This window comes from Ornithorhynchus anatinus, chromosome 11, assembly GCF_004115215.2.
Source record: "Ornithorhynchus anatinus isolate Pmale09 chromosome 11, mOrnAna1.pri.v4, whole genome shotgun sequence".
Taxonomy (NCBI): domain Eukaryota; kingdom Metazoa; phylum Chordata; class Mammalia; order Monotremata; family Ornithorhynchidae; genus Ornithorhynchus; species Ornithorhynchus anatinus.
Window position 1 is genome coordinate 5,041,951 of NC_041738.1, and position 72,089 is coordinate 5,114,039.

Genomic DNA, 72,089 nt, shown 5'->3' on the forward strand with positions numbered 1-72,089 from the left:
ATTCTTTTTGGTAGCCTATAGAAGTCATTTTTTAAAATTCGAAGACCTTTTTAAAGATTTGTTCATTTAAGTCACAGTAGTGGAGGTCGATATTTAGACGTGAGTAGATTTGGGTCGGGGGAAGAGATCAGGTGTTTAAATGGCACGGAACCATTTGGGGAACAAATGACACTCTGCTATTCAGGGGTTTCACTTAGGAAAAGATTGGGGTAAATTTATATGCCTTCAGTGGCTCACCGAGGAGCATGAAGTCTTTATTTTTCCTGACCAAGTGACTTATGCGCATAATTTCTCCAATGAATAACGCCAGTGATTCCTGGCTCAAGAATTAGCGAGTTTATCTGGCCCAAGACACGGAAATGACCTCTAACTGATAGGAGTAAATTTTGATAGTAGCAATCTGTAAGGATCCTTGTAAGAAAATTAAATATGTAAACAGTAGCTTTGTTTTAAGGGTGAATATAGATTTTCCCTGAATGCATGTCTTTTAAGTCAGAACATTTGAAATACTGAAAGAAAACCGGTCGAATCTGAATGTAGAAATGAATGTCTAAATAGTAGGGAGTCCAGAAGACCCTCTCGTTGTTTTAGTTTTCACCCAGGATTCGCCTTAGGTTGGGCCATGAATGATAGCCGTTGGCTGTTGAAGTTGAATTCTTGTCTTCAGCCTAGTGGTTTTGTAAAATACTGGAGCTACAATGTTGTATGCCATAGGCTTTTGTTTCTCAATTCTCTCTCTCCAAACGAGTTCTTTAAACTAGAAAAGCATGAGGAAAGCACCCTCCAATCATACGTATATCTTATTCTTCCTACCAGTGGACTAACTGCTGCAGCTGTTGATAGTGGAAGGAGTGAAGGGGCAGTCCAGTTTTGTTTTGTTTTTTCCTCAGGAGGGCTTAGAATTGACATGCGCATCCTATAGGATGAGGATCTTAAATACTCTGAAGTGATTCTAATCATTTGGGAATATAGATGGGTGGGTGCCTTGGTTTTCTTGGTTTAGTCCAACAATAGGATTAAAGATTGCTCAGTGCTTTCATCCTTTTCGTTTGGCTTGATGATTTTGTATTCTGAAGTTTATTACATAAGCCCGAAGCACCGCTGTGACAAGAAATGATAAACTAGAACTTGGGTTTGAAAACTTTTTCTCTTCTTGAGAAAATGATTCTCCATCTTCTTCATTTAAAATGACCTGATTTCTCGTTTTCTTTTTTCTTTTTCCTTTCGAGAAAAGAAAAAAAAAACTTTTTGTGGAACATAAGATACCTCTTCATCAAGCAAGAGCTATCTATGGGCTGGTTGTAAGTGACTTAGACAACAATAAATATTTTACTCACTTCCCTACCTTTTGAATTTTGCTTTTTTTCCCCCTTACTACATGAACATTTCACATTTGATGTGGCACATCACTCTGTTTAGCAAAACATTCATTTTCTTCAGTATTTAGTGTTAGTCATTCATTACAGTCCTTTTTTGGGTTTGTTTTATACCATAGCAATTAGGATATAAACAAATATCAAAGTAACCTCAGTCTGCTACAAAACTGAACCACACTGCTTTTGGGGAAGTAGCTGACAAATGACATATTTTATAGACTGGAGTTGGGGGACACGGGATGGTTTTTATGTATTCAAGGTGGAGTGCTGGGACATAGGGAAGTGGTCCACAGAATTCCCTCCTTTGAAATTTAGGTTTGCAATAATAGGAATAACCGGGGTATTTGTTAAGGGCTTACTCTGTCCCAAACACCGAAATAATTGCTAGGATATATCCAAGATAATTAGTACAGAGGCAGGCCCCACTCACGTGGGGCCCTAAATTAAAGGGGAGGGAGGACAGATATTTCACCCCCATTTTACGGATGAGGAAACTGAGGCCCAGAGAAGTGAAGTCCCTTGCCCAAGGTCTCATAGCAGACAAGTGCTAAAGCCGGGATTAGAACACGCAAACTTCTGTCTCCCGGGCCTGTGCCCTTTCTACTAGTCTGTGCTGCTTGCAATGCTGAATTCAGAATGACGGGTGACATTTGGGCTCCCCGTTATTTAGTTTAGAATATAAACATGTTCTGTACTTTTTAGAGGCTGAATCAGAGTGTGCATATATAGAAATGGCTCAGGGTAGCTGTGCATGGGCAGGGATTGTGTCTACCAACTTTATTGTACTTTCCCAAACACGTAGTACTCAGTAAGTGCTTAATTAATTCCGCTAATTGAGAAGTAATTAGTTTGAAACAGTTGTGGTACACAGGGGTTTTCTAGGGCAGATTACAAGGCAAAGTTAAGCAAGTGAGGCTCTGAAGAGGATGACTGTAACTGAATGGATTTTTTTTTCTTTCTTTTAGATTCAGCCAGCACTGATGGAGCCTTCCTGCAATCTTCTTCGTCTGTTTTGGGCCAGATGAGGAAATCCCAGGAAAATGAAGTGCTCAAGTGACTTTACCTTCCTTTGATTTCACCTACTGACAGGACCCCAACAGTTCTGCCTTCCATACACGTGTTCGTTCTCTGTTGGAATTTGATATCTTCGTCGTTAAGTTCAAAACGTCCAAAGGTATAATATTAAAGAAAGTCTTTGTGGTTCATTAATTTAGGATAATAATAAAGGAAATTTTACCTTCAGCCTTTCAAAAAATTCATCACTGTGTGCTTGAGCACATGTATTTCACTGCTCTTGGGAAATGAATGTTGGCCTCTGTAGCTTTTAGTACAGTGCTGTGCACACAGTAAGCACTCAATAAATACCACTGATTGATGGATTTTTCTGGAAAGTTTGGATCTTTTGGTGGCATTTAAATGATTATTATCCTAACCTTGCTCCATCATCAGTTGAAAGGAAAGCAGTCCAGGGCGGAGGGTTGGTAGGATATAATGTATTTACTTCGGAGAGTTCTTTGGTGTGATCTCATCCCATTTCTGGAAATCTGAAGGAAGGTAACCAACCCCTCGAGGGGTTGATTTGTGAAGCAGTCTTCCGGGTGCTGTTCTGTTGAGGAAGTTGTGTCTTCCCAGGATATTTTCGCTGTGTACTGCACTAAGTGCTTGGGAGAGTACAATACCACGGAGTTTCCAATCATCTGGCGTTTCCACTCATCTTAATAATAATGTGGTATTTGTTAAGTGCTTAGTATGTGCCAAGCACTATACTAAACGCTGGGTAGATTCAAGCTAATCAGGTCAAATACAGTCCCTGTCCCACACTGGGCTGATAGTCTACCGAGGAGGGAGAACAGGTATTGAATCCCCATTTTACAGATGAGGAAACTGAGGCCCAGAGAATTTAAGTATCTTGGCCATGGTCACCCAGCAGGCAAGTGGCAGGGCCAGGATTAGAACTCAAGTCTTCTGACTCTCAGTTTCATCCCCTTTCTATTAGGCAACTTTGCTTCCATCATGCAGAAAAGACCTAAAATGGAGGCTTTCTTGCCTGCTCTCTCTTTAAAGACTGTCTTCTCCCGGGCTCCAACCCTGCTAAAATGACTTCTTCTCATCCCACTCTTGAAATTATAAGCTGGCACCTCTGCTGGTAAATGGGTCCATGACATCCAGTTTCTTTTGACTAGTAGACTTTTTTTGCCACAGCATTCTTCAGTTGATGGGGAGGCAGCAGATGAGAGGAAATTTAAATCCTTTTAGGGAATGTTGCTGAAGAAATGCGTTTCACTCCGATCTCCCGAACATGGCTTTTCCAAAAGGATCCAGTTTTGTCCTGGTTAAGAGTCAGTTTGCAGTTTTATTATAAACTGTTCTCAGAGTAGTTTTATACTTGGGCAGTTTGATCATTTATATCCATGCTCGTACTATGTTACCATTGTATATTGACCCACTGCTTGCCTCCCTCATTAAGTTGTATGCTCTTTGAGGACAAGAGCCATGAATTTTCCTTTTCTTTTATTGTGTGCTCCCAAACACCTAGTACAGTGCTCTGCACACAGGACATGAAAAGATATAATAATGATATCCAAAGCAGTCCTCTTGAAACACCTAGATCTCTGTGCAAACGAAGCATTCGTGCCTAGTGGAAATGACAAGATCTGTAATAATAATAATAATTATGGTACTTAAACACTTACAATGTGCCAAGCACTGTACTAAGCTTTGGGTTAGTTGGTTTTAAAAAAAAGCTGGAAGACTTTAGAAGTGACAGTGTAGTCTGGAAATTCAGTTGGAGATGTTTTGTGGGCATTTAAACAACGAGACATAATTTTTTATGCTCCAGTCACTTTCGTAGTAGAGCTTGCCATTTCTAGAATGCTGCTTTATTGGCTCATATGGAGAGGAGGTTGTGGTCAGTGGTCTTTGACCTAGGTCCGTAAGTATCTCTCATGCAGAATTCAACCTTGTGTTCCTCCAGTATGCATCTTCACTGAAAACAGAGCGACCCAAGCTATGAGGTCAAGAGTGGCTTGTATTTTTGATCCAAGGGTCTTAGTTTGCAGCCTTACCTTCTGGGTGCCGCTGACTAGGAACTGCTGATTGGTTTTGCTGAAATCGGTTGTGATGTTATTTGGCAGCTTTCAGTGAGAAGACACCAAAAGCCCAGTGAAAAATACTGGATGAAAAATAGTTTTCTTGGAGAGAAAAGCTGCAAACTAAATATTTGCTAAAATTTGAGTTTGAGAATGTTCCTCCTGAATTTAAAAGGTATCTGTTTTTCATCTTCATGTAGAGGAAAAATCTCCATAGTAATCTGGTTATTATTAAATAATAGAATAATAGGGGTGTGTGTGTGTATGTTTCTGTGTGTGTCTGTACAAGTACAAGATAGGACGAACTATAGGTCTTAAATGTACTCTAAGTTCATGATCCTGGGGTCTGGCCACATAATTTGAATGAGGGCCAGGATATATTCAGCTGTAAGTGAAAATTTGAATGAGGCAAGGCACAACTAAAGACAGAAACAAGTCCTCTAAGTTTTATATAAATTATAGTGTTTGCACAAAACAACTGCAGAATAGACATTAAAGCTGAAATTAAGATACTGGAGACATGGTGATAATTTTTTTTTGGTGGTTGGCTTGCTCAGGGGTGCTCAGGGGTGATACTGTGTAGTTAGATGTAATTAATTATTACATACGTCTGAATATAACTATGTAAAGACTACATTAAGGCAATGGCTAAAATCTTACTTCTGAGTCCATTCAATGACCAAGTGTTTTGAAAAGATCTTGTAGAGCTCTTTATGTAATGCTAAAAAAATAGTGCAGTTTCAGATGATTTTTTTTTAAATAAATACTCCAAATCATAGGTTGGTTTTAACTAGACTTCCTGACTCTGCAGTGATTGCTGTATTCCTCTGAATTTTTCTAAATGCTAAGGTCTTTATCATTTTATCTGTAATAGTTTAGTCACCTTATCACGAAAACATGTCGGTTCAACTACAATAAGCCATTTACTATTTCAAACCTTTGTAAGTGTGAATTTGGTGATTTATGATGATTTCATTGAGCAAATGGTAAACTATTCAGATGGAGTACAGAAAAAAAAATTACTTTTGTAAAACACCTTTCAATCACTGGCACATCTGGCCAGGTCACCACAGTGAGTAGTAAAAATTTTTTGCTGTCATTCCATTTTTGCAGCATCTTTCCAGTAATTAACATTGTTAAAAGGTCTGAGGTGAAAAGAGAAACAAAACGAGGCCCATTGTCCTTGACTTTCTCTGGTCTCTTTTTTTTTCATATCAAGTTCAGTGGTATATTTAGCTCCCCTCTGGATAGTCCCCAGGAGCAAGCAGGAGAAAATAGTACACGGTAAGGCCAACGTCAAATAGGAAGACAAGTCATTTAGACTATAAGCTCTTTTAGGGCAGGGATTGTATCTTCTGTCAGTATTACACAATAAGTGCTCAGGAAATACCATCAACTAAAGCCTGGGAAAGCTGCTTTGATATTTTGGCAAAGAGAGGGTAACTTTGCTATTAGGTAGACTTAAAGAAAGGTCAGGGAAGAATGCCAGGCTTCGTTTTTCATGCTCTCAGTCCACGATGTTGCGGAATTTGACTTAAGGCAAAATGAATTCAAGCTTCTTTAATCTTTGAAATTCTAGATGCCAGAGTGATAGGCCCTGGCAATTCATGATTGGTTTTAACACAGATTGAAGGCAGTAGTCCTGACAATTTTTAATGGTATTTGTTAAGCGCTTACTATGTTTTCGGTACTGTACTAAGTGCGAGGGTAGATACAAGATAATGAGGTTGGACACGGTCCATGTCCCGCATGAGGCTCACAGTTGTAATCCCTATTTTACAGATGAGGTAACCGAGTCTCAGAGAAGTGAAGTAACTTGTCCAAGGTCACGCAGCAGACAAGAGGTGGGGTCTGGACTAGAACCCAGGTCCCTTTGACTCCCAGGCCCGTGCTCTAGCCACTAGGCATACTACCTTATTGCTGAATATGAATATCGACTAGGGTGGCCATTTTTCCAGTTGATTTCTAAAAAGTGTGTTTCCAGCAGGTCTGTCCCCCTCCCAGTTCGATTACAGCACCAGATGCCTATGCCAACAGTATTTTTATTTTCAGCACCAAGTCTCCCACTGTAGTGCTTCCTGCCGCCGAATTCCCTGGCTGAGATGTGGTGCCCGGGTTCGGAGAGAACTGGGAGAGGGATGCTGTCCCTCTGGAGTAAGGGGAGAGGGAGAGATCGGAAGTCCTCCTGGAGAGACTGTTCGGGTGCAGCCAAGCTTGGCATACTGCTGCAGAATGGCAGGTGTGACATCACTCAATCAATGGCATTTATTGAGTGCTTATTATGTACAGAGCACTGTACTAAGCACTTGGGAGAATTACAGTGTGGCAGAATTAGCGGATACGTTTCCTGCCCATGACAACCTTACGGTTTATATTACTCATATGCCCAGTGGTAACACGTATGACACCATGTGGGTCTCATCGTCTGGTGTCCAGAAGAGGAGCATGGCGGAGTGGATTGAGAACGGACCTGGGAGTCAGACGGTCATGGGTTCTAATCCCAGCTCCACCATCTGTCTTCTGTGTGAGGTTGGGTGAGTTATTTCACTTCTCCGGGCCTCGGTTACCTCATCTGTAAATTGGGGATTGAGACAGCGAGCCCCACATGAGACACCGACTGTATCCAACTCGATTTGCATGTATCCACCTCAGTGCTTAGGAGAATGCCTGGCACATAGTAAGTGCTTTAAGAAATACCATTAAAAAAAGCATCACCCACGCTTATTGGGTTATTGGCATTTGCAGATCAGTTGGGAGGTAAGGGTTCAGAGCATCTACAGTTCATCACTGTCACATTTGCCTGGATTCTTGGTCTCACCATCCCAAGAAAGCCCATCTAAGAAGGTGAGGGCCATTCTGACCCTCCTTATCTCTGCCTGAGAGCCTGGCATGAGCCCAGAGAGAGTGGTGTCCCTCATGTCCAAAGTCAAAGTGTTCTCTGTTTTTCTTTTGAAGTCAGCTGAGCTTTCAGAATTGTCCGATTTGGGCTCATACCTACTCCCTTTGCAAAACAGTAACCAAAGTCAAATCAAGCAAATCTCTGTATTTGCAATTTGCTCCAAGAATTAACATAGAAAGCAAATATAGCTGCTGTTTGTTTTTGTTTAAACGAGCAGTTAAAATATAATGTTTAATAATAATTATGGCATTTGCTAAGCATTTACTGTGTGCCAGGCACCGTACTAAGGTCTGCGGTGGATACAAGCAAATCGGGTTGAACATAGTCCCTGTCCCACACAGGGCTCCCAGTCTTCATCCCTATTTTACAGATGAGGTAACTGAGGCATAGAGAAGTGATATGGCTTTCCCAAGCCACACAGCAGACAAGTAGTGGAGCCGGAATTAGAACCCATGACCTTTGTCCTCCCAGACCCATGCTCCATCCACTATGCCTTGCTACTCCTCTAATAGTTGGGTGTTTTAGAGTCTGTTGCCTAAATGCTACTAGGTGCTACTAAGATGTATAAATTCGGGTAATGAAATACTGCAATAGTAGTAATTAGTATTTATTAATTGCCACGATAGGTTGGTCACTCATCTGGTTTTCCTCTCTGTGGAAAAGAAACAGCACCACGGGCCTTTGTAGCTGATATTTTAATTTTAAATGCCCAGCTTCACTTTGTTGCTGAGTCTTGTGGCTTGAAAGCAGTGCCCGTGTTGACACGGCCCTTTGGAGGGGAACGCCAGGGATCTGGAGCAGGTGAAAGGGTGAAGAGGCAGTGGGTCTCCCCTTCAGTCATGCTCAGCGACTAGATACATTCTGCAAATTTCTGCAAAGAAGCTTTTCATGTGTGTTCTATGTGATCTTATGACTGACACCATTATGCATTATTGCTTGTGCAAAGATGAGGGTCGACAAAGGGATGTCTGGAATTCTTTAGAGGTGTTAGTGGCATAACTCGTCACTGGCAGTTGTAGATAGTCTTTTTCTTTCCTTTTCCCCACTGAATGTCTTAATGCATAAGGGAGAGAAATATTCACCCAGAAATAATCAAAATCCAGAAGAGTCAAGGCTTAACTGCTGAATATTGTACATTGCACATTGAAAACAAATCCATTTAACTATCTCTGTATGTGTAGAATGTAGAGACTGGAATTAGAAATGTTCTACTTAGCTGTGCCCGTTATTTAAAGCCCTGTTCTTCACCCCCATCCCCTTCACATGATAGAGATTTTTCAAAACTTTCAAACAAAATTTCCTTACTTTATCTTTACAGTCTTCATTTTTATTCATTTAATTAATTTCCCTTCTGGCTTCTCATTCAGTGGTCTGGATGCTTTGGTTAGGATTTTGATTTCAGTGAAACTTGTTGATGAGACTATCTCAAATGGAAGGACATCTCTCCAGAGACCTGGATTTTCTCAGTCTGGATTTTTGTTCAAACACTACCTGTTAAAATGAGTACTGTTCTGTAAGATGCAGGGTTGGATTCTTTAATATCTGCGCTGGTGCTTTATACTGTTCAACTCTTTTAAGAATCGACAAGGAAACAGCTTCTCTCCATGTTCTATTTTTAGATAATTAAAAAAAATTAAACACTCAGGGGCTAAATGATATCCCTTTTCAATGTTATTTCACTGCATGGATATCCCTGATTTTTTTTTTAATGGTATTTGTTAAGTGCTTATTATATGCTAGGCACTGTAATAAGCCCTGGGGTAGATGGAAGCTAATCAGGTTGGACACAGTCCATTTCCCACATGGGGCTTACGGTCTTAAACCCCCATTTTACAGACTAGGTAACTGAGGAACAGAGAAGTTTAGTGACTTGCCCAAGATCACACAGCAAATGGCAGAGCCGGCCAGGAGTAGAACCCAGGTCCTTCTGTCTCTCCGACCCGTGCTCTATCCACTAGACCATGAGAGGACTATTTAAATCACTGATTTATTATTGACTTCAAATTTGTCCCTTTTGTTAGTGCGATAATAAAGTATGTTTTTGGAAAATATTTCTGCTTGAAAATTTAATTGGCTGTAGCAGTCTATCTTGTAGGTTAAATGGTTAAATAAAATTGAATCAATCGAAAGCTATGAACTCCAGGTAGCATAAAAGAGAGGAAAATGTCCTGTGTTTAATTTGGGGTTTTTATGGATTTGATGATTAAAAATATCATTACATTGCCTGGTGCTCAGCGAAGCTCTGCTCTGCTTCTTTACGTGCCCTAATTAGAGATAATATTCTGTTGTAGAACATTTTAAACATAGAGACACCTACATACATAAGCAAACTATACTCTGTGTAACTATTAGGATACAATTTTCTTTGTGCAAACTGTAATTTAATGGGATATCAGCGAGCCGACAAGAATATCCGTTAATTTTCCAAACACTTTACTCTACACCAATTACCTTAGGTCCTGGAGGGCACAATGACAAGAGGTTATGCGTTCACTATGTATTTAATTAATTGAAAAATGCTCAAATTGCTTTTATAGTTGTTATTAAAAAGTAGAATCAGTGTTGCCAGTGCTCAACCATAATTAGAACCCCAGGGAATTAAATATTTAACATTAGTAATGTAACAGCACTTAGGACACAAATTTCTATTTTCGTAATGAAAGCTACACACTGAAAGTGCAAACGGCTGAAACGACAGCTGTGACAAGTGAAACGGCCTGGGATATTTCAATAAGACACCCCATTGGACAGCGAGTCTTACCACATTACTCGTTTGTAAAAGATCTGCAAGTTTAATTCCCAATAGAAGCCCGTTACCCAAGTATTTAGATTTCTAATTGCAGGCAGTACGGACAGCCGGGCAAATGTCTTCCGTAAGCGTTTGAGATGTATGGTGCATTCTGAAATAACCCTATAGAAGTTCACGTCTCCGTCAATTAAAGAAAAAAAAAAGTGGCGACATCAGGGAAAAAGGATCTTGTTTGTTTTAAGTTTAATTACATTTTAAGCATAAATGCTTTCAGTGGTACAACATGAAAAGTCCGCTATTGGACTCTAATGAGCTGTAGTGGTAGATGGCTTGAGACCCAGAGGGATTCATTCACTAAATTAACTGGATAAAAGTACTTGGTTTGGTTAGAGTATTATGGCCGTGCCGTTATTGAAACCCAGTTACCCAGAGCTGCCTCTCGTTCCTGTTTTCATTCTAAACGGGCCCTGAGGAGACTTTAACAGCCGCCTGTTACCATTGTTCAGCTGGTCAAAATGTATTATATTACCAACTAATAAGTAGCATTAAAGGGTCTCCGTCTTACGCTTTTCTTTTGGAGAGGATATCAGATTGATAAAAGGTAAACACAACCGGTTTAGCTTAACCTGATTTTCATTTCTTTGTATCACTTTAGGCATGGTCAAGGTTCGTGATTTTAATTTTAAAAATGTTAAGCACTTTGTAAAGAAGGAAAGCTGGTCAGATGCTTTGATGGAGTGGAAGCATTTAATTGAGAAGATGCTTCTTGGAAATCCAGTTGATTGTTTTTTGCTTTCCTTAGCCCCAGCTGGAAGTATTGGAAAAGGCTGAAACAACAGCAAAAAGCCCTTTAAATGAAGCTTGCTTTGAATCATGGATGCCCCTAATCCTCTGTAATAGGCTTTGATTTCTCTTTAACTTGAGCTATTGCTTTTTCAAGGTGTCTAGAACCGACCATGGAGATATTGAAGATTTTGCTGTTTCGAAGGCCACTTGTTGGAGTGTTTTTGCCTTTTGGTCCAGAAGGCTGGACACAAAACAAGTTTCCTCATAGGAAAGATATTCAGTCAGGATCCCCCCAGCTGAGTCACTCTTTGGTGGCAAGCCAGGGGTATAGGAACGACTTTGCCCATTTCAAATTTCTAGGTTCCAGCAGGTTTTTGCTTTGTTCCTCTGCGCTCCCCCTCTCCCTAGTGACTGAAGGAGTTTTGCTTCTCAGCGGTAAGTCTTACTTCCAGCGGAAACTTAAAAAACCAACATTAAGAACTGACCTAGCTTGGTGTTTACCAACAGTAATCGAGTCTTCCTCGATACGGATACGAAAGTTTCCGATTTTTGTGTCTCCGTGGGTACTACTGTTTGGAGAAGTCAAGGGTCAGAAAAGTCAGTGTGGGAAGATTGTTGTTTCTTCTTAAAACATTGGGTTGACGATTCCACCTTTATCGAGGCTGAATAGGCATTTGTTCAGACAAGAGAAGATGACGGCAATCCTGTGCCTGTCTCCTCTACCGCTAGGAAGGAAGTGTGGCCTAGTGGAAAGAACGTGGCTCCAAGAGGCGGGAATCTTGGGTTCTAGTTTCAGACTGCCCATGACCTGCTTCCGTCATCTCAAGGCCTCCTTCCCAATCTGCTTTGCTCTTCCTTGGCGGGAGGGACAAAAACAGCCACGGGAGATCGCCTCACAAAGTGAAGACTCTTGGGCATGGTGGTCTTTCTAGGTGACTAGGACTGTTGGACTCTGAGCCGTGAAAATCCTGAAATTCTGCTCCTCTTGCCTTAGCGCTCTACGGCATCCATTTTATTTTGTAATTTTCCTTGTCTTCATCTTTTATGATGCTATTGTGTTATTATTTTTATTTACGAGTCTGTTGCCAGACTCCTTCCCATCTTATTCTTAGATTGTGAACCCCTTGAGGGTTAGGGACTCTGTCTAATTCTCACCCCTGTATTTCTCCCCAGCACTCAGTACAGTATTTTGCACCTAATAAGTGGTTAATAAATACTCTTACTACTATGACTTGTTTCAGATCTGAAAATATTTGAGAACCTGATCAAGTGAAAATCATCAGTTAAATTTCTCTTGAACCATCTACTGAATTTTGATGGTATTTATTAAGCACTTACAGTAAGCCAAGCACTGTGCTTGGTGCTAGGGTAGAAACAAAATAATCAGAGTGGACCTGTCCCCGTCCCTGTCTCACAGTGGACTCATTATCTAAGCGGGAAAGAGAACAGTTATTTTATCCCTATTTTAGTGGTGAAGAATATGAGGCACAAAGAAATTAAGTGACCTGCCCAAGATCACATGGAAAATATGGGCCCTGTAAAAATGATAAGAACCAAAAAAGATTCTTTCAGTAGAGATGTTGGTGCCAGCACCTTTTTAAGTCTGGTCTGGAATTTCTTGGGAGGGACTCAGCTCTGGGTCCTGGGGAACTGCCTCTTCTCTTGACTCCCATCATCTGCTCGTGGCTCAGTGGAAAGAGGCTGGGCTTTGGAGTCAGAGGTCATGGGTTGGAATCCCTGCTCCGCCACTTGTCAGCTGTGTGACTTTGGGCAAGTGACTTAACTTCTCTGTGCCTCAGTTACCTCATCTGTAAAATGGGGATTAAGACTGTGACCCCCACGTGGGACAACCTGATTCCCTTGTGTCTACCCCAGTGCTTAGAACAGTGCTCTGCACATAGTAAGCGCTTAACAAATACCAACATTATTATTATTCATTAGATTGTAAACTCCTCGAGGGCAAGGATACCTTGTCTTGCTCTTGTCGACTTTCCTAAACATTTAGTGCAGGGCCTTGCATTCTGGAGGAGCCCAGTTCTCCTTGAGGGCAAGGATGGTGTCAATCAACTCTAATAATAATAATGATAATTGTGGTGTTTGTTAAGTGCTTACTATGTGCCAAGCACTGTACTAAGCACTGGGATGGATACAAGCAAATCTGGTTGGACACAGCCCCCGTCCCATCTGGGGCTCACGGTCTCAAGTGTGACTGTGGGCAAGTCACTTAACTTCTCTGTGTCTCAGTTCCCTCATCTGTAAAATGGGGATTAAGACTGTGAGCCCCACGTGGGACAACCTGATTCCCCTGTGTTTACCCCAGCGCTTAGAACAGTGCTCTGCACATAGTAAGCGCTTAACAAATACCAACATTATTATTATTATGATTATTATTATTTTACAGATGAGGTAACCGAGGCCCAGAGAAGTGAAGCGACTTGCTCAAGGTCACACAGCAGACAAGAGGCAGAGCCAAGATTAGAACCCTTGACTTTCTGACTCCCAGGCCCGTGCTCTATCCACTGAACCATGCCGTTTGGTGGTGTACTCTCCCAAGCGGTTAGTACAGTTCCCGGCACGCAATAGGTGCTCAGTATATGCCAGTGATTGATTGATTGATTGCTCCCCGGGAGGAAAGCTTGGCTTCTACTCACACTCAACTAATGCCAAGGATTGATTCTTTGATTGATTGCTTCCCAGGAGGAAAGCCGAGCCTCTGCTGAGATTCAAGTGGGATCTGAGATGGCCCCCATCCTTGCCAGGAAACAGTACCCTCTGCTGCTCTTCAGAAAGACTGCACAGAGGATGGGGAACCACATCACCTTCCTCAGTTCCCTTAGTTAAACCAGTGCTATTTATTGAGCGCCTTCTGAATGCAGACCACTGTACTGAGCGCACGGGAGAGCACATACAACACAGATGGTCTACACCTTTCCTACCCATAATAATAATAACGATATTGGTATTTAAGCGCTTACTACGTGCAGAACACCGTTCTAAGCGCTGGGGTAGATACGGGGTAATCCGGTTGTCCCACGCGAGGCTCACAGTTAATCCCCATTTTACAGATGAGGTAACTGAGGCCCAGAGAAGTGAAGTGACTTGCCCACAGTCACACAGCTGACAGGTGGCAGAGCTGGGATTCGAAACCATCCCCTCTGACTCCAAAGCCCGGGCTCTTTCCATTGAGCCGCGCTGCTCCTCTAGGTCTAGATGAGGAGACAGACATTTAATAAATGATGGATATGATGCAGAAGTGCTATAAGGCAGAGGGTGGGGTGAACATCAAGTACTTGAATGGTACAGATCCCAGTGCGTGAGTGACGCCGAAGTGGGAGGAAGTAGGGGAAATGAGGGCTTCGATAGGGAAAGGCTCTTGGAGGAGATGTGATCTTAATAAGGCTTTGATGGTGGGGAGAGCGGATCGTCTGTTGGATATGAAGGGGGCGATGGGGGTGGAAGTTCCGGGCCAGAAGCAGAAAGTAGGAGACGGGTCAATATTCCTTTCCCCTGGGGAAGACCAGAAGGAGAGTCTTTTACAGAGTTACTCCACTTGCCTCCTGAATTCCCATCATCTCTTTGTATTTCCAGGTTTTTAAAGGCATCTTGGAGATCGACTGGAGAGCATGATCCTAGTCTCTACCAGTAAAATGTTCTAAGTTTTTGTGCCACTTGGAAATTCCTCCCAGATTCAGGAATTTTGAACAAACATCCTCTCCAGAGGACAAGGAAAGTAGCACAATCTAGTGGAAAGAGCACGGGCCTGCGAGTCAGAGGACCTGGACTCTAGATCTGGATCTGCCACTTGTCTTCTGTGTGACCTTGGGCACAGTCATTTAGTTTCTCTTTGCCTCAGTTCCCTCATCTGTGAAATGGATATTAGGACCGTGAGCCCCAAGTGGACCATGGACCATCTCCAACCTGATTATCTACTCCAAAACTTAGAACAGTGTCTGGTATATAGTAAGCGCTTAATAAATACTTTAAAAAACAAAAGCAAACATCCCTGTAAAAGTACTATTTGGGTTGGGAAGAGGGATTTTTCAGAAGATCTAGAAATGATGAACCTAGGCAGAAACTCAAGTCCTTTTTATTTAGAGAGGCTTATCCCAGTGAAGCTATAAAACAAAACAACCTTAGTGTCATTTGAATGACCTTAAGGTGGATGACTGCCTTAGTAGTAGTATTCAAAACCCGTAAGTAAAATGCTGCCCTAAAAATGGCATAAACTGTTTGTTGACATTCTTGCCGGATGAACTTCAAAATACTTCTGAACACTGAACAAATCCAGGCTTGTGGAGAACACTCTGAAATTCTGTGGCTTTAGAGGTGAGAGAGATGTTGGGCTTGGTGATGTTTTTACTGGGAAGTTTCTAGACTCCTAAATGATCGTTGCTTTGATAATTTAAAATTAATGATTTCTGAATTGTATTAGGAAAAGATGATGTGATTCATATGGACCAGATAGAACATCTTAATCGGGATCTTTAGGGCCGGGTTACTTCACCAAAGAGGGCTCACTGAGGAAAAAGTCAGTAGTTGAGAAAATGAAAAATTCAATTCAATTATCAGATTCAAGTGGAGTCAAGCACCTTAACCTAGAATTCTAGATATCCTTGCTGACATTCTAGGATTCTCATATGGGCTTCACTACAATTTTGACTGCAGGAGTTCGGTCCATTTACCCCCTGGAAATGTTCATTTTGACCTGATGTTACCTCTTCAGCCTCCAACTAGGCTAAAACTAACCCCTTTCCCCTTATTCCTCCCCGCCATTCTCCCCTCTCTCTCCCCTAGCACAAAAAGAGCAGAAAAAAAGAGTAGGGATTTGCAGAGGATAGGAGTAAAGGAGGATGAACTCGGAGTTACTGACAGGTTCACTCAGGGCAGTGATAGTAATAATGATGGCATTTATTAAGCACTTACACTGTGCCATGCATTGTGCTAAGCACAGGAGTAGATATAAGATAATCAGTTGGGACCCAGAGTATGTCTCACATGGGTTTCGTAGTCTAATTGGGAGGGACATCCGGTATTTTGTCCCCATTTTACAGATGAGAAAGCCAAAGCCCAGGGAAGTTAAGGGGTTTGCCCAAGGTCACACAGTAAGCAAGCGGCCAAACTGGGACCTTCCCCCTGTGAAGACCCTCCTTCCCCATCAGCTCCCCATAAAATCCAGGATCTATTCTTGCTGGCCAGAGGCAGGGAAGGTATTGTTGCTTTTGTCCTCCCTTTGGTCCGGGGGCAGATGGCCTCTCACTGGGCCTGGAGGGCAGCGGGAAGGGGAAAGGAAGCCACCTGTGGCAGCTCATGGTGCTCATCCCCGATATCACAACGTTACCAGTTTTAAAAAATGTACTTTGTTGTTCTTTGAATTTCTTCCCTCTCGCAAATCATCTGCATGGTAATCCTCCTGAGGATTTGGGAATGATGGGTCAAAGAGCCGACAAGTAGTATCAGTTTCAACAGTTTCGATGGAGTCCCTTGCGTGCAGAGCACTGTCCTAGGGGAGGACGGGGAAAAGGAAAAGATGGGATCTCCCTGTCCTCGAGGAGCTAATAGTTTAATGTGGGGGACGACAGTGGTCAGAAGTAGAAAAGTCAGCCCGAGGTTAAGCGTGAGAAAATGATTTTGAAGAAGACACACAAGCAAACAGTGGATCAATAGACCACATGTGCAGACAAATCCACAGGCACTGAGATAGCTATGGGAGGACATGCCCGGAAAGGTAGGATTAAATAGACCTAGAGACCTATTCTCCTGTTCTATTATTTTGGCCCCTGAGCTAAATCACTTGTTTGAGAAATCCGACCCTCTGGATTTAGAGCCGACAAAACAGTTCCATTCTAAATGCCGAGAGAACAGAGGGTGGTTTCCAGTTTTGCTACAGTTTCTTTTCTCAAGAAGGAAAAGTTGGATGTTTAAGGTTAAACAGGCAGATTCTGGGCCAGTCTGCCAGAAAGAAGCCATGAACCAACCTGAACTGGAAGGCCCCTGGGAAAAATAGCTTTCTCTAATCCAACTGAATGATGACCACATCTCCAATAATATCCCTTTTCTCTAATAATAATAACGGTGGTACTTGTTAAGCGCTTACTATGTGCCAAGCACTGTTCTAACGAGAATGAAGCCGCCCTTGTGTTCACATTAATCATATTTACCGAGGGTTTACTACGTGCAGAGAACTGTAGTAAAGCACTTGATGATGATGATGGTATTTACTATGTGCCAAGCACTGTTCTAAGCTCTGGGGTAGATACGAGGTAATCGGGTTGTCCCACGTGGGGCTTACAGTCTCAATCTCCATTTTACGGATGAAGTAACTGAGGCACAGAGAAGTTAAGTGACTTGCCCAAAGTCAACTGATAAGTGGTGGAGTCGGGATTAGAACCCACGACCTCAGACTTCCAAGCCCAGGCTTTTTCCAATGAGCCGTGCTGCTTCTCCAGTCTATCAACCGTATTAAACTCTTGCGAGCTCTTAATACAGTGCTCTGCACACGGTCAGTGCTTAATAACTTATTACACTGACTGATTGACTGTGAGCCATCTGGCCACCAAGACTTGTATGACTTTTCTTCAAATGGAATTTGTTTGGGCTCAGGAAGAGAAATGTGTGTGTGTGTGTGTGTGTTATCAGCGCTTAGAACAGTGCTTGGCACATAGAAAACGCTTAAAAAATGCCAACATCATTATTATTATAAGAGACAACTGATGCCCGTGAGGGGGAAACCACATAATGTGATGGTGGTTTTAGTGTTAGTTCATTCATTCATTCAGTCGTATTTATTGAGCGCTTCCTGTGTGCAGAGCACTGTACTAAGCACTTGGAAAGTACAATTCAGCAATAAAGAGAGACAATCCCTCCCCACACCGGGCTTACAGTATAGAAGGGGGGAGACAGACATCAAAACAAGTAAACGGGCATCAATATAAATACATAGACTAATAGATATGTACATATATACACAAGTGCTCCGGGCCGGGGAGAGGCCGGTAGAGCAACGGGAGCGAGTCGGGGTGAAGAGAAAGGGAGGGAGAGCTGAAGAAAAGGGGGGCTCAGTCTGGGAAGGCCTCTTGGAAGAGGTGAGCCTTCAGTAGGGCTTTGAAGGAGGGAAGTGTGATTGTTTGACTGTCAGTATATCTCTGCTTCCCAAACTGAGACTGACATTCCTTGGGTTTAGGAACATGGGCATTCTTTCTATTTGTTTTCTTAAACTTTGCTATATTATGAACTCCTCGAGGACAGGGATGGTGTCTACTATCTCTGTACTCTGCCAAGCACTTAGTTCAGAGTTCTGAACAGAATAAGCACTCGATAAATACTACTGATTGATTCGGTAATGGGACGGCATGATTTCAGGTCACCAGACACAGATTTCCAGTGAGCAGAGTCAGGCAATGTTTGAAATATCTTTTCTGACTGCTGCTCAACTCAGAGAGCTCAGGGAGTTCCTAAATAGGGCTGCTTAGATCCCCACATCTTCGGAATTATGTGGTCCATGTCCTGTGCTACCTATATGCACTTGACTTTGCTTTGGGTAGCGGAGCTCTTGAGAAATGCCTTTTCTCCTGACCCGAGGGTCTGCTTGCATGAGTAGAGGAGAAAAGACTGCCGGTGTTCACAACTTTATTTCATGTGAAATTCCTGGGGGAGGTTTAGAGGTGGAAGAGTAAGAAGAAAATTTGGATTGGTAATTTTAGGCGCTAAAGATTACTTTCACTTTCACATAGCTCTACCAGATTTATTCCCCAAAGTCCGGGATGGAATTAGTGATGGTTGAATAACCTGTTTCGTGTCAATTTTCTTCCAACTCCCCCTTAACTAATAAATCAAGCCAAGCCTCACTTTAATGGCGCTCTCTTCCGGGTGCCTGGTAAAAGTAAGGAAATTAAAGTCAAACATATTTTAATTAGTCAGTCTGCTGCAAGATATTAGCGGCTCCCTTGAAACCAATATTAAATAGATAGTTTCTTTAATCCGAGAGGTGAACCAGGTTCATGAATTTAGTGTTCATTCCGTTTAAAGCATATTGATTGGAGAAGAACCAACCTGTCTGATATTTTCATGCAGCAGGTGGTTGGTAACCCAAGGCAGGAATCATCTCTAGGAATATGTGAATAGTGGAGAAAATATTCTAGGGAAATTTGTTAACCGGTGAAAGCCGGAGAGATTAGACAAGGAATTAGAAGAAACAAAGGGAATAGAGCCCTGTTCATTTTTTGTACACGCCTAGACACAGGACTTTTCTTGGTGTTTTATTTAATCATTCAGTTGTACTTATTGAGCACTTATTGCGTGCAAAGCACTGCACTAAGCACTTGGGAGAGTACAGTATAACAACAAAAAGACACATTCCCTGCCCACTATGAGCTCACAGTCTAGAGACAGTCAAAATCTAGATGGTTTTAGTCTAGCAGTAAACCTTTATACACGTGGGCAGGTTTCAACAAAAGAAAACAAGTAAACTGTAATGAGCAGGGGTCTAGGGGAGCTGGGTTCGAGTCCCAACTCTGCCTTTAGTCTGCTGCGTGTCCCGGAGCAAATCACTTAACCTCTCTGGGCCTCTGTTTCTTCATCTCTAAAATGGGAATGGCAGTAAAAAAACTGATAGGGTTGTTATGAGCATGATACGAACTCACTGGTGTGAAAGTGCTTAGGAAAAGAAGTTATATAAATGGAAGGTATTGTTACAAGACATATTTTGAGAACATATTTTGAGGGCATCTGAATCTGACCTGGCGTATTCATTACAGATGTAATCTAGTAACTCCTACAAGAAGAGTGAAGGTTTGAGGGGAATTGAGTAAGGCTGATTTGAAGGAATAACTCAGAACAACCCGACAGCTATTCGAAGGGATTTTTTTTAACATGTTTTGGCTAAACAGCTGGGTAAGGATGTGTGTTGAATTTGGTAGCCTTGAATTTGTGCCTTAGACCTATGCCAACTGCCTTGCCTGGCAATCCCTGGGTGAATTAAATCCATTTTAAGTGTTTTGAGTAAAGTGCAGACAGTATACGAAATTCTTGTGAATGCTAGAAATGGGTGATATTTTTTAAGCGGTTACTATGTGCCAAACTGATTCAGCATGCGAAACTCTCTCCAAGTGAATGGGAAAATGAAATAGATGAATAAATAAGTGAAGGAATAAGGAGCGGACATCAAGTCTAAGTGAAACAAATGGAGAACCCTGCCTTCTGAGCTGTTTTTCCCAAGTTAAACTGAAACAGGAGACCAATTTCATCACTGCGGTATATGAACAGCCTCCAACTGGAGCATCTATCTGGGAGCTTGGTAGAAATGAAGTTTAAACACACAAGAGCAAGCGGAAGCGATTCTGGCCATCCCCATCCCGATAAATACGTTTCTCTGAGTAAATAGCTGGGGATCCCAACTAGGGGATATCCGTGAGGAATCCACTAAAGGAGTCATTTCAAGGAGGGCCCTATTAGAATTCCATTATCTGAACTGTCACTCGCCACTTTTAGGCTTAGGTCAGGCAGTGTGTGTTTTCATGAATTACAGGCACTGTTTGTTTTCTGCTATCAGTCATCAGCTGGCCCATTCAATAATGGCTTTTGGCAGCTCGTCAGGTCCGGGTGTTGAGCAGAAACCCTCTCAAGCCTCACACCTCATTGTGTGAAACTGTTTACGGATTGCCTTTTTCTGCAAATATTACAAGCAGGGCACTCCAAGGAGAGGTATGTGAAGATGAAATGGCTTAACCCAGTTAGCCTAGATGGCAGGGCTCTTTTGATTGGTAATTCACAATCCTGGTGTTTTCACTGGCTTTGCTAAATAACATGTAGTCATCCTGCTTTGAAGCTTTGTGTATGATAGTTAATTAGACAACATTTAATTCGGCTTAACATTTGTGTCAGTTTTGTGAAGGGGAGACTCTATAATTAGGGCGTGCAGATCAGGTTTCTGTCAGCCTTCTAACCTTTCACTCTAATTGAACGCTTTACTTCTCCAGTGTAATGTCACACTTGGTGGACTGAAATTCCCCCCACCCGCCCCCTCCACCGCCACTGTCTTTTCTGCTTGACTAGTAATAACCCTACCCATCTTGCAGTAGGGCCAGCAAATGGAATCATTCACCGGGCTTTAAGGGCAGGCGATTTATTAGTATTTACCCCCAGCTCAGCTGTATTTGGAGACTGGAATGAAGGATAAAAATGGGGGGCTCTGCTCCTATGAGAGCCTGAAATTGGGTAGGAGGGGGAAACTCAATGCTTTATAGTATTTCTGGCTTCCTGCACCACCCGGACTTGCTCCCTTTATTCACCAACCCCAATCCCACAGAACTTATTTAGATAACTGTAATAATAATAATGATAATTATGGTATTTGTCGAGCGCTTACTATGTACTAGGCACTGAACTAAGCGCTGGGGTGGATACCAACAAATCGGGTTGTACGCAATCACTCGTCCCACGTGGGGCTCACAATCTCAATCCCCATTTTACAGATGAGGTAACTGAGGGACGGAGAAGTTAAGTGACTTGATCAAGGTCACGCAGCAAACAGGTGGCAGAGCTGGGATTAGAACTCATGACCCTGTGATTCCCGGGCTCGTGCTCTATCCACTATGCCAGGTTACTTTTCTTGCATAATTTCTGTTTATTGTTATAGCGTACTTTCCCAAGCACTTAGTACAGTGCTCTGCACACAGTAAACACTCAATCTACAGTTGAATGAATGAATGTCTTCTCTGCCCACCCTGGACTGGAAGCTCATTTTGGGCAGGGAATAATAATAATGTTGGTATTGGTTAAGCGCTTGCTATGTGCCGAGCACTGTTCTAAGCGCTGGGGGAGATACAGGGTCATCAGGTTGTCCCCCGTGAGGCTCACAGTTAATCCCCATTTTCCAGATGGGGTAACTGAGGCACAGAGAAGTGAAGTGACTTGCCCACAGTCACACAGCTGACATATTGTTGTGTTGTACTCGCTCAAGCACTCAGTACAGTTCTCTGCACACAGTAAACACTCGATAAATATGATTGAGTGATTAAGAAACAAAAGGTCTGTTGGAACATTTCTTCTAAGTCCTCTACATGTCTCCTCTGCCTCAGTGTTATCTGTTTGCCCAAGGAGGAAAAAAAATATCCAAGGGGTCCTACCCAACAATAATTCCAGTTTTATTAAGCACTTGCTTTGAGTCAAGCACTGGGCTCAGCCCTGGGGAAGATACAGAATACTCAGATCAGCACACAGTCCCTAAATCACATGGGGCTCATAATCCAAGGGGGAGGGGGATCGGATATTTTAGCCCCATTTCTATGCAGAAATTGAAGCTCAGAGAGATTGTGGCCACTTGCAGGGCGATAGAAATGACACCACCTAAAGTGGCTCAGTGTTAAAGTTTGCATCAGAGAGGTGTTTAAAAACCCAACAAATCCTTCTCAATTTCAGTTTCTGACTCTCCCACAATATTTGTAAGCTCCTTGAGGGCAGGGATCATGTCTCTTTATTCTGCTCTCCTAAGTGCTTAGAACAGTGATCTGCCACCAGATGCTCAATTCAGCCTGTTGATTGTTGATGGATTGACCACATTTTGAGTGGAGTGGGGGAATAAGGTCTCAAGGCAGGGGCTACCTGATTCCAAAGGATGTGGATCTGCATCTTTGGATTTGAGAGCAACTTTCTGCCCTTTTAACTCTCCTTTTACGTGGACTATGAGCCCCATGAGGTTCAGGGATTATCTTGTTTGTACCCCAGTGCTTAGTATAGTGTTTAACCCATAATAAGTGCTTAACAAATACTATTATTATCATTATTAGTCTGTCTCATTCTGATCACAACTACTTTTTCTCCTCCAGCCCTTAGGCCGGTGTTTTGCAAAAGGTGGTGGTGGGCAGGAGGTCTGATCTTCTGATGGATGTTTAGGAAAAGGCTAAAAGGGCTTAGGAAGACCCATCCTCTTATTTAACGGCCGTCTCTACCTAGTCTATCAATCTGCACCTGGATGAGTGGCTCAGTGGAAAGAGCCTGGGGTTGGGAGTCAGAGGTCATGGGTTCGAATCCCAACTCTGCCACTTGTCAGCTGTGTGACTCTGGGCAAGTTACTTAACTTCTCTGTGCCTCAGTTACCTCATCTGTAAAATGGGGATTAACTGTGAGCCTCACGTGGGACAACCTGATTACCCTGTATCTACCCCAGCACTTGGAACAGTGCTCGGTACATAGTTAGTGCTTAACAAATACCAACATCATTATTACTATGAGGGCTGGCCTGGGGAAGGGAAGGATTGATGGGATCTACCCTAATGACTGCCCAAGTTTTCCCACCCCCCAATTGAGGATCGAGGGTGGTAATAATAATAATAATGATGATGGTATTTGTTAAACACCTTCTCTGTGCCAAGCACTGGTCTAAGTGCTGGGATGGATAGGCGCAAATGGAGTTAGACAAAGTCCCTGTCCCACGTGGGTTCACCGTCTCAATCCCCATTTTACAGATGAGGGAACAGAGGCACAGAGAAGCGAACTGACTGGCCCAGGGTCACACAGCAGACAAGTGGCGGAGTCAGGATTAGAACCCATGACCTTCTGACGCCCAGGCCCATGTTTTATCCTCTATGCCATGTTGCTTCTCCCTAACACTTGTGGATGCTCAGAGATTTATCACTACCGTTGATACTCACTGTGATGACTTAATATCAGGTAATGATATTATTAGAATCTTTAGCTGATATTATGGTATTTATTGTTTACTAGATGCCAAACACCGGATTAAATCCTGGGGTAAGGAAAGATGGTGTGCGACCCCTGTTTTGCAGATGACTTCTGACTCTAAATGTTCTAACTGGCTATACTGCTTGCTGAAGAGGAGGAGGAGCAGAAAGTTTTTCGGACTAGCAGAGCACCATCTAGTATCTGAGGAAGACCAATTTGTTTCCTCTAATAAAACTGCCCTCACTCCTCCCTATTATTCAAGAAAGGATGGCAGTAAACAAAATGATGAGAGCATGCATAACAAGTTTATCACATTATACATTCCCGAGCACTTAATACAGTGCTTTGCACACAGTAAGCACTCGATAAATATCATTAATTGATTATTTTCCTCCTCAAGCAAAAACTACTTATAATTGCCTTCAACGTTCTCCACCAATTGCTCCCCATTTTAGGAATTGGTTCTTCTCCTCAGATAGCTCTCTTTGCTCCTCCCAAACTTACTTTCTAAATGGCTCTTGCCCTTGCCACCTCTGATTCCTCACTCTTACCTTTCCCCCTGCCAGGAATTTCACCAGGTGACAGTTCTCCTCCTTTCTGAAGTCCTCCTTTAATCTCACCTCCTCAAGGAAGCCTTCCCCAATTCTTTCACAATACCCAAAGTCATGTCAACCCACAGCCATCATCACTACCTATGAATTTATGTCTCTCCTCAGCACTTTTCTTTTTAATGATATTTGTTAGGCACTTACCGTGTGCCAGGCACTATACTAAGCACTAGGGTAGATATGAAATATTCGGGTTGGACACAGTCCCTATCCCACATGGGGCTCACAGTGGGATGGAGGATGGATGGAGGATGGAGAAGGATGAAGAAGGATGAAGGATGAAGGATGAAGCAGGATGGAGAACCACTATTGAATCCCCATTTTACAATTGTGGAAACTGAAGCACAGAGAAGTTAAGTGACCTATCCAAGACCACAGAGCTGACAGTTAGCAGAGCTGAGATAAGAACTCATGTGCACTGACTCCCAGGCCCATGCTCTATCCACTAGGCCACACCGCTCATGATCATTTTCTTATAATATCTAGGCTTATCCCCCAGAGGGTAACTAGAGAGAGGGACGATGCTAATGAGAAATGAGGCGGAGAAACCGTTTCTAATTTGACAGTAGTGCCTGACTCCAGCCTCTGTCTAAGTTATTGATTTCACTGCACGATTGTTCTTAGAAACAAATGAACATTCTGACAGCCTGATGGTGAGAGTGTTCAGTATCCTTTAGAGGTGGAACTGAAATTAAAAGACTGAAGGGGAAGAAGAAAACTTATTCTTCAATCACAAGTGTTTATTCAGCACTTAGTTTACTAAGGGCTCGGGAGAGAGCAATATAACAGATTTGTTCAACACGTTTCCTGCTCGCAGTGCGTGTACAGTCTAGAGATTAGGTTTTTGTGGTTAGGTTTCTGCTCCCAAACTGTATTTCCCAGAAGCTAAAGGACAAAATTCCTCAGAATCATCTGAGAATGAGAGCCAATTGACAAAGTGGGTGGAGTGTTTTACATTCAGGAGAAGGAGCTCTGGTTTCAGCAAGGTGTAGTGGATACAACACGGACCTGGGAGTCACGAGGTCATGGGTTCTAAACCCCGCTCTGCCACGTCTGCTTTGTGACCTTGGGCAAGTCAATTCACTTCTCTGGGTCTCAGTTACCTCATCTGTAAGATGCGTTTTGAAATTGTGAGCCCCACGTGGGACAGGGACTGTGTCCAACCCGATTTGCTTGTATCCACCCTAGCATTTAGTACAGTCCCTCACACGTAGTAAGTGCCAAATACCATAATTACTATTATTATTATCTTTCTGCCTGCTGGTAGTTTTGCAGAGCATGAAGAATTACATTTTAGCGCTCATTTTTCACCCCACCCTCGCCGTTCAGTGCGGTGACAACTTGAGCAGATCTCACTCCCTGACCTGCACTTTTCCTGAGTCGGAAGGCTTTCGTCAGCTTTCGGATTCCTAGAGAGATAAGAAGTTCAGGCCCCCCCCCCCCCCCCCCCCCCGAAGGCTCTGTTATGTCTCCTCTTTGTCCAACAGGGAGCAAAGTTTGCCCGCCCAAGAACTCTGACCTTCAACAGGAAAGGACAGGTAGACTCCGTCAGTACGGGTGAACCGGCCGACAATCACGTCAAAATTCGGAGAAGACTTGGTGATTCTAGGTGCGTTGACTGGGTGGCGGCTGCTGAAATGACTTCCCCGGGGAAGAACTAGGATGGGACTTTTTAAAGAAGAAGGAGCCTGAAAATTCAACTAGTCAATCATGTTTATGTGCAGAGCAATATACTAAACACTCGAGGGAGCAGATTATAAACTATATAACAGAGTTAGTAGACAGGCTCCCTGCCCTCAGTGAGCTTGCAGTCTAGAGGGGGGATGTAAGCTAGACTCACTGTGGGACTGTATTTACTGTTCTACAGTACCCTCTAAGTGCTTAGTACAGTGTTCTGCGTACAGTAAGCGCTCAGTAAATACTATTGAATGAATGAATGATGAGATGACTAGTGGCAGCAGCCTATCAGAAGTTGGGATCACACTGGCTGACGAGATAGCTGATATTAGACAATCCCCGATGAAAAATTCCTTTTCATCTCACCTGATTTATATTCTCTGCTGTGATCAGAAGTACACAGTGTTCCTAATTAATTTACCCGATTTCTTTGTTTCAAATAAAGAACAGTTATGCCGAGTATGTGCTCATGGAAAACCGGGAGTATGCCAGCACTGAGCATCTTCCTTAATCTCTAATAGCTTGAGTGGCATTATATGGTTCTCAGAAATTAATTTTTTTTGTATCATCGACTGTATATTTACATAGATCAGTATGATCCTTTGTTATTTTGTCAGCTGATGATTTATGAGCTTTACATTTTATTGTGGTATAGGACCTCTTTTCATTATTTAAATACGTTTTACCATTTCAGAAAATTCACATCATGAACATTAGAAGTTAAAGTAGATTATGTGTCTTGCGTTTATACATAAAAGCTCAAGAACTTGGGTCTGTGTCAAATGACGACAGGTATGTATTGAGGCTTCTAGCCTTAAGTCTCCAAGTCCTATGTTTTGACTGATCTTTGCAGACTTTAATTCAGGTATTTGCATCCAAAATTCTTATTTCAAAGCTATTTCAGGAATTGGGAAAATGTGAAAACCATGTAAAGTGCTTTCTTTTTGGGATTTAGACTACAAAATAGTTCTCTTCAAGATTTTCCCTTTCTAATAATTTACCCTTTGGGTAACATTTTTCAGTTTTAAAAGCGCTAAACAGTGTGATGGAGTGAGAGAGATATTTTTATACTACATTATGTTGTTTCCTTCCCAATTCATTTATTCCTTTGATTTATAGAACATGCTCTCTGCTTCATCCTCAGAGAGGAGGACCCATGTGACCCAGATTAAAAAATAAGATCAATAAAAAATTATCTCCTATCATTCATAAGAAGAAATGGCTTTGGGCAGTCAAATCATTTTCATTTGAAAGAAAATAGCGCTATCCCCATAAAGACAAATCCAGACAGTGGCCTTTTTGGCTGCGGTTCTGTTTTAAGGAGGTCTCTGTGTTTGATTCCATTTAACGTTGTCGTTATTACCGGCTGTCAAGGCAATGATTGTTCTCCGGCCTTCTAAGTGCAGGTTTGGGGCTTTGATACGATCTAAATCCGAGACCCTCGGGTGGAAATACTGTGTTCTAGTTTCATTTACTTTTCCAGCCTATTCACTTCATCCTAATGGCCCTACCTAGGAAGACAGCAAAACAGAAAAAAAAAAAAGAGGAAAATCTAGGAAACCTGAGCTATGATTTCTGGGGTTTTGTCTGAGAAGAGCAGCATCAACTCTCTATGTAACATGGGGATGGTGGGCAACGGGGAGGGGGAGCATGGGGGTGCCTAGTGGAATGAGCACTGGCCAGGGAGGCAGAGGACCTGGGTTCTAATTCCAGCTCTACCACTTATCTGGGTCTTCTTTGTGACCTTGGGCAAGTCACTTTACTTCTCTGTGCCTCAGTTTCTTCATCTGTAAAATGGGGATTAAATCCTACTCCCTACTTAGACTGTGAGCCCCTAGTGGGATGGGGACTATATCCAACCTGAAAATCTTCTATCTACCTCAGTGCTTAGTGCAGTACTTGGCACATAGTAAGCACTTAACAGGTACCCAAATTACTTCTGTTTGGAAGTGGGAAGCCCCGAGATAGGCAATGTCTGTGCTTTATGGTGTTTCTGACCCCTTTGACCTCTGCTTTGTCAGAATGCTGGGTGGAATTGAGCTATTTCCCAGGAATGAAATGGTGGATCTTAACTAGAGAGAGGAAACCAAAGCTTTGACTAATTCTAGGTTTGTTCCCTTGAATAGATTTTCTAAGAAGGTTTGTCAGCGAAAGATTATCATTAAGCTATAGATGCCAGTCCCTTTGCCCTTCCCCCTCTCCTCGCCCCACAGCACTTATGTATATATGTATATATCTATAATTCTATTTATTTATATTGATGCCTTTTTACTTGCTTTGACATGTATATATCTATAATTCTGTTTATTTATATTGATGACCGTTTACTTGTTTTGATGTCTGTCTCCCCCCTTCTAGACTGTAAACCCAGCGTGGGCAGGGATTCTCTCTCTTTTTTGCTGAATTGTACTTTCCGACAGCTTTATACAGTGCTCTGCACACAGTAAGCACTCAATAAATACAACTGAATGAACGACTGAATTGAATGAATTACCCACCACTCAATAGCCATTCATCTTATCTTGAGCGACTCCATCTCCCTGAGTTGAAAGGCAAAGAAACCTGGATCCAGAGAAGGTAAGTGCCTTTTCCTCACACCGTCTCTCTAGACTGTAACCTCATTATGGGCAGGGACCGTTTCTAGTAATTCTGTTGTATTGTACTCTTCCAAACTCTCAGTACAGTGCTCTGCACACAGTAAGTGTTTAATAAATACCACTGATTGTATGATCTCTGTAAAGCAGGGAGAAGTAGGTATTATAACCCTCAGTTTTACAGATGAGGAAATTAAGGCCCAGAGAGGTTAAAGGACTTGCCCAAAGTCACCCAGCAGGCCAGTGACTGAAACGCAGGTCTCCTGACTCTCAATATCTTTCCATTAGGCTACACTGCCTCTTTACTGACTTGCTGGTTAATTTCCGAGTAACAAGAGAAAGAATATTTGAGCCAAACTTTTCTAGGGTATAGAGGAGTTTCTGTATGTTTCTATGTTCATCCAGATGTAAAGTCTCATCGTGGGGAAACACACACCAAAATGTGCCGGGTTTTGCACATAGAAATGGTTTCTTGTACGGAGAGACTCTAAAGACTCAAAGAAATTCTCAACTGAAGAAATAGACTTCTGTTACGTGAATAGAGAGAGATTATTTGCCTCAGACATTTGCCATCCTTCCCTTGTGTGATTATGGAGTTATGGCTTGAAGCCGCTTGGCCTAGTGGAAAGAACATGGACCTGGGAGTCAAAGGACCTGGGTTCTAATCCTGGCTCTGCCATTTGTCTGCTGTGTGACCTTGAGCAAGTCTCTTAACTTCTCTGTACCTCAATTACCTCATTTGTGAAATGGGGATTCAATCCAATTCCTTTCTACTTACACTGTGAGCCCCATGTGGGACAGGGACTGTGTCCAACCTGATAAACTTGTATCTACCCCTGCGCTTAGTACAGTGCCTGGCACATATCAAGCACTTAACAAATACCACAATTTTTATTATTAACTGACATCTTCCTGAGGGGGAAGACTTCTCCCTCCATCCCACCAATTTATTTTCCCCAACTCCTTCCTCTTTCTTTCTTCCCCATTGATGGCAAATAGGCCTAATAATGTTAGTCACCCTCATTTGAATCAATCGATCCATCAGTAGTATTTGTCGAGCACCTACTTTATGAAGAGCACTCTACTGAGTGGTTCGGTGAGTACGATAGATTAGAAGATCCATTCCTGCCCTCAGGTAGCTTACCATCTGGTGGGAGAGGCAAACACAATAAAAATTCCAGTTAGAAAGGAGGAAGAGTGGATGTGAAGATGAGTATATAAGTTGGAAGGGAATGTAAACTCCTTTAGACTATAAATTCCTTGTGTGCAGAGAACATGTTTACCACTTCTGTTACATTTTATGCTCCCAAGCACTTAGTGCAGTTCTCTGCACACAGTAAGCTCTCAATAAATACAATTGATTGATTGATATGTACCAAAATGCTACAGGGGAATAAAAAATAATAATAAAAAATAATAGAAAAGCAGCGTGGCTCAGTGGAAAGAGCCCGGGCTTGGGAGTCAGAGGTCGTGGGTTCTAATCCCGCCTCTGCCGCTTGCCAGCTGTGTGACTTCGGGCAAGTCACTTAACTTCTCTTTGCCTCAGTTACCTCATCTGTAAAATGGGGATTAAGACTGGGGCAACCTGATCACCTTGTATCCCCCCAGCGCTTAGAACAGTGTTTTGCACGTAGTAAGGGCTTAACAAATACCACCATTGTTATTATAAGTGTGTAAGTAGGGTAGGAATGCCTGCGGAGAAAAAATATCAATCAGGGAAGTCCCCTTGGAGGAGAGGTGATCTTTGGCAGGCTTGAATCTACTTGGAAGGGTCCTTCTTAACGGTACTTATGCTTTCTGTGCTTCGGTTTCTGCATCGGTTAAATGGAGATAATGATACTGCCATTCCTTACCTCCCAGGGATGTTGTGGGAACAAAATGAGATAAGTAACGTCAAAACCCGTTGGAAAAATAAAGCCCTTGACAAATTCAAGGTTTTTATTAGGCTTTCCCTGACTCATTACATGACTTCACTCTTGAGAACTTGGATTTTCCTCATGTGTAACAATGTTAATTACCAAGTCACTTTAAAACACATGTGATGTATGTCTGCATTTATTTCCCAGGAACGGTATAAAGATTAAATACATAATGAATTCATTTTTCATATCCCAGATATATTTGCCTCCTGCCCAAATCTATCTCTCCCTTCTGTTTCTCATGAGAAATATAGCTATCTTTATTATGTAATCAGTAATATATCATTCCTCCTAAGCAGGATCTAATTTTAGCAACATGATGAATGGTTCACGTATGTAATCCACTGCCCTCTGCTGAATGAATATATATCAGATCAGCCCAGGTGCTTAGTACTGTCAGTGGAGGTTTCTTTAACTCTCTGAGCGGTCGACTGAGTTTCCCGCCCCCCAAACCCCACCTTGCATCCTCTGTAGCACTAGGGCTGTGGCAGACACTCTCATCAGCATTCACGCCTGCGTGGTGGCTGGGGGCTGACCTTCTTGATTCTTCGCTTGAAGGCCCCACGCCTCCCATCCAGGAATTCGGGGAACAAGCGAAAGCAACTCCTGGTGATTTAGTTCGAGAAGCAGCATGGTCTAGCGGGTAGAGCACGGGCCTGGAAGTCAGAAGGACCCGGGTTCTAATTCCAGCTCCACCTTATCTGCCCTGTGACCTGGGGCCATTCACTTCTCTTTGCCTCAGTTACTTCACCTGTAAAATGGGGATTAAGATTGGGAGCCCTCTGCAAGACAGGGACCGAGTCCAACCTGATTAGCTGGTACCTACTTCAGCGCTTAGTACAGTGCCTGGTAAAAAGCAAGCATTTAACAAATACCATAAAAAAGCCCTGCCTTGAGGTGAGTCTTCATTTTTCTATTTGCAGAACCTGGTGCTCTTTGGGGTGATGAATCCTGACGCATCGGCAGTGCACCTAACAGGCAGCTCGCGATGCGTTTCAGTTCCAGAAGACCATCGGTTTCCGTTATCTAATGTTCCCGGGAATGCACTTTATTGCCGTCCATGAGGCTTTCAGGTTTTGAGGCCTTTTATGAGATGGGAGTTTCAAGTGCCGAGCCAACTCGAGGCTGTATCTGCTGTACGTGAACAGTGTTGAGTAACAGCCACGAAAATTGAAGATACTAGCAGGAGGGTAACTGAGTCAGAAAATAATGTTACACCTAACAGGGACCACTAGAAACCAAACTTTAGAGCAGTGATATTTGTTAAGCATTTACAGTGGGCTAAGCACTGGGGTAACTAAGGTATCATTAGTTCAGACACAGTCCCTGCCTCACCCAGGGTTCGTAGACTGAGGCGGAGGGACAATGGTTATTTAATCCACATAATATTTTTTACGGTATCTCTTAGGCACTTACTATGTGCCAAGCACCGTACTAGTGCTGGAGTAGATTCAAGCTAATCAGGCTGGGCACAGTCCATATTCTACATGGGGCTCACAGCTTTGATCCTCATTTTACAGATGAGGTAACTGAGGCACAGAGAAGTTAAGTGACTTGCCCAAAGTCACACAGCAGACAAGTGGTGGTGCTGGGATTAGAACCCAGGACCATCTGATGCCCAGGCCCCTGCTTTCTGTTAAGCACTTACTCTGTGCCCAGCACTGGTGTAGATACGAGTTAATCAGTTTGGACACAGACCCGGACGTGTCCCACACGGAGCTCACAGTTTAAAATAGGAGAGAGAACAGGTATTTAATCCCCATTTTACAGTTGCCCAGAGAGGTTTAGTGATTTTTGGAAAGTCATGCAACAGGCAAGTGGCAAAGTCACATTAGAATTCAGTTCTCCTGGTTCCCAGCCTGGTCCTCTTTTTATGAGGTCTCGCTAATTCTTTAATTCCTCTAATTCATGTTTACCATACCCCAGCTTCTCATATCTTGCTTTCACATCTATTGTTGACCCTAGATAATTGTGTTTTTTAATTCCTGCTCCTCAAGTTGTCTGCTGTGTAATCTCGGGCAAGTCACTTTGCTTCTCTGTGCCTCAGTTACTTCATCTGTAAAGGGGGGATTGTGACCGCAGGCCCGACGTGGGACGTGGACTGTGTCCAACCCAATTTGCTTGTTTCCACCCCAGAGCTTAGTATAGTGGCTGGCACACAGTAAGCGCTTAACAGATACCACCATTATTATTATTACCATGTGCCAAGCTCTGAACTAAGCACTGGGGCACATCCAGCACTTAGTACAGTGCCTGGCACAGAGCAAGCATTTAACAAATACAATTATTATTATTACGTATGAGAATCATACAGGCCTCTAGCCCAAACGATAAAGGGAGCAGTTATCATGTCCCCATTTTACAGATGAGGGAACCGCTAGTGGTTTCCACAGCTTTACATTCTTTTGTCCCTGAGTCAGTCATGACCCCGTTGGAGCAGTGGAGGCAAGGAGCAGCCTGGAAGGCGGGGATACGACGTGTTGTAAAGTGCAGGCAAAACTTTTACACACAAAACCCATTTAGGCCAGAATGAACCCAACACGGTACCAACATCTCCCGAGGTAGCACTGAGGACCCACTGGCAACTGCTGGAGTAGCCACTTCCATAGCCCTATAACCTTCCCATCCATATTAGCCAGCTATTTTCAAGATTTCTCCTCAGCCCGACCATCAAGTGAGAAGCCATGGTTAGTGGAGTTTTCGGATCCTTGTGGGCAGGGAACCTATCAACTCTGTTATATTGTTCTCTCCCTAGGGTTTAGTCCAGTGCCCTGCAAACAGTAAGCGCTCGATAAATGCAATTGATTTACTTGATCAAAGCTCCCCGAGGGCTTTCAGCCAGATAGGCTCTGCAGGAAGCCTAGACGGGAAGCAGCGTGGCTCGGTGGAAAGAGCCTGGGCTTCGGAGTCAGAGGTCATGAGTTCGACTCCCGGCTCTGCCATCTGTCAGCTGTGCGACTGTGGGCAAGTCACTTTACTTCTCTGTGCCTCGGTCACCTCATCTGTAAAATGGGGATTAACTGTGAGCCTCACGTGAGACGACCTGACTACCCTGTATCTACCTCAGCGCTTAGAACAGTGCTCTGCACACAGTAAGCGCTTAAAAAATACCAACATTATTAGACACTAGTCACCTAACCTCTCTGTGCCTCAGTTACCTCATCTGTAAATTGGGGATTAAGACGGTGAGCCCTCACGTGGGGAACCTGGTAACCTTGTAACCACCCCCAGGGCTCAGAAGGGGAAGAACTATGAGATGTTCTTCCCCTCGACTCTATTTATTGCCATCGTTCTCGTCTGCCCGTCTCCCCCGATTAGACTGTAAGCCCGTCAAAGGGCAGGGACTGTCCCTATCTGTTGCCGATTTGTCCATTCCAAGCGCTTAGTACAGTGCTCTGCACCTAGCAGGCGCTCAATAGCGGCTCAGTGGAAAGAGCACGGGCTTGGGAGTCAGAGGTCATGAGTTCGAATCCCGGCTCTGCCACTTATCAGCTGTGTGACTGTGGGCAAGTCTCACTTCACTTCTCTGTGCCTCAGTTACCTCATCTGTAAAATGGGGATTAACTGTGAGCCTCACGTGGGACGACCTGATGACCCCGTATCTACCCCAGCGCTTAGAACAGTGCTTGGCACACAGTAAGCGCTTAACAAATACCAACATTATTATTATTATTACTATTGAATGAATGAATGAATGAACTGTGTTTGGCACATAGTAAGTGCTTAACAAATACCATCATCATCGTAAAACCCCAGAAAACCAGGGATTTCTTCTCTCACCTTTCCCTTCTCACAGTTCCTCCCAGCCCCCCAGCCCCAAACTGACTCTGTGGTGATTACCTACTCTCATGCCCTTCAGGGAAGAAGACCAGAGGATGCGCACTTTGAAGATATCAAAGACCCTTTATTGACCAGGCTAGGCGAGAGAGATTTTCTTATGGAGGGTTCTGCATTTTATTCCTCCGCTACTACGTTATCATCTGTTCTGATATCTGCAGCTCTTGCATGCAGTCAGCCAGAACGTGTTTTTTAACTTCACGTTTTGGCCAGGTTACCGAAAGGAAGGTTCTGCAGTGCACATCGCTTTGGATACAGTGCAGTGTGGTCTCAGAACAAACAGTGAGCCTATGGGGAATGGGGGGAGAACAACAATTTAAGTTTTCCTTATTCTGGGGCTCAGCAAGAAAGCCTAAGAGAACTGGGTGTACTGGGAATAGGGTTTCATTCCCCTCCCCAGTTGGAATTTCTCTTTTCTTCTTTTTAAGCAAATATTCATTTATCCAGGTTAACCTTTTTATCAGAGCCCTTGACATCCAAACAGCAGTGTGGTCCAGGGGAAAGAGAACAGGTCTGGGAGTCAGTAGATCTGGGTTCTAATCTCGTGTTTCCTTGGGGAAGTCACTTCATTTCTCCGTGCCTTAGTTGCCCCATCTGTAAAACGGGAATTCAATAATTGGTCTCCTTTCCCCTTTTAAACAACAAACCCCATTTGGGACAGGGACTGTGTCTGATCTGATTATCTTCTACATATCCCAGTACTTAGTACAGTGCTTAGCCCACAGTAAGGGCTTAACAGATACCACGGTGATTATTTATTGCTGATATAAAGCCACATAGAGAAGTAGCGTGGCCTAGTGGAAAGAGCACAGAACTGGGAGTCTCAGAGGACCTTTCTAAAATTTTTTTATTGTGTTTGTTAAGAACTCACTATGTAGCGTGGTACAGTGGAAAGAGCCCGGGCTGGGGAGTCAGAGTTCACGGGTTCGAATCCCGGCTCTGCCGCTTGCCAGCTGTGTGACTTTGGGCAAGTCACTTAGCTTCTCTGTGCCTCAGTTACCTCATCTGTAAAATGGGGATTAAAACTGTGAGCCCCACGTGGGACAACCTGATCACCTCGTATCCCCCAGCGCTTAGAACAGTGCTTTGCACACAGTAAGGTCTTAACAAATACCACCATTTTTTTTTTTATGTGGCACTCACTATGTGCTAGGCACTGTTCTAAGTGCTGGGGCAGATACAAGATAATCAGGTTGGACACAGTCCATGTCCCACTTGGGGCTCACAGTCTTAATCCCCATTCTATAGATGAGGTAACTGAGGCATAGACAAGTGAAATGATTTACCAAGGTATCACAGCAGACGAGCACCACAGCAGACGAGTGGCAGACCCAGGATTAGAACCCAGGTCCTCTGACTCCCAGACCCATGCTCTTTCCACTAGAGCACACTGCTTCTCTATTAGGTCACAATGCTTTTCTAGGTTTTAATCCCGGCTGGCTTTGCCATTTACCTGCTGTGTGACCTTGGGTGGGTTACTTCACTTCTCCTGAGCCTCACTTCTCTCATTTCTAAAATGGGGATCGAATACTTGGTCCCCCTCCTACTTAGACCCTGAGCCCCATTTGGGACCTGATTATCTTGCATCTACCCCAGCACTTAGTACAGTGCTTGGCACATGCTAAGCACTAAACGTGTATTATTATTATTATTATATGACATGTCCTGTTTGAATTACACCAAGTGTTGCAGTACATTCAATTATTAATACTGATTATTTGTAAATATTTCTTTGATGTCTTCCCTTTTGGCAGATAGGCTCCCTGTGGACAGGGCACATATTCTTCATTCTTCCATATCTTTCCAAGAGTTTACTACACTGCAACGCACTCTGTGGGTTCTCAGTAAATTCCATTACTTTTACCGCTTGAAAGTTCGAGGGCTTGAAACATCAGTAGTTAAAATCAACCTTTGGGAGGTTGGCTTTGGTGCTGTAAAACATGGTAGCCTTCCCCAGCTCCATTTCAGGTATCCAAGAAAGGAAAAGTGACCATCAGCACTCATGATCCAACCTCTTTTATGGATGGCTTAATTCAATCCATACAATGTGTGTTCGCTGCAGTGCAAACATCTTTGAGAGCTATCAGGGAGAGTGATGTGAAACTGGGATATGATTGTGACTGATGGAAAACAGACATGCAGAATAATGGCGTTACAACTTTTCCTTTGAAGCTGGTTAAAAGTAGTAAAGCGATATTCATTTTAAGTGAAACCTGGTGTTCTACCTACTAGTTTGGGGCAAGGTTGGCCTTTTTCCTGATTTCTTACACTTGCTGTGGATTTAGAAAGCCAGCAGTAGAAAGGGCCTTGGTCTGAAGCCTGGAATTCCTTTGGGAACTTACAGTAGCTGAGGCCATAGGTGATGTGTGAATAGGGCTTTCAGTGCGAGAGAAAAATGGTCATTTGGGTATTTGCACCTGGAGAAGGGAATAATAATAGTAATGATGACAATAACTGTGATATTTGTTAAGCATTTACTATTGTCAAGCACTGTAATAATAATAATGATGATGATGATAATAATAATTGTAGTCATTGTTAAGTGCTCACTATGTGCCAGCCACTGTACTAATTGCCAGGATGGTTACAAGGAAGTCAGGTTGGACATAGTCCCTGTCCCACACAAGGCTCTCAGTCTCAAGCCCCATGTCACAGAGAGGTAACTGAGGCAAAGAGAAATGAAGTGACTTGCCCAAGCCCACACAGAAGACAAGTCACAGAGTCAGGATTAGAACTCATGACCTTCTGACTCCCAGGCACTGAGAAGATATAAGACTGTCAGGTCAGACTCAGACCCTGTCCCATATGGGGTTCACAGTCTAAGGAGGAAGGAGAACAGGTAGGGGAATCCCCATTTTATAGATGAGGAAACTGAGCCACAGAAAAGTAAAATGACTTGCCCAAGGTCACACAACAAGCAAGAAGCAGAGTCAAGATTAGAACCTAGGTTCCCTCATTCCCAGGCCTGTGCTTTTTTCCACTAGACAGTGCTGCTTCTGTTTCTCTGAAATGGAGCGACATTTTCCTGAATGAAGCAGGCAGTTATAGCAGACTTTTATTACAACTACTACTACTACTAATGATAACAATAATGGTATTTGTTAAATGATTACTATTTACTGACACCGTGTGAAATTCTGGCAGAGATAGAACAAGAGAAGATCCAGAGACATTTCGATCTGAGAAATACACAGAAAATAATGGACACAGGCTGTGATCAAGAGTTTTAGAAGGGACAAAGACAGAACATTTATTATGAAGTGTGTTTTTGTGATGTCACTAGACAATCCCAGTGATCACTGGATTTACGGGGAGGGTGACTGTCTACCGGTGAGAAACTGTGTGGCCTAGTGTAAAGAACAAGGGCCTGGGAATCAGAAGATCTGATTCTAAACCAAGCTCTGCAGCTAGGTAACAAATCACTTACCTTCTCCATACCTCAGTTTCCTCATTTGTAAAATGGAGATTCAATACCTGTTTTCCCTCCTACTTAGACTGTGAGCCTCATATGGGATGGAAACAGTGTCTGACCTGATTATCTACCTCACTGCTTAGAACCTAGCACATAGTAAACACTTAGCAAAGCCCTATAATAATAATAATTCATTTTTTACACTGAGGTGATTCTCATTTTCCTTTTATTGGAATCGGGCATTTCATTGTAATAATAATACAATTAACAATTATAGTGCCCAATTTCCAGGAAAGGAAAACGAGAACCTCCTCAATATAAAAATGAATGTCAGGAAAACACATTTCAGTTATTTTAGCAAAGTAGTTAAGGGGCTGTGAGACCAGGGACCTTAGAATTCCAAAAAGCTGGACTTGTCTTCAAATAAACTACAAGGGAAGCAGGCAAAGTTGGAGTGTGGGAGCCTGCTGGATTGTAAGCTCCTTGAGGGCAGCCATTGGCCCTTTGCCTTTATCGAACTCTCCCGAGAGCTTAGAAGAGTCCTCTGAGTTTAGTAGGTGCTCAGATATTAGTGGCTGAGACTAAATGACCTCAACAAGAAGTCTTCAAGGGGCCAAACCCAAATGGGAGTGGCTCAGAGAGGAAGCTAAAATAGATTACCAAGGGGGTGTGCTGGCTACTGAAAGAACAAAGGTTTGAAGATGCAAAAGCTACAAAAACCAAGCAGGAGGATATCAGAAGACCCTAACTAATACCAAGCTGCGTTAGATTCCGAGAACAATCAGCCCAATATTCTGTCTCTGGCAGTGGCACCAAAGGTGATTGGAGGACCAGCGTAGCAGTTGGCTTCCCTGTCATCCATCTTCATGATTAAGTATGTTCCCATTTACAACCCTAACTTATATACGAAACATATATTCACTAACTCATCCATGTAGTTCTCTAAATCCTTCTGGGCCTTCTAGTAACTTTCCCTCCCAAGAACTTGTTAGAGTCTGTCACAAATGAATCTATCTAAACCTTTCCTGAACCTATTGACGTTTTCTGTCTTCACAATTCCCTACCTGCACAACCGCTGCTCTGGGTTGAAGATCCTTCCTGTTACTGAGTTTGTTGTTTTGTGATTCATTTTTGTCAGACATTTTCCCCTATTAGATTGTAAGGTCCTTAAGGGAAGGGAACACGAGGAATGCTCGTGTTGTACTCTCCCAAGCACTTGCTACAGTGTCCTGCACTCAATGGGCATTCAACAAGTACCAATCAATCAATCATATGTATTGAGTGCTTACTATATGCAGAACACTGTATTAAGCGTTTGGGAGAGTACAATACACAGAAGTAACAGAAATGTTCCCTGCCCATAACGAGCTCACATTCTAGAGGGGGACTGATCGCTTGGTTGATTGTAGACTGTAAGCTCCTTGACAGTAGGATCGTACTAACTCTAATTGTACCCGTAGGATTGTCTAGCAACTCTATTGTATTGCACTCGCCCAAGGGCTTAGTACAGAGCTCTGCCCACTGTAAGTGCTCAATAAATCCAGAAGCAGCCTGACCTAGTGTCGCACTCTCCCAAGGGCTTAATACAGAGCTCTGCACATTGTAAGTGCTCAATAAAACCAGAAGCAGCCTGACCTAGTGAATAAAGCGTGGGACTGGGAGTCAGACTGACCTGGGTTTTAACCCTGGACCCACCACTTGCCTGCTGTGTGACCTTATACAGGTCACTTAACTTCTCTATGACTCAGTTTTCACTTCTGTAAAATGGGGATTTTTACGGAGAGATACATGTGGGACATGGACTGGGTTCAACCTGATTAGCTTGTACCTACTCCAGTGATTAGTATGTGTGGCACTTACTGCTCAATAAATACCATAAAAGAACCCCACTATTGATTGATTGTTGAGTGCCTTCCTTTTCAGGTGAGTAGGGACCAGCTAGTGTAATGCGGGTATAACACACTGTGTGAGAATGAGCTCGGTGTTCTTCTAGCCAAAGTTTTTGTCTTGACGGGGGTTCCGATGGTTGGGGTGGACTCCAGGGGTAGGAGGAAGAGACGCGGCAAATGGAGCAGAGTAGGCGGAGTCTCAGGGGATTTTTTAACTGATGCAAAGGAGGCAGAGGGGGACGGAGCAAAGAGTGAGAGATGTTAGCTAACCAGGGAAAGATAATGTCGTTAGTGGCGTGTTGGAGTCCGGAGAAAATAATAGTAACGATAACTGTATATATTTTCATTACCCTATTTATTTTGTTAATGAGATGTCCATCACCGTGATTCTATTTATTTGCTATTGTTTTAATGAGATGTCCATCCCCTTGATTCTATTTATTGCTATTGTTCTTGTCTGTCTGTCTCCCCCGATTACACTGTAAGCCCGTCAAAGGGCGGGGACTGTCTCTATCTGTTACTGATTTGTACATTCCTAGCACTTAGTACAATGCTCCGCACATAGTAAGCCCTCAATAAATACTATTGAATAAATACTATCGAATGAACAATTGTGGTATTGGTGAAGCACTTATTATGTGTCAGGCAGAGCTTGGGCAGTGGCTAGCGAGAAGAAGACAATCTGCTACCAGTCAAAATTCACCTGTGCTGGGCAGCTCTATTTATTCTTGACTCTATTTATTGCCACCGTTCTCGTCTGTCCGTCTCCCCCGATTAGACCGTAAGCCCGTCGAACGGCAGGGACTGTCTCTATCTGTTGCCGGCTTGTTCATTCCAAGCGCTTAGGACAGTGCTCTGCACCTAGTAAGCGCTCAATAAATACTATTGAATGAATGAATGAAAGGGAGAGAGTCGAGGGCGGAGATTCAGGTTTACCTCATGGAAGGAGGCAATGGTCAACTGCTTCCATGCTTTTACCGAGAAAATTCTATGGATCAACTACCAGACCAATTGCAGATGGAAGCGGGGCGTTCTGGGAGAGTTGTGTCCATGGCGTCGAGAGTTGTGTCCAATGTTCTAAGCTCTGGGATAGATACAAGGTAATCCGGTGGGAGACAGTCCCTGTCCCACACGGAGCTTACAGTCTTAATCTTCATTTTACAGATGAAGTAACTGAGGCACAGAGAAGTGCAGTCACTTGCTACAGGTCACACAGGAGACAGGTGGCAGAGCTCGGATTATTACTAATAATTATGGTATTTGTTAAGCGCTTACTATGTGCCGAGCACTGTTCCAAGCACTGGTTAGAACCCAGGTCCCTCAGACTCCGAGACCCATACCCTACCCACCAGGGATGCTTCCTAAAAAGAGCATTCATAAGCAAATCATTTACATTTGCTTTGGAGGGTGGCCCACAGCTTGTGAGAGTTTTGTAGGAGTGGAATCTCTCGGTCCCAGTCGAGTAAGTTTGAAAGTTTACAAAGTCACGAAGGGTGAGGACTCTGCAAACAGAAGGATTATTGTTCACCAAACATGGAGCATTGATTGAAGGTGGAGGTGGTAGGTTCAAGACCAAGAAAAGGAAAACATTTCTCCAGTCAGCGAGTGGTCAGTGTTGGGAGTTCATTCTCACAGGAAGTTGGGCAGCCAGAATAGAGAAATAGCTTCAGGAGGGCTTTGGATGTGTTCATGTTTGAGGGGTCCCTAGAGGGAAAGTTGGCAATGCAACAGGCAAAAGCCAGAGATGTCAGATTGTCCTTCCCTAAACAGGAGAATGCAATGTGGCATAGTGGATAGAGGACAGGCCTGGGAGCCAGAAAGAAGGACCTGGGTTCTAATTTCGCCTCTGCCACTTGTCTGCACTGTGACCTCGAGCAAGTCCACTTCTCTGAGCCTCAGTAACCTCATCTGTAAAATGGGGTTTAAGACTGTGAGCCCCACACGGGACAGGGACTGTGTCCAACCTGAGAACCTTGTATCTACCCCAGCCCTTAGAAGAAAGGAAGAATTTCTGCACGTTAGCAATATATTCTGAAATGCGGTGGTCAATACAATTCAATATGGCACAGAGTAAGTGCTGAACAAATACCGTAGTGAATGAATGAGTTAATTAAAGGGCAACCATCATCCGGCGCTTCCCGATATCCATGAAGCATTCATTCATTCAATCGTATTTATTGAGCGCTTACTATGTGCAGAGCACTGTACTAAGCACTTGGAACGTACAGTTCGGCAACAGATTGCCACAGACAGAACCATAGGCTGGGTGAGTCATCCCTCCAGACTTTAAGCTTTATGTGGGCAGAGAACATGTTTACCAACTCTGTTGTACTGAACTCTCCCAACTGTTTAGCACAGTGCTCTGCACATAGTAAGCACTCAATGAATATCATTGATGATGATCACGAGATCGACCAGAAATGGGGTTACTTATATACTTTGCCAAGATATACACGGACTTGACCGAAATCAGTACAATTTAGGGAATAGAGCACGGGGCCTGGAAGTCAAAAGGACCTGGGTTCTAATCCCGGCTCTGGTACTTGTCCGCTGTATGACCTTGGGCTAGTCATTTGACTTCTCTGTCCCCCAGTTAACTCACCTGTAAAACGGCGATTAAAACTGTGAGCCTCTTGTGGGACATAGACCGTGTCCTATCTGATTGTCTTGTATCTACCCCAGTGCTCAGTATAGTGCTTGGCACATAGTAAGTCCTTAACAAATATCATTAAAAAAAATCAGTCTCACTACAGACCCTGTAACAGCAACTGGAAAAAGAGAGATTGTTCCTAAAGATTATAGAACTAAGAAGTAAAAGCATCAAAGATTTTTTTTTCACAGCTAGAGGGGCTGCCAAGGAGGGAGGAGGAGATAAAACCCCTCCATGATCTCCCAAGACAACTGGTCAGAGCCCGCACTTAAGGACACCGAGAGGTCAAAGGCTTCATCCCTGTTGGGCGGAAGAAAGGAAGAGTTTCTGCAGGTCGGCAATACATTCTGCAATGTGATGGTCAAATTCTGAGGAAAGAAGCCATTGTCCTCTGGCAGTTGATTCTCATCTTAGTTTAAAAATTCAGTCCAGTTCGACATAAGTGCTTACTTCTTATTGATCACTTACTGTGCAATACACTAAGTGCTTGGGAGACTACAATGCAGCAGAGTTGGTGGACCAGTTTCACGACCACAGGGAGCTTACAGTTTAGAACCCGCTTATTTCTCCTCCTTCGAGTCCTGTGCTCTTTCACTAGGCCATGGAATACTGTACATTCTTTCTGGTTTTAGTTTGAAAAAGCAGCCGGAATTTTAAAATATAAACAATTCTATTTATCTATTTACCCATTTAAAATTTATGCTCTTTAAAAAAAAATTACTTTCACATTATGTCCTTTCATCCAGCATCAAACAGTTCAATTACCCTGCAAATTAAGTACATGTGCCGTTCTGAGTACAATATATTATTGGATTTTTAGCCACACAAAATATCGTCGGTTAAATATAAATATGTTCAGTTTATGTTCCAATTATTCTTTTGGTTCTTATTCATCCTAATCCAATTAGAAACAGCATAAGGCAACTTGTGTGAATTAAGGGGCTTCAGTTTAGAATTAGAGAAGAGAAATCTTTTTTTTTTTCCCTTTTGTCTTTCTCAAGTTTCCAGAACTTCTCGTGTTTAAGATTCTGTCAGGATGTAGATCTGGAATAGCTAGCCTGGAGCGGTTATTTCTGCTTTACCCATGGCCAATTACGTATCTCTGTTTCACTCCCTAGCTAAACGGCTATTCTTTTGGCATTCATTTTAATGCTTAAATAGCAAGTGCCTTTTCCAGAGGCGGCATAAAGAGAGGGATAAGTAGGAAGCCAGACCGTTTGGAAAGGACCAAGCTCAGTGAAGCCTTGCGCATATATAGAATACTGAATATCTAAACCATTATTTAGCATCAGAATCAGTTATGGGTGTCTGACTGATGGACACTTTTTTTCCTGACCCAATCTCTTTGCAAGTGACCTGTACTGTCTAGACAGTTGCCGATTATTTATACATTCATTTCGGATTTTGTAGTTCTTTAAGGTGGCAGGTACATTTGATACCGATTGTAGAGCCCAATAAGTATTTCCAGTGTACTCGGTATAAATCCAGGTGATCATTACAGGTGGGAGGCTTTATTTGCAGAAATTTGCCATCATTAAATGAGAATTAGAAGAGAAAACGTCAGTGTCAATGACCTGAGAGAACCACAGAAACGGTTTTAGGTGGACCAAGAAAAAGGGCAGAGAGCATAAAACCTGTTGGTTTCCAAAGCTCTATGTCCATTTGAGTATCCTATTGATTGGCTAAGGGATCATAAATAACATGATTTGCTTCCTGGGCTCATTTCCATTCTGGTGAAGAGGTCAAGGTGCTAGAGGAAGGCTAAAAATGGAACCGAGTCAATGTGAAACGAGCTGGAATCTGGTTGCATATAAAAATTCTCCATCCTAGGGTCATGGGCTATGACCCTTAATTGAAGGGTCATAAGAAGCAACATAACCTAATGGAAAGAGCCCAGGCCTGGGAGTCAGAGGACCTGGGTTCTAATCCTGGTTCTGCCACTTGTCTGCTCTGTGCCCTTGGGCAAGTCACTTTACTTCTCTGTGCCTCAGTTACCTCATCTGCACTATGGGGATTAAATACCTGTTTTCCCTCCTACTTAGATTGTAAGCCCTGTGTGGGACAGGGACTGTGCCCAACCTGATTGACTTATATCTACCCCAGCGATTAGTACCCCGAATCAATGGTATTTATTGAGTACTTATTATGTGCAGAGCACCTGTACTACTACTACTAATAATAATGTTGGTATTTGTAAAGCACTTACTATGTGCAGAGCACTGTTCTAAGCGCTGGGGTAGATACAGGGTCATCAGGTTGTCCCACGTGAGGCTCACGGTCTTCATCCCCATTTACCTAACTGAGGCACAGAGAGGTTAAGTGGCTTGCCCACAGTCACACAGCTGAGAAGTGGCAGAGCGGAATTCGAACCCACGATCTCTGATTCCCAAGCCCGGGCTCTTTCCACTGAGCCACGCTGCTTCTCAGCGCTTGGGAGAGTACAGCAGAAATAACAGGTACGTTCCCTGTCCGTAACAAGCGGTACAGTGCTTGACTCATAGAAGATGCTTAACAGATGCTAATCATTCCTATTATGGAGTATTCTCCATTCCCGAAAGGTGCTCTGGTCAGTGGTGGGAGAGAGAGGGGGGCATCTACACTGAGAAAGTCCCTCGCAGGTGGAAATTTCCCTGGCCACCAGAAAGTTGTTGTGGGCCAAATGAAGATGTTGAATTTGATAGGCCACTTCTCCTGTGGAAAGAGTTTAGTGCAGCCTCTCGGTGTATGAAAGGACCCGTGAACTGTGATGCCCAAGGGATTCTTGCTGGGGAATATCAACCCTGGAAAATTGCAGCATTCATCTCAGTGAATCGGTGCTATTTACTGAGCGCCTTCTCTGTCCAGAGCACTATACTAAGCACCTGGGAGAATACCACACAGTTGACAGACACGATCCTTGCCCTCGAGGAGCTTACAGAGCAGCAGCGGAAGCAGACCCTCAAATAAATGACAAGAAACGGAAGCAATTGAGTATTGGGGTATATTCGGGTGTAGCGGTGGGCTTGGTGGGGATACCTAAGTGCTTAGAGATGGGACTTGGTGGATGGGAGAGTCAGTAGGGAGGGAAAATAGGGGGGAAGCATGACAGCTTAATCTGGGAAAGCTTCCTGGAGGAGATTTCATAGGACTTTGAAGATGAGAAGAGTGCTGCATAGTAGGGGCTTAATAAATGTCACCTATTATTATTACTATTATTAATATTATTGTTGTGCTCTCCTGGACAATCATTATCTGACTCCCTCCATTGTGTCCCTAACCTTAACCTTTCCCTCTAATCGCCCATCCGTTTAACCAAACTTTCTTGAACCGGCCTCATATGAAGATAAGAATTTGCTTTTTTCAAACAAAAAAAGTCCTTGATTAAGTGCTTCCTTTGTGCCAAATACTGCACTAAACTCTGGAGTAGATACCAGATAATTAGGTGGGAGGCAGTGCCTGTCCCTCGTGGGGCTCCCAGGATAGAAGAATAAATATCGAATCCCCATTTTACAGATGAGGAAACTGAGGCAAAGAGCAGTAAAGTGACTTCCCCAAGGTCACAGAGCAGGCAAGAGGGAGAACTAGGATTAGAACCTAGGTGCTCTGACTCCCAGACCAGTGTTCTTTCTACTATGTCACGCTGTTTCTTGTTTCGTAACCAACCTGGAACTTTAGGGAGTGAAATAATTTGAATCCCAATCAAAATAGAATGTTATGGATTTGAAAATCTCCCATTATAGCATCTTCCTGGCTACAGCTACTAGTCAATGTTGCCATGTTACATATTCCCTGCTTCTCCTGCTGACCATCAATGTTGAAATGCTTTTATTATCATCCCCAACATTAAGTTGTTCTACTTGTTTATTGGGTGGAAAAGGTTATTTTGGATGTGAAAATCAAAAAGTGATTAAGGAATATCATCTTCAACACATTAAAAGGAAGAAAAGTTTTAGTTTTCTAAAGCGTAATCCTAAAACACACATTTCTCCCGATAAGACCCCAAATGGGAATTTTCAAAACTTGTTACTTCCCAGCACTAGATTTTATTTTTAGTTTAGCTTATACAGTGGAAGATGAATTCTCTCATTGCACATTTCCTGGAGTTCAGTGCACATGTTTACTGATGTGTACAGCTCTCAAATAAGTTTAGAGATTCTTTCACCCACTGTTAGGAAGTATATTTAAAAGAAATTGCCTTTTATAGATTTAAATTACAAAAGTACTGATATCATGCATAAAACTGTTCAACTCATGCAAGCATACAAATGGATAAATCTTAGAGCAAAAGATACCCCGGACTAATATGAATGTAAATGAGATTAACCTCTTGCATTAACTATTGCAATACAACTTAAAGTCAATACTGTCTGGATATTCTTATATATGTTCACATATGTACATGCTTATATGTGTGTTTTAAATCTGCATACGTATATAAGACCTACATGCGTACAGATTTATACACAAATGTGTGTTTGGCCTGTCATACATATATACATATATGTGTGTGTGTGTTCATATGTGTGCACATATTTGTAGATATATATATATATATATATACACACACATGTATATGAATTATTTTGCTCTGACCCAGGTATAACTGCTTGCCAAACAAGTTCAGGCGACTGCCAATATTGTTGGTTAGCAAAGACTCAGCTTATAGTGGAATTTAGCCATTCTTGATGACTAAATCTATATAAACACAAGAGGCTTCAAATCTGCAGGAAGATAAGACAAGTCCTAATGTAGCCAAGAAAATGTTGATTCGACTTGCAAAGAAATGATAGGGACTGAAAGCAAACCTTTCGTTCCCCGCCCAGAAGAGAGAGACCAGGCTACCTTCACATTTCATGAGTACCCGTGTTTGAGAAGGAAGCCGTGAATAAGAGCATCATTTTGGTAAAAACTTCCCCAATGAAATCGTTGGGTTAAGAAATGAATTTAAAGAAGGCTGGTGTCTATCATCTCCTGGAACTCAGGGTTGTGCTTTTTAGCTGGAGGACACCTGAATGGCTGAATATTCCCTTTAACACCAGAGCCACTGAAAAAAAGAGAAGCAAATTTTTTAATGAGGTAACCAGGGCGACGAAGTTACAAATACTTTCAGACCGCCGTCTGTGAGATATGTGATCCATTAACTGCCTTGTGAGTTCTGAGAATTATACAAATGTTTTCATCCTTAGGACCAATTGTAGGTAATGAATGCGTTAGAAAGGCATATTCGTTAATCATGGTTCATAATTTTCTATCAGAAAATTCCCACTAAATGTGCTTGAGGGGTGACAGCCGCACAATGGAGAAACAAACAGCAGTCTTCAAAAGATGTATTAATAATTCATCGTGGTGTGAAAACCAGGCTAATTCTCTACTGTGGATTAAAAAGTCATCACTTGCCAAAATAAATGTAGTAAGAGAAACTGGTGCTCTTTCAAACATGTTAGTAAGTACCGTACTAACAGTCAATGAAAAATATGTGCTAATTATGAAAGTGACAGTAGCAAAATATTCTTACAGTTGGCTTATTCTCTATGAAGAACCCATTTAGAATTTACAACTTCATTTTAGACTGTGGTTTAGAATTCAAGGAATAGGATTGATTATTCACAGTGGCTTCCAGTGATGTAAGCTCCAGACTGTGAGCTCGTTGTGGGGGAGGAAACGTGTCTCTTTGTTTTTATATTGTTCTCTCCCAAAGGCTTAGTACAGTGGTTTGCACACAGTAAGCACTCAATAAATTGATTAGACCGTAAGCCCGTCAAAGGGCAGGGACTGTCTCTATCTGTTTCCGATTTGTCCATTCCAAGCGCTTGGTACAGTGCTCTGCACATAGTAAGCGCTCAATAAATACTATTGAATGAATAAATACGAATGAATGCCTGAATGAATGAATGAATGAATGAATGAAGTCAAGGCACAAAGAAGGCTGTGTTGGTTGTCATTTGAACCCAACTCATCATCTTCATCGCTCTTTGAGTCTCTATTATGCTCAGAGCATCCTAATAAGTGCGTGGGAAGAGAAGCAGCGTGGTCTAGTGGATAAAACCCAGGCCTAGGAATCAGAAGGACCTGCCTTCTAATCCTGGCTCCATTACTTGTCTGCTGTGTCACCTTGGGCAAATCACTTAACTTCTCTGTGCCTCAGTTACTGCAGCTGTAAAACGGGAATGAAGACCGTGAGCCCCATAGAGGACATGAACCTTGACCAGCCTGATTAGCTTGTATCTACCCAGTCGCTTAGTATAGTGCCTGGCGTATAGTAAGTGTTTAACAAATACCATAATTTTAAAAAAAGGTATGAGTAGCCACATGGTCCAGTAGAAAGAGCCTGAACATGGGTGTCAGAGGTCCTGGGTTCCAATCCTGTCCCTGCGACTTGCCTTCTGTGTGATCTTGGGCAAGTCACTTTTCTGAGCCTCAGTTTCCTCATCTGTAAAATGGGAATTAAATACCCAATCCCCACCCCCCTTGGACTGTGAACCCAATATGGGGCAGGAACTGTGTCCAAACTGATTGTGTTTTATCCCTCCCTGTGCTTTGTTCTGGGCTTAACACATAATAAACGTTTAACAGATACCACAGGTTACTATTCAAAAGTATAAAAGTAAATTTGATCCTGTGACTAATCAAAAGTCACAGGAATTTCCAGTCTAATGGATGATCTTACCATCTAATAGATGTACCTACAGATGTTTTCACCCATCCTTCCTGCTTTTTTTTCTCTTCACAGATCTTGGGAATTCACCACCTCTCCCAAGTGGTTTAATTTGAAGAAGAAGGCAGCGGTAACTTCTAGTGGGTGACCCAGCCTGGAAATGGAAAACGAGACCTCACTTGTCACCCGTTTTACCGTGTTTTGCAAATTATCAGCCTTTAATAAATGTCAGTACTGCAACTGTTACTATCAGAACTTGACTCTATGTGTTTGTTGAAATAAAATCAACCAGTGCATTATTTAAATGATATTTTCCGAAGTTCATGTAGAATTAATTCAATAGATGAATATGTATGGGCGGTATTCTTTGGGGTTTTGAAAATTCTTACAACCACATAATTAAATGAGTGCCTTTAGAAATACTGATAAACCCTATTGCCATTCAAATATCTATACAAGACAACGGCTGTAAGCTGTGAGCTTTAGAGATTAATTTGGCCATGAGCCAGAATTTATCATAATATTTCCATCCTGGAAGATAAAATTTAATCATTTTTATTTAAATATAAATCAAAATTAATGCAGGGTTTAAAGTGGAAAATAATAAACTAATCACACTACCTTAGTTTTAAAGATGCTGGAATGTAGTTCTATTCAGATCAGAAAGGACACGTTCTGTTTATCTGTTTTTGGGAGTTTATGTTATAGACTTCAAAAGGGATGGGCAGGTATTTCACCCACATTCCATCTACAGTTTTGCCCAAATCAGAGCTCTTTTTTTTCTCTTTTGTGTCTGTCTCTCCCTTTGTGTTACTTGATCGGGTTGTTCAGAAACAGATCCATCTGTAGCTGTGCCTTCCTTGTCCATTCCCTTTTGTCTAGGCATTGCATAGAGAAGCAGCATGGCCTCGTGGACAGAGCAAGGGCCTGGGACTCTGAAGGACCTGGGTTCTATTCACAGCTCCGCCACTCGTCTGCTGTGGGACCTTGGGCAAGGCTCTTCACTTCTCTAGGTCTCAGTTACCTCATCTGTAAAATGGGGATTAACGCTGTGAGCCCCATGTGGAACAGGGACTGTGTCCCACCCCATTTGCTTGAATCCACCCCAGTGCTTACTACAGTGCGCGGCACATAGTAACCACGTAACTAATACGATGATTATTATTGTTATTATTAGGTGACTGTGAACACATTTCTTGAGGCTGCTGAAGAGCCAGGATGTGTGCGTTCACAATTCCTCCAGATTAACTTTCAAATCCAGCAGAAACGTTCCTCCGTATATCTAAATAAACTCTCTTCCACCACAAGATTAGACCATTTCTTCTTGTTCAGTCACCTGGGAAGGCTAACTGGCTCATGACCACTATATAAAAATCATTCTTGAAGACAGTTACTGATTCATACCTCAGACCTTTCTTCCCCATTGTAAGCAACCCCATTTCCTTTAACTTTTCCTTGTAGGACACAATTTTTGGCTGTTCTTCTCTGGACCTACCCTGGTTCCTCCATCTTCTTCCTTAAAACACAGCGCTGCAACCTCCTCAATCCTACACAATTGTATCTATTGAGCACTTGCTGTGTGCAGAGCACTGTAATAAACACCGGGAGAAGACACTATAACAGAGTTAGTAGACGAGTTTCCTGCCTACCATGAGTTTACAGTCTAGAGGGGGAGACAGACATTAACATAAATCAATAAATTACAGATCTATACATAAGTGTTGTAGGGCCCTTCTCTAATAGGGACCTGAACAGCTGTGTTGGAATCATCATTAGGACGTTAGCAGATTGAAGAAAACCAAGAACAGAGCCTTCTGGTGTCCGCATAGCTGTTTTCTACTGATTGTGCCTAGAAAATGGGGTTGGTGTCTAACTGGGGAAGGTCACTGGCTCCTTCACCGAAGGGAAAATGATTAATCAAAGAATTGCTAGAAACATTTGGCATTAGTAAGGGATAAGCAAGGTATTGTTTGCTGAGGCCAGAATCAGCTGCCTCGTTCCTTTAGTTATGAACGGTGATCAATCATAGTTCCCACTGTCTGTTCAGAAGACAGCAGTCCTGCGACTCTCAAAGAAGATGCGAAGGCTGTTTTATTTCCTCATCCTCAGCTAACTGATTTCCTTGCCCGTTTTGCAATCCAATTTATGGGTTAGAGGGAAGTGGTGGAGTGTAAGCCCCTCACCTGAGCAAGGTTGATTTTTTTTTATAACATTTGTTAACACTTACTATGTGCCAGGCACTGTACTAAGCACTGGGGTGGATACAACTAATCAGTTTGGACACAGTCTATGTCCAAATGGGGCTCAGTCTTAATCCCCATTTTCAGATGAGGGAACTGTGGACCAGATAAACTAAGTGACTTGCCCAGGGTCACACAGCAGACAAGTGGCGGGGCTGGGGTTAGAACTCAGGTCCTTCTGACTCCCAGTCCCATGCTTCATCCATTAGGTCATGCTGCTTCTCCAATTTTACTTTAGTTGTTTAACCCAGAGCCAGAAGAATGGGTACTGCACTAGCTGCAGGAAAAGAAGGGACTGTCTAAACTTGTTTCAAACAAGGGGCTAAAGCATCAGGCTTTGCAGAGTTGCCTCCCTAAATTGCCCTAGATCCCGTTTCCTGAGGTGGTTTTGGGATATCCTCCCATAAATGCTGGAGGAAAGGGGCATATTCCTTTGGGAACCCAGTAGGTGCCACAGGAAGGGGCAGATTTGACCTGGAGATGTCACTAATATGGAGCCCCCAGAGTTCTGGTCAGTTTGTGGGTGTTCTCGTGTGTGTGTGTGTATTTGGGGGTCTTACGGGGTCACGTTTCTGGAACCCAGGGAGGCTGACTCTGGAGTGGCCCAGCCCTCTTCCAGGTCTGGACCAAAAAGGAACATTCATTTCTGGCCCTTGCACTGCTGACACTCAGAGCAGATCTCATGAGCCTTCCTTGGGGCCACTCCAAACTCCAGGGCTGTACGGGACCCTTCAAATGGTCCCCAGGTTGGGTTTGGTACCTGGGTATTAGCATTCAGCAGCTTGATATTGCCCACTGAAGCCTCTGATTCGGTCTTGTATACATAGGGTATTTTCTTCTTGAATTTATTATTCATAGATCTGTTGATATTGTCTATAATTGTTCACCTTTGTCCCTTTGAGCTTTTAGTGCTTCCTGTTCGATCCTTCTTCTTTCTCCAGCTTTCATCATCTATATTTTAACCTGTCTCCCCTATTAGATTTTAAACTCCTTAAAGGCAGGGAAAATGTCATTATCATTATTATTACTATTATCATTATCACCATTACTACTATTAATAATAGTACTTGTCAAGCACTTTCTATGTGCCAAGCAACTGTGCTAAATGCTGGGGTAGATTCAATACAACCAGGTTGGATACGGTCCCTGCCCCTTATGGGGGTCAGAGTCTAAGTGGGGAAAGAGAATAGGTATTTAAACCTCATTTTAGATCAGGTAACTGAGGCCCAGATAAATTCAGTGGCTTGCCCAAGGTCACACAGCAGAGAGGTGGCAGAGCAGGGATTAGAACCCAGGTTTTCTGACTCCCAGTCCCGTGATCTTTCCACTAGGCCTCTTCCTACTGTTGTACCTCCGAAGGGCTTAACAGTGCCCAACAGTCAGTAGGCAGCGCTCAGAAAATGGTGTGAATTTATGGATTGATGGATTACCTTGTGGCTGGAAGACGTACACCCCAGTAAGTCCTGCCCCCTAGGCTCCTCTCACAAGGCTTTGCACATTGGCAGTCACCTTGTGCTGGTCATTTGCACAGGACAGGCTCTGTCCTCCTTTTTGGATCCGAGCATTTCTGCAGTTTCCCGGTATGTCGTACCTACCCCGGTTTTTAGCACAGTGCTCGGCCCACAATAGGGGCTTAACAAAAATTATCATTATTATTGAGAATTTCAGAAGAACTGAATTGACTTGGGCCCAGATTGGTGGTGAGTAGGGAATCCTGGGGACGGTCTCGATTTGGAGCTGGGGTCGGGAGCCAGGCCAGGGCCCTGTCCTCCTGGTGCTGCCCACTCAGCTTCCCTGAATCATCAACACAAAGAGCCCGTGGCTCAACTTTGTGGAGGGAATGGCAGGATTCACTTGAATAATCTCAAGAAGGAGAAGCAGCATGACCTAGTTGGTAGACCACAGGCCTGGGGGTCAGAATAATAATGTTGGTATTTGTTAAGCGCTTATTATGTGCAGAGCACTGTTCTAAGCGCTGGAGTAGATACGGGGGAATCAGGTTGTGCCACGTGGGGCTCACAGTCTTAATCCCCATTTTACAGATGGGGTCGCTGAGGCACAGAGAAGTGAAGTGACTTGCCCACAGTCACACAGCTGACAAGTGGTAGAGCCGGGATTCGAATCCATACCCTCTGACTCCAAAGCCTGTGCTCTTTCCACTGAGCCACACTTACGTACGCCACAGGTCCCGCGCCCCACCGCGGGGCGGGGATTCGGCGCTGGGCTCTTCCCTGTTCACTCGCCGTTACTGAGGGAATCCTGGTTAGTTTCTTTTCCTCCGCTGACTAATATGCTTAAATTCAGCGGGTCGCCACGTCTGATCTGAGGTCGCACTAATCTCAGTTCTTCCGTGCCTCTTCTGTGTGACCTTGGGCAACTTCTCTGTGCCTCAGTTACCTCATCTGCAAAATGGGGATTAAGACGGCGAGTCCCCTGTGGGACATAGACTGTGTCCAACTTAATTAGCTAGTCTCTACCCCAGAAGTTAGTTCAGTGTTTGGCACATAGTAAGTGCTTAACAAATACCATAAACAATATCTACTGGGCCTCATCCAGTTGGCACACTATCGTCGAGTGAGACACTCAAATCCCCTGAATTACTGTCGAGATCCTCCCTGCCATCTGGGTGGGAAGCAAGTCTAGATAGGTGAGGAAGTGGCAGGCAGGGGACGGTGAGGTTTGGTTGTGTCAGGAAGCGGGGAAAGCCTCACACAAACCCTCTTTCCCAGTCAACTTTCCAGCAGGACCCTGACCGGAGTGGGCCTCGATTCCCTTGGCAGGTGACAAATGACAAAAACCACATCAGAAAACCCACTGCTCTCTGCCCACTTCCCACGAGTTATTATTAGCCCACCCACAGGATCGGGTTGAAAGTGTTCTGGCTGAAAGACGTATCAACAAGTTCCCACATCAGAGTTTCTACCTTCCAGATAACGGCCTCTTTATTCCCGCTCCTTCAGGCTACCTCTGTGGCTGGGTTTCAACCTATGGGAACAAAGTTGGAATGGTCTTGGAGTCAGACCCTCAGTCCAAGGCGGGCTGGAGGCCAGAACATTCACTATTTCTGGGATATTAATAATAATAATAGTAGTAATAATATCTCCTCCTCTAGACTGTAAGCTCATTATGGGCAGGGAACTTGACTGCCCAGTCCGCTGTATTGTACTCTCTCAAACACTTAGTGCAATGCTCTATACATAGTAAGTGCTCAAAAAATACCATTGATAATGATAATATTAATAACAATAACAATAGTACTTGTTAAGACCTTACTGGTGCCAAGCACTGTACTAAGCATTAGGGTAGATACAAGATAATAAGGTTGGACACAAATCCACAAAACCTTTTATTTTCATTTTTAGAAGAGGTAAGACCTTCTCCCCCTCGCCTTCCTCTGACATTTTAATGTCACATTATCACATTATCAATCACATTATCGATCACATTATCACATTATCGATCTATCAGTAGGATTTATTGGTCACCCACTGGGTACCGAAGCAGAGCGCCCTCGTGGAAAGGGCACAGATTTGGGAGTCAGAAGGACCTGGGTACTAATCCCGGCTCTGCCAATTGCTTGCTGTGTGACCTTGGGCAGATCACTTAACTTCTCTGGGCTTCAGTTTCCTCAACTGTAAAATGGGAATTAAATACCTATTCTCTCTCCTACTTAAACTGCGAGCCCTATGTCGGTCAGGAACTGTGTCCTTTCTAATTAACTTGTACCTACCGGAGCGCTCAGAACAGTGTTTGGTACAGAGTAAGTGCTTCAGAAATATCTTTTTTTTTTTTTAAAAAAAAAAAGCCTTTGGGAGAATACAATAGAGAGAAAAGACACGATCCCTGCCTTCCAGGAATGTATAGTCTAGTGGGAGAGACAGACACAGAAGAAATACTACTAAGAGAAAAAAAATGACGGAGAGGTGATTAAATAAGCACTAAAAACTCCTCTGAAATCCACAATGTCTCTCCTGATCACTAACCTTGGGCCATTTAACCAGATATTGCTCAAGAGAAGAACAAGCTGAGAAATATACATATATTTCTCTAACATCTGTTGTTTCCAGTCAGTTTCATTAGTCTGGGCATCTGGAATCCCTGACACACAAACTCCCCCAGAAAAGTGGAGCAGATTTCTTAGCTTTTAAACTAAAAATCACTTGCAATTACATGAAAAAAATCTCAACATGCAAATTCCATATCTTATTGGTGAAACTGTAAGACATGAAACCAGGACTTCTGAATTTGAGCCTCAAAGATGATTTTTGGGCAGATTTTGAATTGAAAACAGCAGGTTAGTACAGGGTGTCTGTTTGTAATCATAACCGGAGTTTGATCTGAGGCCTTTAAAAACTTAAGATGGCTTCAAAATGGCTGAGATGCATAAAGTAACATTTTTGATAGAGTTGTAATCAAATAATTAATATGATACCTCTGCTCTGATTTATTGACCTCCAGGACCAGGTGCAAATCTCTCTCCGGGCCAGATCTCAAGAATAACTGATTCCATGGGGCTCAGGACAGAATTTACTATGAGTGGATTCCTTTTACAATTTTCAGGATTTCTTGGCTTTGAGGGATTTCACTGAGAAAACCCAGTGCTTTACTGGCATCCTGCCTTTTTGGATGTGTCCTATAATCACCGTATTTCTGTGGATTGCACAAACATGAGCCATTTGGGCAAATTCAAGTTTTCAAATTTAACCCTTCCAAGGTCATCCCATCCTCAAGTAGAGATTACTGCAGTGAATTCTAGAATGCTCATTTTCCCTTTCTCACCCCTCCTCCATCTACTACAGTGCTCTGAAAAAATGAGTACGATGATTTGCTATGTTACAGTCACCCAAATCGGTCCAGAGTGATAGTTATAGGGTCAGTAAGACATTACACAATGGGCAATGAAACAATTTAAAGAAATGGAAAAAGAAGCAGCGGGGTCTAGTGGATAGACCGCCTGGGAGTCAGAAGGACCTGGGTTCTAATCTCGGCTCCGCCACATCTCTGCTTGTGTGACCTTGGGCAAGTCTCTTAACTTCTCTGTACCTCATTTACCTCATCTGTAAAATGGGGATTAAGATTGTGAGCCTCATGATGGGCAGGGATTGTGCTTGGCCTGATTAGTGCAGTGTCTTGCACAGAGTAAGTGCTTAACAAATATCATAAAAAAGTATCTGACCCCAGAACTGTTTTCCATATAGAAATTGTGTTTGGTGATATAACCTGAATGGAGAGGTAGGATACTTTCCTGGAAAAAAGAAGCAGCGTGACCTAGTACATAAAGCACAGGCCTGGGAGCCAGAGAACTTGGGTTCTAATCCCGGCTCCGCTCCGTGACTTTGGCCAAGTTACGTAACTTCTCTGTGCTTCAAGTTTCTCAGCTATAAAATGGGGATTAGAACTGTGAGCCCCATGGACTCTGTCCAACCTGATTATCGTGGATCCACCGCAGCAATTAATACAGTGCCTGGCATATAGCAAGTCCTTATCAAATACCATTTAAAAAAAAAGAAAAAGAAAGAACCTGAATCTGGGTCAGGGACAACAACCACCGTTCTGCTCTGTGACCTTGAACAAGTGACTTAAACTCTCCATGCCTCCATTTTCTCATCTGTAAAATGAGGATAAAATACCCACCTCCAATCTCACCGGCACAGAGCGAAGAGAGAACATTTCTATTGATGTGGGGTAGATAAAAAATAATCAGATCAGACACAGTCCCTGTCCGACATGAGACTCAGTCTAAGCAGGAGGGAGAACCGACATTGAGTCCCCATTTTACAGATGAGGAAATTGAGGTTCAGAGAAGTCCTGACTTATTCAAGGTCACCCATCAGGCAAGTGGCAGAGCTGGGATTAGAATCTAGATCCTCTGACTCCCAGGCCCATGCTCTTTCCACCAGGCCACACTGCTTTCCACACTCCCTCTCTTAAATGGTGGGTTTGTTGGAACTCAATCCCAAAGAAAGGGAGGTAACGAGAGGCCTCATAATCATCCCGCCGACGCCTCAAACTAAACGTGTTCAAAATAGAACTCCTTATCTTCCTACCCAAACCCTAACCTCTCCGTGCCTTTCTCATCCCTATAGACAACACTACTATCCTCCCTATCTCACAAGTCCAAATCACATATTCAGTGTGTCATCAAATCCCGTCAGTTCTACCTTTACAACATCTAAAATCTACCCTTCCCTCTTCATCCAAATTGCTACTACGCTGATTCAAGCACTTATCCTATCCCGCTTTGAATACTGCTTCTGAATTCTCGGTGATCTTCCTGTTTCCTCTCTTTCCCCTCTCTAGTCCATTTTACATTCAGCTGCCTGGACCATATTTCTAAAAACAGTTCAGTCCACACCTCTCCACTCCTCAAGAACCTCTGGTGGTTGCCCATCCACCTCCGCATCAAACAGAAAGTCCTTACCATTGATTTTAAAGCAGTCAATCAGTTTATCTCCTCCTATCTGACCTCCCTGATCTCCTACTACAGACCAGCTTGCACACTTTGCTCCTCCAGGGCCAGCTTGTTCGCTCTACCTCTATTCAGTCTTTCAACTGTATTTATTGAGCACTTACTGTGTGCAGAGCACTGTACTAAACACTTGAGTGAGTATAACAATAAACACATTCCCTTCCCACAATGAGCTTAAAGTCTAGATCTTGTCTATCTTGCTGCCGACCCATTTCCCACATCGTCCCTCAGGCCTGGAACTTCCTCCCGCTCCTTATTAGCCAGACCACCTCTCTACCCACCTTCAAAGCCTTATTAGGGTCACACCTCCTCCGAAACGCCTTCCTGGATTAAGCCCACTTCTCCCCAACTCCCTCTCCCTGCTCTGTCATCTATGTAGTTAGATCTGTAACCTTCGGGAACTTAGGTATTCACCCCACCCTCAGCCTGGCCACATTTATATACATGTTCGTAAATCATTTATTTATATTAATGTCAGTCCACCTCTGTAAGCTCCTTGTGGGCAGGGAACCTGTCCACCAACTCCGTTGTAGTTTCTCAAGTGCTTAGTTCGGGGATCCGCATACAGTAAGTGTCCGATAAATATCACAGATTGATTTATTGATTGGCATTTGTTGAGTGTTTACTATGTGCCCAGCACTGTACTAAATACTGGGGTAGATATAAGATAATCCATGCAGAAACGATCTCTGTCTTATGTGGGGATCACAGTGTAAGCTGAAAGGAGAACAGGAATTGAATCTTTTACAGATGAGGAAATTGAAGCCCAGAGAAGTTAAGGGACTTGCTCAAGGTCACCCAGCAGGCAAGTGATGGAGCTGGGATTAGAACTGAGATCCTCTGACCCCTAGGACTGTACTCTTTCCTCTGGGCCAGGCTGCTCCATTTTGCCTCTCCAGAGGTCAGAGCTAAAAAGAGTATCGGCTTTCATGTTTCGGCTTTTGCGGCATAGTTGACATTGGACTTACTCTTCGGTATGCACTGAAAATTGCATTCCAACAAGCTAATTATAGGATAAATGTAGCGACTTAACCGGGCAACAAGGATGTCATCTCGGCAAGAAGTCAGCCTATTCTCCATTTTGTCTGCCTCCTGTATAATTAGCAGGATAAAAATATCCCCACCAGATTCCAGACCAAAATTAACACATTATCTTAATTGTCTTTTCTGCTCAGGTACAGACGATTTCCATTTCAAAAAAGCCTTGTGTAATTCACTGGCATCTTAAACTTCATTTCCTGAAAATGGCACTAATCCCGTTTCACACTTTGATCTTCCCTGTGATATCTTTGGACACCATTTTCTCTGTTTTGCTTTTGAACTCTAATAAAATTATTCCTGAGATTTAAGGGGCTTGAAACTTGGGGAGGAATCAAACATTTATTCAAGTTCCAAGCCGAAGAAGGGGATGTCAACATCGCATTAGCTTTTGGAATCTTTAACCAAACTTTCCCCGGATCACTTTGGGGAGAGTCGCCAAACGAAAATCATACCATTTGCAGTTTCTCTATGATTAAAATCGACATGACACAGAACTCCTAGCCTTCCCACGAAAGGGATGTATGCGCAAATAACAAGTGATCCCGCCGTGGTATTTATTGATCACTAACTGTATGCAGAGCACTGTACTGAGAAGTAGCATAGCCTAGTAGATAGATCATGGGACTGGACGTCAGAAGGACCTCGGTTCTAATACCAGTTCTGCCACTGGCTGTGTGACCTTGGGCAAGTCATTTAACTTCTCTATGCCTCTGTTACCTCATCTGTAAAATGGGGATTAAGACTGTGAGCCCTATGTGGGACAGGGACTATGTCCAAACTGATTATCTGGTATCTACCCCAGCGCTTAGTCCTGGGCCTGACACATTAAAGAAAAAAAGACAAGACCCCCATTGGGTCTGCCCTGCTGAGTTATACAGTGCTTGGCTCCCAGTAAGCGCTCAATAAATACAATTGCCTGCCTGCCTGACTGACAGAAGCAGCTGTTGAATGAGGAGCTGCAATGAGGTCTACGCAATCTGAGGGGCTGGATCAAACATCTTAAAGACACAACAAGCCCTCAGTTTACTCACCTGTAAGATGGGGCTAAGACACCCTCTCTCCATGCTTCCTAGTTTGGGAGCCCTGTGTGGGACAGGGACTATGTCCAATCTGATTCTCTTGCATCCCCAGGCTCTGCACCTACTAAACACTTAATATATGCTATAATTAAACTGACATACAAAACAGAATGTATCTGACAGGATTCCTTGAACCTTACTGTCTCAAGGCGTCTGGAACCATAAAGCTATCGAGAGATCAGTTTTTCAATGCTATTACAGAGAATCAGATCATTTCCCAAATGCTTCTTCAACGCCTCAGAGCAAAGGAATATGAGTTAACTCCAAGCCTGTCATTTACAGATGAGCTGGTATCTCTAGAACGTGAGTTCGTTTTGGGCAGGGAATGTGTTTGTTTTTGTTGTACTGTACTTCTCCGAGGGCTTAGTATAGTGCTTTGCACACAGTAAGCGCTCAATAAATATGACTGAATGAAGGAATGAATCTCAAAGATGCCCAGGCAGTGGATACCCTTTCTTTCACCTCCATTAGGTCTAATTTAGGTTCATACACCCTGCGATGCATTTTTCTTTTAAATCTTAGTCTTGGAGTGCACAAGCATAAATGTTAGTCTTCCCTTCTCTATTTACTTAAATGTTGACATCAGTAATGACACACATGGTTAACAGATTTTCCACATGTTTTTCTCTCTGGCGGATGTCTTCCCACTCCATCAGGACTGAGTCTCTGATCACAGAGAGTGTTGATTGATTGCTTGGAGCACTGAAGTTCCAGGAAAACTTGGGAATGACAGTTTATATAAATATCCTAATGTGACAGTTTCTCCCCACCCCACCCGCCCCCGGCCAAATTTTAGTTTTATTTTTCTTTGAGCTTAAAATTAATATTTTCTTTGTCGACATGTAAAATCCCAGCATGCCGTAGAACTCACTCAAGGAGCTTGTTAGCATTTCAGACTTAATTGGATCTTTTTCCCCCTCTTCCCCGGGTGGAATTCTCCTGCTCCAAGTTGTCAATCGATCTAACGTCAAGAAATAAGAAGAAAGACCTTCTCCCAAAATTACATGGTGTAAGATATTGTTTCCAGTGGTTGTGTAACCACAAGGATTTATAATCAGCCTGATGTCATTCGAAAGTCAGGTCTACAAAGCTTCAATTACCCAAGTAATTCAGGGAAAAAGGAAAAAAAAAAAAACACAAACCCTCTCTTCCCTCCTGCTGAAAACCCCCAGCCTGAAGTGATTTTACTGCTACTTTCAAAGTACATGGTAACTAGTCTCAGTGTTTTCTTAGGAGCAACATTCAAATGGGAAAGTTTCACAAAAATCTCCTAGTGGAATTTCCCCATCTAAAGTGTTTTCAATACTGGGCAGGAGGGAAGGGCAGATTATAGTACATGAGAAAATACTGTTTTTATTAGTTTTGCTTTAGAGATGACCATCCCCTTCCATGAGATACTCTTTCAACTTACCCTAACTAAGCCGAGGAAGTGCTCCGAAAATGTCTCCCTTGGAAATGTATTGTTTTTTCCTCTTGTTCTCTTTATTTGTAAATAACTGTTATCCATCTGTTCCATTATATTACAAGCTCTTGCTTCAACTGTGACCTCCATGTGGGACAGACCTGAGCCCAACCTTATTAACTTGTATCTATGCTAGCACTAAGAGGTAGTGCTTGATACATAGTAAGCACTTAACAGATGCAATAATAATAATAATAATAACTATCTTGGTTTTCGTGTACTCTCCCAAGAGCTGAGAAAAATGCTTGATGCTCCATAGGTGCTCAGTAAATATTGATGGTTTTTGTTAAGCGCTTACTATGAGCCAAGCTCTGCACTAAGCCTGGGGTAGATATAAGATAATCAGGTCCCAAAAGAGGCTCACAGCCCAAGTAAGAGTCAGTCAGTCGGTCACTCGTATTTATTGAGCGCTTACTGTGTGCAGAGCACTGTACTAAGCACTTGGGAGAATACAATATAATAAGAAGGGAGAACAGATATTGAATAACTCAGGCACAGAGAAGCTAAGTGATTTGTCCTGGGTCACACAGCGGACAAGTGGTGGAGCTGGGATTAGAACTCAGGTCCTTTGACTCTCAGGCCTGGCTTCTTTCCACTAGACGATGCTGCGTCTCTCTGATGGTGATGATTTAAAGCAGACAGACATAATGTCTGGGATCACCCAGCACCTTTTGGATTCTCCCGAGGTCTGGGTTTCCTCCTGACCATTCAGAGGGCCACAGTGTCACTCCTTAGGCTAGAGCAAAACCAGAGCTTCATTTCACTTTCTTTTCCTTATTGTATTGTTAAGTGCTTACCGGGTGCCAGGCACTGTTCTAAGTGCTGGAGTAGATACAAGCTAACCAGGTTGGACCCAATCAGTGTCCCAGAAGAGGCTCACAGTCTTAATCCCCATTTTACAGATGAGGGATTTGAGGCACTGAGAATTGAAGTGTCTCGCCTAAGGTCACAAAGCGGACAAGTGGCGGAGTCGCGGTTAGAACCTAGGACCTCTGGCTCCCAGGCTTGTGCTTTTCCCACTAGGCCACGTTGTCTCGAAAGCAGCACCAGGAGTCAAGCATCATAATTCTACATTATAATCTCCAGTGACTTTGAAAGTGAGCCATTATTGTTGATGCTATTATCAAGGACAAAAATATATTGTCATGTCATATTTATCTGAAAGAGCAGCCTATTTTTAAAGTACTGCATAAACGTTAGCTGTTTTGTGCTCTCCCAAGTGCTTACTACAGTGTTCTGCACATAGAAGTTGTTCAATGCATACTATCGCTTGATTGATAAAATGTTTTCAAATATACATATTTGATTTTCTTTCATTTTTACCTTCATCGCTGAAATGGCAGGGGCAGAACTATATGACCTTTAATTGCCAATTCTGGGGATGTCAGGTTCCTCCCTGCATTTCATTCATTCAAATCTGTTTATTGAATGCTTACTCTGATCAAAGCATTGTACTAAGCTCTTGGGAGAGTACTACGGAACAGAGAAAACACACGTTTTCGACACTTACTCCCCTCATGCCCTTATTGATAGCAAAATTCATTAAATAACAGATAGCCCCCTCATTCCTCTTTCATTAGATTGATTTAGATACATTTCCTGGCTTACCTAGGCTTTCCAATCTGATATTGACATCTCTGTTGGAGGGATATCTTTGTTCTCTCAACCGGGCATCTTCCAACTGTCTTAAAGTGTGCTGTAACGGGAACCGTCGCTTAGCTCTCCTTTGCTCAGACCCTGTAAAAATAATTCCACAAGAAGAGAAAATGCAGCGGGCTGACCCAGGGCCAGGAATGACACGATCAACTTTGACACATCCTAATGGACATGTCACATTCTGTGTTTCCGATTATGTCCTGTTTGCTGCATAAAGGTCCAGACCTACCCGTTCAATGAACCGCTGGGTAGCCCAAATAGGGCATCAAGATCAGTGCCCTTGACATCCTGCAGGCACCTGTTTAATAAGAGAGAACTTAATCTGGATAGGACTTCTGAGAGAAATCTTTCAGTTCCACTGCCCTTTGTGAGGTCATTTTTGACCTGAAAATATTTGTGCCCTTAAATGTGTTTCTGAAGGACCACTTGCACCTGCCACATTAGAGGCGAGATCAGGTGAGGAAGCCAGTTAGAATCATTTTTTTTCTTGATGTTATTTGTTAAGCACTTACTAAGTGCCAGGCACTTTCCCAAGCAGTGAAGTAGCTACAAGCTAAGCAGATTGGACACGGTCCCTGTCCCACAGGGGGCTCACAGTCTTAATCCCCATTTTATGGATGAGGTAATTGAGGCCCAGAGAAGTTAAGTGACTTGCTCAAGTTCACCATCCAGACAAGAGGCCTAGTTGGGATTAAAACCCAGGTCCTTCTGGCTCCCTGGGCCATGCTCTATCCACTAGGCGATGCTGCTTCTCATCATTTGGATCATCATTTGGAATCATTTGGATAGGCAAGGGGAAGAAACCATGCCTTACAGAAGTACGAAGGACCTTGAAGGAATTACTGGAATACCAGAGCAGAAACCGTTTGGATCCAGGGAAAATCAGAAGTGTTTTGGGGCTGAAGAGCACTGCTCTAAGCTCTTGCAAGAATGCACCAAAAACAAAACACACATATTCTCTAGACTGTAAACTCGTTGGGGCAGTGACCGTTTCTCTCTATTGTCATACTGTACTCTCCCAAGCGCTTAGTACAATGCTTTGCACACAGTAAGTGCTTTATAAATAGGACTGAATGAATGAACATATTCTGCCTTTATACACTGTAGTGGGGGACGCAGATAGAATAAACAAATTATTTACAAATTTTTCGAGTAGGAGGAAAAATGGGGACAAAACTGGGAATAGCAAGAGTGTAGAAGACGAAACAGAAGAATAAATAAATGAATAGGTAGTGTACGCATATCAATATACATCATCGCTATATACATAAGTGCAGAGGATGGGTGTGAATACATAGCTGCTAAGGGAACTTGTTGAGTTGTTGGGATTTAGGGTTGTGGGAAGCTTTTTGTGAACAGGGAACATGCCTATCAACTCTGTGATTTTGTACTCTCCTAAGTGCTTAATACAGTGCTCTGCACCCAGTAAATGCTCAATAAATACCACCGATTAATTGATTGATTGATTGGTAACTATTCAGGGAAGACTCCCTGGAGGAGCTGGGCTCTCAGGAGGACTTTGAAGATGGAAAGAGCAGAAGTTCACCAGATTTGAAGGGGGAGGGAGTTACAGGCAGGGGGAAAGAGGTGAAGCAAGAAGTTGGAGGTTGGAGAGTTGAAAGAGGGATAATGAGGCTTTCCCAAAAGGTTACTGACTAAATTTCCATCTCCCCCCATAGACTATGAGCTCACTGTGGGCAGGAAATATGTCTACCCACTCTGTAATATTGTTAGATCGGACTCTCCCAAGTAGTTAGTACAGTGCTCTGCACACAGTAAGCACTCAATAAATATGATCTGGGGAGTTATCCAATATATGGATTTTGTGCAAAGTTGAGCTGCTTTATAGAAGCTCCGATCCTTCTTAGTTTGCCAATAGGGCCACCTGGGCAAGCAAAGCATCGTGGCTTAGTTGACAGAGCTCGGGACCTGAGTTCTAATGCAGACTCTACCATTTGTTTGCTGGGTGACCTTGGGCAAGTCACTTTACTAGGCCTGTGACCTCAGCTATAAAATGGGCATAAAGACTGTGAGCACCATGTGGGACAGGGACTGAGTCCAACCTGATTGGCTCGTAACTACCCCAGCCCTCAGTACAGTTTCAGACACATAGTAAGCACTTGACAAATACCACAATTTTTACTACTATTCGTGGCAGGGAGAAGAGAAGGGAGGTAGTTTCTGAAACCTGGATATCCAGGCTCTCCATTATTCTTTGTCTTCTTTGAACTGGGATGCTCAAGGTTATCATTTCCTCTGGGAACAACAAGAGGTGAATGAGCATTTCAAAAATTTTGGTGTTCCCATGAAGATGCTTCAAAATACTCTCTGTTGGTGCAGCATATCCAATTCCTTCTCGCTGAATGCTTGAAAAAGAAATTGGTATCTCTACTGGGGGGCTTAAAAAAGATCTAGTCCCGTAGGTGGGGCCTAGTGGAAGGAGGACAGGCCTGGAAGTCAGAGGTCCTGGGTTCTAATCCTTGCCTGAGGTGTGACCTTGGGTAAGTCACTTGATTTTCCTGTGCCTTAGTTTCCTCATCTGTAAAATGGGGATCAAATAAATATCAAATACCTATTCTCTCTTCCGTTTTGACTGTGAGCCCCACATGGGTCAGGAACTGTGTCCTACCTGATGTTTTTAAGCAGCATGACCTAGTGGATAGAGCTCAGGCCTGGGAGTCATAAGGACATAGGTTCTAATCCCAACTCCGCCACTTGTCTGCTGTGTCACCTTGGACAAATCACTTTACTTCTCTGTGACTCAGTTACCTCTTTTGGAAAATAGGGATTAAGACTGTGAGCCCGATGTGGGATAGGAAGAAATATGTCCATCCCAAGTTGCTTGTATTTACCCCAATGCATAGTACAGTGCCTGGCACATAGTGAGTGCTTAACAAATACCACAATTATCATTATTAACCCAAAGCTTAGTACAGTGCTTGGCATAGAGCACGTAACAAAACCACAATTATTATAATATACTTATTTTCTGCATCACTTTACTTCCCAAAGCACTTTCCCATTCCCTATCTCAAAAACACTTATCCAGAAATATAAACTCTTCATTCATTCATTCTTTAATTCAATTGTATTTATTGAAAGCTTACTGTGTGCAGAGCACCGTACTAAGCACTTGGGAAAGTACAATACAACAATAAACTATGACATTCTCTGCCCACAAGGAGCTCACAGTCTAGAGTCAGGGAGACAGACATCAATACATATAAATAAAATTACAGATATGTACATAAGTGCCTTGGGGCTGGGAGGAGGGAAGAGCAAAGGGATAAATAAAATTACAGATATATACAAAAGAGATTTCTTCCCACTCTATCTTTATTCACTGAATCTAAATTAAATGATCAGTGCCGACTGATTTAAACATTTTCCTGGACTCGGACACAAACTCTTTTACGCTTATCTCTGGCTAGTTGTGTGACTTTTGTGATTTCTTTTTAGACTAAATTACATTTCCACCCTGTTTCCTGCCCACTGGCTACTCTGCCACTCTTTCCTAAGTGGTTCTTCTCTTGCCCCTTTAGCCTGGGGCACGGCCAGGATTTCCCCCTGAACATTTAATCGGGAGCAACAGCGGTCTGCAATTGACATTTTCAGATTAAAGCCCCTTGGTCTCTAGCCAACCAGTTACAGATAACTTCTTGGCAGAGGCTACAAAGAGCTGACCAGGTGTCCTAGGCTCAGAGTGGGAAATTTCCCATACAGACTTCCGTGTTCTTGAATCTGAACAGCGCATTGGCCTGGGAAGAGAAACTCCAACATTAGCCAGAACTGGACATTCTGTGGGGTTTTGTTTATGGTATTTGTTAAGCGTTTACTATGTATCAAGCGCCATTCAAAGCACTCGGTAGATCCAAGTTAATCAGGCCGGATAGAGTCCCTGTCCCAAATGGGGCTCACAGCCTAAGTAGGAGGTAGGGCAGGTACTGAATCCCCATTTTCAAATTGAGGAAACTAAGATGCTGAGGAGTTAAGTGATTTGTCCAAGGTCACATAGCAGACAAGTAGCCGATCTGGGATTAGAACCCAGTTTCTCTGACTCTCAGGCTTGTCCTCTTGTCCTTTAGGCCACACCGCTTCTCTTGTTACCTTTTGCCTCTGTTTTACCTGGGTTTCTTTTAGGGAAGAAGTTCAGTGACTTTTTCTTCTTCTATTTCCTCTTCTCTGAAATCCCATGTTTCTTGACTAACATCTCATTTCCCCCCTTTATTCTCCTCTTTACTGTCACCGAGGCACTTGAGTCTTCAGTTCCTAAAACCTTAGGTGGTGCCCTGACACCCCCATCCACAGCGCTTATGTCCATATTCTTAAGCTCTATTGCTTCCCCTCCCTGTAAATTTATTTTATCTGTCTCTCCAACTAGACTGTAAGAACCGATCCGTTTGTACTCTCTTAATCTTTTAGAACGGTGCTCTAAACGGAGTAAGTGTTCAAAAATAGTATTGATTGATTGGCCTATTTGACTGTAAACTCGTTGTGGGCAGGGAACACATATACCAACTCTGTTGTATTGAACTCTTCCAAGCACTTAGCACACTGCTCTGCACACAGTAAGCACTCAATAAATATATTTGATGGGTTGAATAGGGTCTTGGGGGACTCCCAGAGTCCTCGGACTTGGAACGGGTCCATCTGGCCCCTTTAGCCAGATCTCCAGGGAAGCAGGCCCGGTTTTGGTTCAGTGTTTAGTAATGCATGACGGATGGGTTTCCCCTGGACTCAAAGGACAGTTTGGGATATATCCAGGGTAGTGGTGAGTTCTAAGTTTGTACCAGTCTCTGCACCTGTCTGCTGCAGCTGGCGGGCCTGGGCTAAATTGTTTATGAGGGGGGAAGAAGGGACATTTGTCCAATCTTATATGCGACAGTCCAGTTTTCAACTGGTCTTTCCCCTTGCCAGGTTTGGATTTTTTTTATGGTATTTGTTAAGCGCTTACTATGTGACAGGCCCCGTTCTCCCAGGGCTGTACTCTTTCCACTAGACCACACTGCTTCTCAGTGTGATGATCTAGATATTTGGGATTGTACAGCATATAGGGTTTGAGGGCGTCTCCTTCGACCCCTGGGATTTTCCTCTCCTTCAAGGATTGGTTTGGAAAATCCTCACATCATTTTGAAGCCCTTCATGTTTTCTCACAGTTGAGAGTCCCTGGGAAACTGCCTTCCTGGAGTGGACTTAATGGAGAAATAGGATAATAAGGGCATTCCCCCAAACCAGCAGACCACCTGAACCCAGGTTTTCTAGAAAGGGGTGGGTGGGGAGGGCATTCATGCAAAAAACTCCTCAGTTAGGAAAAATCTTTTTGTATTTCTCACCGGTTCCTCTCTAGGTAGAGTAAGCTCCTGTGGGCAGGGAATGTGTCTTCCAGTGCTATTGTACTGTACTTCCAACGGCTTACTACAGTGCACTGCACACAGTAAGCACTCAAAAAATATCACTAATTGATTTTGATGCTGTGGGCCCAAGCTGTTTTTTCCTGTACCGTGGTGCATAATATATATTTGGATATCCAAACATACTTTCCTTGTCAGACCAATGATTCCTAATTTCCTCTTGCCTAGCCAAAACACACAGCAAAAATAAGCATTCTGGCTTAACTGAGTATATTTTTTAAAATGCGGTGGTATGGTACTGATTGGAATTAGAATTGGTAGAAGACCTAGGAGGCCAACAAAAATAATAACTGTGGTATTTGGCGAATGCAAACTAGGTGCTAAAAGCTTGGAGTAGATAGAAGATAATCAGGTCAAACATGTTACTGGCCCACATGGGGCTCACAGTCTAAGTTGGAGGGGAAACGGATATTGAATCCCCATTGTACAGTTGAGGAAACTGAAGCCCAGAGAGGTTGAGTGACTATCCTAAGTCACCCAGCAGGCAAGTGGTGAAGCTGGGATTTAAACCTGACTCCCAGGCCTGTACTCTTTCCCCTAGGCCATGCTACTTTTCAAGAGTCTTTGCTGACCTTGTCCAGTAGCGGCCAAACGATCCATGGTCTATTTTCCCTATCAAAAGATCAACGGTCCAAGAGAAGGTGGTGGATTTCTTGTATCCTAGAAGGGTGTAATATCCAAGCCAGCCAATCGGTAATGCACGACCCCTTTGTACCACCACATCCTAATCACCAAGAGAACATTTCCAGTTTACTGGAGTGCTTTGCCACAGATTTATGACTGAGAATTTCAACCTTCTCATCGACACAAGGCATTTTTAATGAGGAACTCAGACTCCCGTTTAGGGTTTTGAAAAGGGGATGCTAAGTACCGTGTCTGAACACTGCTCATTCACTCTGAAAAATAATTACAGAGAGTGCCTAAGCTGTTAACTCAAAAATACCAGATGCCAGATTTGCATAATAGTCTGCATATCATTGGTGAGTTATTCATTTAATGGCAAAACATATGGAAACCTGCCATTTTCCCCCCAAGTCTGGCTGGGTCAGTCGGACTCTCCTGAAGAAGGGTTGGTTGCTCTGGATCCTGGAACCTCCTTGTGTGGATTTCCTCTGTGGCAGACTCAGTTTTTACTTTTCTGAGATATTAATAATGATGGCATGTATTAGGAATTATTAGGGGCTAAGCAATGAGGAGACTATGGATAATCAGGTTGGACACAGTCCGTGTCCCACGTGAAGTTTACAGTCTAAGGGGTAGGAAAAAAGAAGGGGCCTTTTTCCTATATTCCAGATGAGGAAACAGAGGCCCAAAGTGGTTAAGTGTCTTATCCTAGGTCACCCAGCTAACCCCAGACAGTAAGCTCATTGTGGGCAGGGAATGGCATGTTTATTGTGGTTTTGTACTTTCCCAAGTGCTTAGTACAGTGCACAGAAAGTGCTCAATAAATACAATTAACTGAATAAATCTGCCAGTGGCAGATGTGGGACTGGAAACTAGATCTTGGACTTCCAGTCCCTCACTCGTTGAACTAGGTTATGGTATCTATTATCCCTATTTTACTGAAGGAGAAAGTAGGACACAGAGAATTTAAATTTCTTATCCAAAGACACACTACAGGCCAGTGGTTGAGTGAGAATAAAACCCGTATCTCAGGACCCTCAGATTTATGCTCTTGGCATCATTCTGCGGTCTCATTAAATCTGGTTCTCTCCTTTCTTGAAATTGGTGGAGGAGTTTGACAGTCCTGGGTTAAAGCCTTTTGGAAACTAAAATTTGAGGCCATCAATTTCAATCAAGAAACATCTTGGGGAGTGATTTTCTACCGCTGATAGACCGCACACAAAGTGGAAAGATCACAGCAACTAAATCTGGCTCAGCAAATCCCTGAATAATGATACATGATAATTGTTGTATTTGTTAAGCATATTTTGTGTGCCAAGAACTTTACTAAGTTCTGGGATAGTTACGAGATAATCAAGTTAACACCGGATGCAGTTCCTGTCCCAAATGTGGCTCATAGGCTAAGGGGGGGTGGGCGGGGAGTACAGGTATCGAATCCCCCTCTTATGAACTTACTATGCTTCCCTTCAGTGCAGTGAAACGTACTGAACACTCGGGACAGTAGCAATAATGGTATTTATTAAATACTTACTATTTCTTAAGCGCTCGCTAGGTGCCAAGCACTATGGAAAGCACCTCCAGGGTAGATACAAGAAAGGCAGATCGGGCCATGTGGGGCTTTCTGTCTAAATAGGAGGGAGACCAGGTGTTTAACCCCATTTTTAGATGTGGAAACAAGCACAGATAAATTAAGTGACTTGGCCAAGATCACACAGCAAACAAGAGGCTGAACCAGGATTTTAGAACCCAAGTCCCCTGCTTCCCAGGCCTGTGCTCTTTCCACCAGGCCACACATTTTACTAAGCAGTGGGGTAGGTTCCACAGGTCAGACACAATCCATCTCCCACACGGGGCTCAAAGTTTAAGCATCAGACATGTTTTCTGCCCACGAGGAGCTAGCTAACACTTTATCAGATGAGGCAACTATAATGTTATTTGCAAATCAGTCCATCAGTCCATGAAACATTTAACTAACCTAACTTAACTAAGACCTTGGGAGAGTTCAATAGAGTTGGTAGATACCTGACCACAAGTGGAATCAGAAAAGATAATGGAATATGCAGTTGATTTTAGAACCGTTCGGAGTGCTGGGGTTAATTCTGCTCCTTAGGCAGTTCCTAACCAGCGTGGCTGTATTATTATTATTGTTATCATCATCATCATCATTATCATTATTATGGTGTTTGTAAAGTGCTTACTATGTGCTTAGCACCGGTCTAAAAACTGGGGTAGAATCAAGGTAATCAGATTATTTATAGTCCCTTTCCTACTTTGGGCTCAGAGTCTAAGGAGGAGGAGGACAGGTTTCAAATTCCCATTTTACGGATGAGGAAACTGGGGCACAGGGAAGTGAAATATCTTGACTAAGTTTACACAGCAGGCAAATGGCAGCGAAAAGCTTAGAACCAAGCCCTCTGACTCCCAAACACATGATTTTTCCTCTAGGCCACGCTGCTCAACCTAAAATGTTGCGAGGCATCACTGTCGACAAAATAGAATGATCATTTCAATGACGTGAGCTGTATCAATGTTTAGAATTCCTTGGGTGACTGAAATCTTGCATGTATTTCATTTTTCAATTATTTCAACATAACTTCCTACAAATTTGTTTTTGCTTTAAAGAATTAGTTGGAGGGTACATGTGTTTTGCCTGAGAAAAACTTACCAGACAGCAGATATAATACTTCCTTGCTGGTGATTTTTTTTTTTGAAATGCTGATCATAATCGTTTTGCAAAGTTCAACTTTGGAATAAAATCATTCTCTAACTGCGGCGTTTTACAGTTTGAATGACCTCTTTCCTTTCAGTTTTTCCAAGCAATTCAAAGATCGGTAATTTTGTGAAACATCTAAAAGTGCGCTGGAAGTTTCCTGCTGCTCCAAATATTGTGTTCTGTTATCTTTGGAATAATTCTGTTATCCCACTGGTGTCGTATAACACGTTATTATGTCATGGAGCTTATTAGGGCGCCTATGGGAAATGTTAATTCATGCTGACATCATGCTCCAGTTTCCAATAAATCAGTTATTTTGCTTTTGAAGAAATTGTGTCCAAATAAAAGATGATTAGATGATTTTTCCGAATACAATAGACTATGTGCTTGATTCTGATGGGTTTACGCGTTCCCACCAGCAATATCCTTTTGGGCATCGTTATAGACAAATGGAAACAAAACCTTTGGCAGAAAGGAGAGGAAGGAATTTCTGGCTTTGGTAATTTTGCTTGAAAAGGTTAGGATTCTATCGGCATTCAGATGCTAGGTGCTGAAAACTTACCCTGGGTCAGCACAGTTGCCTGAAATAGATGGTTC

General features: G+C 43.0%; 2 long non-coding RNA genes across 2 annotated transcripts; both read left to right on the forward strand.

The window, feature by feature from the left end:
• The first annotated feature begins 15,016 nt into the window (after positions 1-15,016).
• On the forward strand, positions 15,017-28,299 carry LOC114815114. Its single transcript, XR_003762892.2, has 4 exons — positions 15,017-15,225; positions 25,673-25,794; positions 26,557-26,654; positions 28,221-28,299. It is a non-coding gene; the product is annotated as an uncharacterized LOC114815114 (long non-coding RNA).
• LOC114815115 lies at positions 28,296-49,052 on the forward strand. The gene is made up of 2 exons (XR_003762893.1): positions 28,296-28,439; positions 48,873-49,052. It is a non-coding gene; the product is annotated as an uncharacterized LOC114815115 (long non-coding RNA).
• Positions 49,053-72,089: the final 23,037 nt, after the last annotated feature.